The 72,089-nt window shown below is 37.5% G+C and overlaps 4 protein-coding genes across 7 annotated transcripts; 2 read left to right on the forward strand and 2 right to left on the reverse strand.

Moving 5' to 3' along the window:
* The first annotated feature begins 13,186 nt into the window (after window positions 1-13,186).
* LOC148410276 (dexamethasone-induced Ras-related protein 1-like) lies at window positions 13,187-15,260 on the forward strand. The gene is made up of 2 exons (XM_088437350.1): window positions 13,187-13,527; window positions 14,536-15,260. Exons 1-2 carry the CDS (start codon window positions 13,257-13,259, stop codon window positions 15,063-15,065), a joined length of 801 nt encoding a protein of 266 aa, XP_088293476.1. The 5' UTR covers window positions 13,187-13,256; the 3' UTR covers window positions 15,066-15,260.
* An 882-nt stretch (window positions 15,261-16,142) lies between these two features.
* Window positions 16,143-17,031, reverse strand: med9 (mediator complex subunit 9). Its single transcript, XM_088437539.1, has 2 exons — window positions 16,908-17,031; window positions 16,143-16,726 (listed from the first exon to the last, which is right to left on the reverse strand). Exons 1-2 carry the CDS (start codon window positions 16,988-16,990, stop codon window positions 16,507-16,509), a joined length of 303 nt encoding a protein of 100 aa, XP_088293665.1. The 5' UTR covers window positions 16,991-17,031; the 3' UTR covers window positions 16,143-16,506.
* Window positions 17,032-22,845: 5,814 nt separating this feature from the next.
* On the forward strand, window positions 22,846-49,500 carry LOC148410278 (ubiquitin carboxyl-terminal hydrolase 22). 4 transcript variants are annotated; one of them, XM_088437785.1, is made up of 14 exons: window positions 22,847-23,399; window positions 23,935-23,967; window positions 35,762-35,894; window positions 36,915-37,028; window positions 38,011-38,112; window positions 38,522-38,688; window positions 40,735-40,894; window positions 42,017-42,125; window positions 43,647-43,805; window positions 44,357-44,483; window positions 44,922-45,013; window positions 45,993-46,055; window positions 47,719-47,886; window positions 48,642-49,500. In XM_088437785.1, the coding sequence occupies exons 1-14, from the start codon at window positions 23,280-23,282 to the stop codon at window positions 48,682-48,684; spliced, it is 1,590 nt and encodes a 529-aa protein (XP_088293911.1). In that variant the 5' UTR covers window positions 22,847-23,279; the 3' UTR covers window positions 48,685-49,500. The 4 variants fall into 4 exon arrangements, with proteins under 4 accessions (XP_088293913.1, XP_088293911.1, XP_088293912.1 ...); XM_088437786.1 differs by having other exon boundaries at window positions 47,737-47,886; XM_088437787.1 differs by lacking the exon at window positions 23,935-23,967 and having other exon boundaries at window positions 22,846-23,399.
* A 5,090-nt stretch (window positions 49,501-54,590) lies between these two features.
* Window positions 54,591-59,586, reverse strand: LOC148410279 (somatostatin receptor type 2-like). The gene is made up of 2 exons (XM_088436836.1): window positions 59,487-59,586; window positions 54,591-55,825 (listed from the first exon to the last, which is right to left on the reverse strand). The coding sequence occupies exon 2, from the start codon at window positions 55,796-55,798 to the stop codon at window positions 54,683-54,685; it is 1,116 nt and encodes a 371-aa protein (XP_088292962.1). The 5' UTR covers window positions 55,799-55,825; window positions 59,487-59,586; the 3' UTR covers window positions 54,591-54,682.
* Between the last annotated feature and the right edge of the window lie 12,503 nt (window positions 59,587-72,089).

The raw sequence follows: 72,089 nt of genomic DNA on the forward strand, positions 1-72,089 counted from the left end.
ATGGCTATTTTGATCATCTGAAAACTGATTTCCGGTTTCTTTTAAAGGAGAATGTAATCCAACCATCCATCCATTTTCAAAAGCCGCTTATCCTCAGAAGGGGCGCAGGCTTGCTGGTGCCTCTTCCAGCTGACTTTGGGCAGTAGGTGTGGGACACCCTCTACTGGTTGCCAGCCAATTGCAGGGCACACAGACACAAACAACCACCCATGAACACAATCACATCTAAGGACAATTTGGTATGTCCAATACACCTGCCATGCATGGATTTTTGGAGTGTGGGAGAAAGCTGGAGAGCCCACACAGGCTCGGGGAGAGCATGCAAACTTCACACAGGAAGGCCTGAGTAAGCCGGATCTGAACTCGGGTCCCTGAACTGCGAACAGACGTGCTAACTACTGTTCCACCGAGTGGCGTGGAAGAATGTTGATTCTTCCAAAATAAAAACACAGTTGGTCTTGCCCAAGTGGCTAAAAATGTTTTGTGATTCTTGTGGCTGAGAAGAAATCTGAGTCAAAACCGAGACAACAAAAAAACGTGACGAGTCTGGACTCAGACTTGAATACTACGGCGTGGACATTTGTAAGCATATTGGAAGTATATGAGATTTGAACAGGATTTTTGCAGATGTTTGCTAAACTAATTTCATGTTGTTGTTTTTTTTAAGAATGATAGGATATTTTCAAATTGAGAGCCGATTAATTGAAACAATATTACATCATTGTTAAATTGTGTTATGGTTATTCCCTTGCAAAACACTGTATGCCTTAATTTTGGTCAGTTTTCCATAGCTCTGCATTGTCATTAGTGATGCAATTTGACGGCAGATGAGTCCGAAATAAAACAAGTAATATTACACAATCTGCGTATTTTCTGGAGTTCACACCAACAGAGAATACGCCAACAGACATCAATACAACTATAGTTCCAAAGTTTATTAAATCAGACACTGATGGCATGAATCACTCTCTTTTAGGTCTTTTTAAAATTTTACATCCCAGAAATGTAAAAGGCGAAAAAAACTTTTTACAGAGGGTACATAATTGCAAAACAGTTACCAGGTGAGATTAATGCCATCCCAAAGGCAAGACAGAGAGCCTTATTTTCTTCTGGTGTCCTCTCTTGCCCTCCATCAGTTCCATTATATTTACTGACATAATGAACGGACAATTTTGCTGGAGAAAATCAGCACAGCAGACAAATTGCGATGATTTGTGTTATTGGTATAATTACTCAACAGTTTGGAATAAACTTATTTCTTGGAAGAAAAAAAAATACTCTTTCACCGGAATTCACCCTGATGCTATGTGTTTGTACTTGGTTGTGATTTTTCTAATTGTGTGCTCAAACCTGCCAGTACAAAATATTTGTGTGAGCAAAACTGGAACAACTATTTCCTCACCTGATTCAACATGATGACCCCAAGTTAGAGCACAGAGTACCAATTTGATTAAATTCACCTCAGGTCTGGAATCTTTTAGGGGCAACATTTGGACTAATTCATGCCTTTCTCTCATTTTTTATGGGCACCCATTCACCATTCACAAGAAAACAAAGATATGTATGCCAAGTATTTTAATCATGTTTGTACCTCAGACATAGTGTAAGGATTTTTTTTCATTTTTTTACTGTTCATAAATATGTTTTCCTATACTATGTTAGTGCAGCATTAAATCACCTCAATAATGAAAGTCTACGTGTTATTTGACTAAAATGAGTGAAAATACTAATGTTAAATACGTTGGAGTAGGTCTGCCAGTCACAAAGGTATATTTGTGTGCAGACTAATATTGTGAAATAAGATCATTAATTTTTTGTTTTTGTTTCGTCACTCAAAATATATATACCGTATTTTCAGACTATAAACCGCAACTTTTTCCTCATGATTTGAGCCCTGCAGTTTATAATCCAGTGCGGTTTATCTGTTGTTCTTTTTTTGTTATTTTTTTGCTAGCCACCAGCAAGCAAATGTGTGTATCTGTTCAAGGTTTTAATTTATGGAACAATTATGAAATAGAACAATAGACCAATAAAGTTTTAAAAATATATTTAAAAAAAAACATATCTAAATTGTGTCTAAAATGAATAAAATTTTGGATGATATATATATATATATATATATATATATGTAAATATATATATATATATATATATATATATAAATATATATATATATATATATATATATATATATATATATATATATATATTATATTATATTATATTTTATTATATTATATTATTATATATATTATATGAATTATATGCAATGTCTCTTTATGTTCACTAAAATAATCCATCAAAAAAAATGCTTTTGAACTATTGATTTCCATTTTGAACTGCTATTTATTAAACAGTATTCTGTTAGTGTTGAAAATATCCATCCATCCATTTTTTATAAATATGTTGGGACTAAACATGCAGGCAAGTTTAGTCTATTAAAGAGAAGATGTTGCTGTTGGCAGACATTACAAAAAAATTAAATAACAAAAAAAACAATAATTATGAACTTCCATGTAGCATCTTTTTGCGTAAATATTTCATGTTATTACCTGCGGCTTATAGTCCAGTGCGGCTTACCTTTGACAAAAATCATTTTTTTTGCTCATTTTTGCTGCTGTGGCTTATATACAGGTGTGGCTTATAGTCAGGAAAATACAGTACTTTCTATATGGATGAATCATAATATATGTGTGGTGGCTCGGTGGCGTCCACCTCATGCCAAGTTCAATTCCAACTGGCTCCAGCCTTCCTTTGTGGAGTTTGCATCTTCTTCCCGGGCCTGTGTGAGTTCTCTCTGGGCACTTGGGCTTCCTCCCACACTCCAAAAACATGCATGCTAGGGGTCTTGGACAAACTAAATTGTCCTTAGGTTTGACTGGGAGTGTGGATGATGTTCGTCTGGGTGTGCCCTGCAATTGCCTGGCAACCAGTTTGCCTACTGCTCAGTCAGCTGGGATTGACTACAGCAAGACTGCGACCTTTGAATGAATCGAACCGGCAACCTCTGAACTATGAGGTGTACATGCTCCAATTGGCCATAAGGTGAAATATGATACAAAGCAAGGAAGATGATTTTCATTTTTATAAAATTTTACATGTTTATAAAATATAAATGAGTGTGTTTTTGTTTTTTTTTGGAGGGGGTGTATTCATAAATATCTTTTAATTGTAACCTATGTTTATTTTGAATATTTGTTATTCTAGCTTCAGAGAAAAATATTAACTATCAAGTAATGCTTGTCTATCTTGACCAAAAAGAAAAAAAAAGATCACAAGACAACCGACCAATGCTAAACGCTAATTCGGTTGAGAGTTCAACAGTTGCAAGGTAGTCTATGCACTCATTATGGACAAATTGTTTTCCTGATGCTGGCAGCTAATGAAAACTTTTTCTATTACCGTAATTCCACAAATATAAGACACATAAGGCACATTTTTTCCCCCTAAACTTCAAGACCAAAAGTATGGGAGCATCCTACAAACCATAACTTAAAATAAGATTTTTTTTTTAATTCAACACTAATCGAGGAAGATTGATCTGTCAGCCACATAAGCTAGGTTTTGACACGCAGATGTGCATTTATCATAACGGGACAAGCTACAGGGCAGACGTCACGTGGCTGCTCATGTGATGTCATGTGTTAGCTGAAATTTTTATGCCATTGTTTTCAATAAAAGAAGCAGGCAGACTGAACCGCCATCCTAGTCCATTATTTTTCACACACAAGAATATTACGAAAACGGAGCGGATCAGTTATCAAAGTTATGATGTCTCGAGCTGATTCAATGAAGAGTGTCAAGATAAGCAGCCGACTGTTCCGGTTCTTGAAAGGGATTGACTCGTTTATTAATTGTGGTCTTTTGGCATATACATACAATCATAAAGCTGGTGAAACACGGATGCTGAGCAACATCAGGTATTTATGCTAAAATGAATTTGCTTGGAGCATGTTACACTGGTGCTGTGTTCAATGACCACTCACAATTTGGGAAATATGAAACACACTCAACTTTACGCACAAAAAATAGATAACTTATGGATATGAACACAAGAAAATATAAAGATTTTAGGAAGTGCAAATTTATTCTGTTTTGCTATAGTTTTTTTAATTTTTGCTAAAGTGTTGGGGAGTTTTATACATGGTAAGATAGAAAATACCAGAATTTTACCCCAAAATGAAGGGTGCATCTTATACATGTGTGTATTTTATATATGGGGGGTTGCGGTACTTTTTTTTTTTTTTTTTTTTTAAACTTTGGAAATAGGCCAAAACTCAGCTCGGATTGAGTCTGACTGGTAAGTCAACCATAACATCGGTTTAGCCTGATGCTAAATCTCGAATAATTTTCAGACACGGAAGCAGGAAGTAGTTCTCTTTCAAAAACAAAAATACATACGTGTGAATAATTGCAGATGAGAATGAGAATGTGGATTTAATAGGAAGGAAATTGAATATAAGGTGACAAACTTGAAAAGCTGATATCCATCCATTTAACCGTGCCTTATGGTCCTTCAAAAAAATATTAATTCTCTGAAAAGTACCAATTTGTAGTTGCGACTATACCACCCGACAGCGATAGTTTTAAATAATTTCACATGTGACATTTACTAAGCTTCTGTTTGTGCCATGAAAAGACTTTAAGATAAGATGGAGGCCATATAGCTTTAATGGGAGTCTTCTATCATCAAGGTACAAAGGTGAAGAGTCTGACTGTGAACAGCAGGACATCAGCTTGTCTGTCTGGAGATTAATTACCGGGATGGCAGTTGAGAGCCGTCTTGTGACAGAATATCCAGAGAAAATATGGCTCCTGTCATTTCCAGTTACATTTATTTTATTACAAGAATATATGGGTTTTACCTTAGATCATTTATTGCTCCCCATTTTAGAACAATTTCACATGGACTCACAAACTGTGCTATCTTCTATCTAAAATGGGGTCATCAAAATTAACAGGGTGAAAATAAATTATTTGCCAGTTTTCTTTTTAGATGAAATTTTCCTTTTCTTGAGCAGACTGCAAGAAGATGAACAATTTAGCATGCGATAGTAAACGGGAACATGAGAGTCCTTTTAGTCCTTAGTTTAACAAAATGCATGCGGTGGTTGGCGTTTTTTTTTCTTTCAGCATGTAGAAATTATATCTCTGACATGCCAATATTTTACCACTTATTTCTTCAACTGCAAAACCGAAATATCCCCACACAGATACATTGAAAGTTCATCCTGTAGTCCTACTTTAGGGCTGCTTCTATTGACAAGTGTATCGGTTAATAAAATATGTTTTTTTTAAATATATAAATACTAAAGTTTCAATGGTTTGTTCTTTTTTTTAAGTAGCTGAATATGATTTAGTCGAAAAGTCATCATCAGTATCTGACACATCAAATAGCTCCTCCCATTTTACATACGGATGTCCTCTCCTTCCTGCTCGTCTTTTGCGCAAGCATCCTCGTTACGCTTTCACTGGTAATTATCTTCGGACTCATCCAATTTGTTTGAAATGAAGGTCTTCGGAGATAATTCACTGATCATGTTACTTGGGGCGTTCTTTATCCAAGTGACAACTGAGTGTGAGACACAATCAGAGCGTGGAAGGTTGTCCTTCGCTGTTTCTCCCCCCACCTGCCGACATCCATGCCAGCTTGTTCAAGCGCACAATCAAGGGCTGAAGGAGATAAATCAAGCCGTCTTTTCCTTTTGATAATGCGTCAAAATCTACCGGAAACATGATCCATGCAGCCTCATTGTGGACAACAAACAAACATGGATTTTGTGACGTTCTGAGCAAACGCTCTAAAACTGATGCATACTATATTGAATAAGATATATATATATATATATATATATATATATATATATATATATATATATATATATATATATATATATATATATATATATATATATATATATATATATATATATATATATATATATATATATATATATAATTGTTTTAAGCCTTGTAAATGACATGATTGTACTTATTTCACATTTGAATAAATGTTATTCAAACGCAGATACAGTATTTTGAAAAAAAAAAAAGGTCTATTTTGATCCATGCGGTATCGACCCCTTAATATAAGGGTTGAATATGAGTTAAAAAAAAACTCGACATGCACCCGGGAGAAACACAATATACTCATCATTGGCAGGGGATGAGTTTTTGTATGTTATGTGTTTTTCAACTTTTGGTTTGAGTCAACGTTTTGCTTGGCGATGTTTTGTTAGTCAGGAAACATGATGATAATCATGAAGGCAACATCAGATTTCCGGCTTGACCCCCAGACGGCATGTCTGTGCATGGCAACGGATGATTATTCGTATTTTCACATACGCATTATTAAGAGAACAGTAGGAATGTCCGTCCCGGCCATTCAGGGCTGATGCGTCACGCTGAGACGGGACTCGTTACGTGGTGTGGATGTAAACAAAAACAAGAGGAAGTGAGGTGTCAAGTCAGTGGCTGTGCATATGATTTACTCCGACTAATACTGTGTTTATTAAAAAAACAAATAAACAAAACACTTGGCTAGCCTCACACGAAGGAACCAAAGTCAACTGATTAAATGATTGACGTAATCTGCTTCGAACATGCAGCGCAAAAACGAATTTGTTTGTTGTGGCCTTCAAAGGAACCACCGCCAACTACAAATTTGAATATTCCTGCATTTCTGTTGCTGCATATCAATTTGCCAGGTTGACTGTGATACGGATCACGTACCTGACCAGGTGGTTATGTAACACTGGCTTCCTGGAGGGGGGTACAATTGAAGCTTTAATATTTGGTATTCAAAGTCTGTGTGTGTGGAATTAAAACTTATCAGGCCGTCCCAATGATGCGCAACCGCTCTTTCATTTTGACCTCTTCATTTCCTTTTTATCTCAGCATGGAGCCGTCAGGGTTACGTAATTAAAAGCGTACAGGGCGGCGGCTGACGACACAACGTTCGTTGTTTATTTTGGAATTCAAAGAAGATCACCTATCTGTGTCCAAATGAGGATTTTAACCACTTCTTCTTATTTTGACGGCTTAGTCAAAATTTAATTTGTTACAGGAATTTGTTTGGTGTTCCAACAAAAGATCTCAAAAAAGAAATATTTCCCAAACGTGAGTTTTTTTCAAAACTTTCCCACTTTTTAATATGACCTATAAAAAAAAAAATCAAGTGAATACTGAAAGAGTGAAATAATGCAGTGTATAACCTGGGGGGGGACAAAAAGTCACTTTGATTCCAAAAAAACATCAACTTTTGAATGGGTACAGGCCAATAGGATGGGACCATTTGGTGCAAACGCAAATTTCCAAGGAGCAAGAAAAGGATGACAAACCATGAAATGATGTCACTGACAGTGAAGCAATATCAATTCATTTTTTTGTGTGATTTTGTACAAAATTTACTGTTTGAAGTGCGAAATACAGAACGACTGTTACGCTGCAAAGGTTTAGGTTTTTTGTTCGTTTGTTTGTTTTTTTTTTTTTTTTCAAGAGCTAAGGGAGTTCAAATATCCTTAGAAAAAAACACAAACACACACATTTTTTCTTGAAAATATTTTTTTTATTATTATATTTTATTTATTTATATCTTATTATGTATATATATATATATATATATATATATATATATATATATATATATATATATATATATATATATATATATATATATATATATATATATATATTTTTTTTTTTTTTTTTTTTTTTTTTTTTTTTTTGATCATACCGTATTTTTTGGAGTACAAGCTGCACTGGTTTGTAAGTTGCTCTTCAGAGAATGCCTGGCATAGTTCACCAAAAATGAGAGGCTAAATTAGTTATATTTACATTTAGGAAGAAATAATATATATTACGGTATATAACAATTTACATTTTATTACATTATCACATAACAATTTTTTATTTCCATATGTAATTTTATATAAATAATAATTGTCGATATTTTTAACATTTTTATTTTATTTATATATTTTGTATTTATATTTTATTCTATTTTTTTTTTTTTTTCTGTTGTCTTGCGCCCATATATGCTGTATGAGTTTGAAAGTGGCATCAGAAGAACTCTCCTTTTCAGTGACTCACACTAAGGAGTTTGAATTTGAAACCTTCTTACATCTGCTGTCCCCCGAGAAGGCCCGACGCTCCCATCATCTCGAAAATTGCACGGCTGCATCAAAACATAATAGTGTCTCTCCGAGTCAGTTGAAAATGTGGCCCAACCCTTGCTAAAACAGGTCATGGATATAAAACAGTAAAAGCACGGGTGTCATTGTCCTTATGCCGGGGTGATATATAATAACACACGTCATGTATTTCCAATGGCGGGCCCCACATCAGGAATGGAGATGGACATCAGCTTGTGTACCACCCACACTAACGACAGCATCAAAACATGCGTGCGATGGGCCGAATACAGCTGGACTCCAGCCAGCTTTGAGTGTATTGGAAAGCGCAGGGGCCGAACCTCATTCAACAGCTTGGCCTTGCTTGACACGCAAGTGCCCCCCATCCCTTCTTGTCTCCCGCAATTGCCATCAGATAGCCTCTCATGCTCTCCGCAAACACATTCATCAACTTGCAGATGTTATCTCACTAGATGAGTAACAGTGGAAGTCAGTGGTCGATTGTTGTTGTGGCTGTTGTTGCATGTCGCAGCTGCCTGGAACTGACCGGCGAGTCTATTCCAGCACACTTACCTTTATTGCATTTGGGAATATTTGAATGTGCGTAAACAAGTGATCCCCACGCACTCGAGTCATTTACTGGTGTGGTCCATCCAGTCGTAATTTCCCACAGAGCAAAACAAGTTTCGGTTTGCTTACAGGCAGTACCATCAATATTGCTTCTTTCATTTGTGAAAAAGCATTGCATGTGTGTGTGTGTGTGTGTGTGTGTGTATATATATATATATATATATATATATATATATATATATATATATATATATATATATATATATATATATACATATATATATATATATATATATATATATATATATATATATATATATATATATATATATATATATATATATATATATATATATATATACCGTATGTGTACCACACCTTTACAAAATTTCACTAAACACACACAAATATCAAATAAATAGTATAAAACTGCAGATTTTTTTAATGCAATTTATCAGATTACATAATGAAACAGCTTGCACCTGTTAGTACACTTTTTTTTTCTAGACAAAAAAAATACGCAAGCGGACTCCCTCATATTCTCACATATACCCTTTGCATATGCTCTGGGCAACTGTTAATTATACTTGGCACTCACTGTTGATGTGTCATGCACTGCTTACGCGTTTTCTCCTGTCACTCTTTCGATTCATGTATGTCACCATCACCGTGAAATAAAATCTGTTTTTACATCTGCTGTTATTTTTTTTTCTGACTATAACTGCAAATATGGTTGTTACCACAAAACATAATCAAAAGCGTTGAAAGGTCCTTTTTTTTTTTTACTGCAGCAGCTGCATCATAATCTTTTATATTGTACTTTTACCGATATATATATATATATATATATATATATATATATATATATATATATATATATATATATATATATATATATATATATATATATATATATATATATATATATATATATATATATATATATATATATATATATGTGTGTGTATGTACACACACGCACACACAGTGCATCCCTGGTTTACGAAGTGGAATAATATGTTTTTTTGTCTTTCCTCTTTATGGCATTTTTCCCACTTTATAGCACCAAGAGCCGTCATGACCTGTGGGGTTGGCTGTGTTCATGTTGTTTTGCCTCCCTCTTCAGCCTTTTTTAGGTAATTGTTCTTATTTTCTGTGTCGTCAAACCGCCTGCACTGCAACGCGTCACTAATATGGTGGTCTGCTATTGGTCGGTGTTGCAGTGTCATTAAGATACCGTCCCGGTGTCACTAAAATGCTGACATGCTAAAGACTTGAGCTTGTGTGAGTGCTTACACCATCGTATTTATTATGGATTTTAGTGCTTGATTCCAAATGTAATTGGCTAGCCTAGGCTACCCTTGCTAGGGACTATGGCCATAAATAACTGTGTATTGTTTAATTAGTGCAGCTGTGACTAATTTGCAAATAAGGTGAAACTCAGCAGGTTGGCCAACATGCGAGCACAATCCTAACATCTCTCCGTGATGGTGCAAATTATTTGTGAAAATAATGGTCAAATTCAATACAGATGTCTTATATTTCTGAAATATTTCGAAATCATTCCAAATGGAATTTGTTTTAGCCCTCCTTAGATACAAGTTATTTACTCATTTTTAAGTGATGTAAAAGGTTTTAGAACCACTGGCTCTACAAAGTAAACTTTCACACACCTTTCCAAATTTTATGACACAATGATAATGATACGTAGCATCAAGCACAAAAGATTTTTTAGTCCAGAGTTAAAGTTGATTATTTAAATGTATAATACTGGATAGGTTTTAAAAAGTAAGGCTGCAAATGATTGGTGATGGGAGGTGAAACCTCAGCAGGTTAGCCAACAAGCTAGCTAGCGCGGCCATCGCGACTGCGTGATATTGCAACTGATATATTTGTTTCAAAATGGTCAACCTCATTGTGTAGTGCTTATATTTCAAAACAACTTTCAACTAAACTCTCATGGGTATGCCAGTGTGCCATTTTCCAAGCTTATGTGTCCATGTTTACAAAAGCAAACATAACTTGGAGAGGGGATTAATGTGCCTCAGTGTAAATGTTGCTGACCGTGGCCTAAGTGGGCTCACGGCAGCCGGCGTGTTTACTCTACTCGAAGGCCACGTAACTACGCTGTGCGAATACACAGAAAGATTTACTGATTACTGGCTTTTAGGTGAAAATCCTTGCCCTTCACGTTCAAAGCAATTCTCAGAGTAAATGTTTTTCTTTTTTTGCTGTGATTGCATAACTTTGATATGCCAATTATTTTGCTTTCACGGAAGATTGGAACAGATAATAACTGTATTTATATTATAGTGTTATTATATCAGAAAATATGTATGTTTGTGTCCCGCAGCGTTAGGGCAGCGTGAACCGCTCGGCATGTCTCTCAAGCCGAGGGAACATGCCGGTTCCATTATCGACCAATGGTAAAAAGAGAGCTGCCGTAGCTTGCCTTCGCAGTTACACAAACCCGTTGCCCCGAGCCTAGAACAGCCAGGCTTAAGTACACCTATCTGATTTCATCCCTGGCCAAAAAAGGTCAGGGCCGTTTGAACATTTCGCTCAAAGTCAAGGTAAAGAATAGCATCATGTGTTTGACTCACAGAAAAAAAAGTCTCATTCTATCTCTTGAGCGCAATCAAACCAGAACGCTTAGCAGAGCTGTGAAATATCTGGCCAGCGATTTGGGGCGAGTTTTATTGTTTTAATGCGGGTCAGTGAATACGAAAACAATCGCATGAATTTGGAGGAAAAACAATGAAAAGAGTCAATACCGATTCGATAGTGATTACTGGGTCATGTTTTTTTCAACCCAGCTCTACAAAAAAATATAAAATACCCAAACCATTGTAATGTGTATCGTTATTATTGTAAAAATATGTATCTTCTTTAATTTTTTGGGAAATTGAAAAAAAAAAACTTCTTTGACGTATCGAATTTAATTTACCAGCAGCCATTTCACATTTATTTTTCTTTTGAAATTTTTATCAACGTCATGTGCCGTTGTCTGTTGTGAGAGCAGTTTGGTGCAGTCATCATGTAATAAATACTTTTGGCCAATAGATGGCAGCACAGTAATTTCAGACTTCTTAAGGACTGATGGTTATTGGCAAAGCTAACAGACTCTACTTTGCTACTCACCACAAGCTGTGCCTGCAACCATCTTGTCTCAAAGTACTGTGTCAGTGACTGACATGAAGGAGGAAAATTCAGAGCCTGATGAAGACACAAGTATGATTGGGGATACAAAAATAATAATAATAAAAATAAAAAAATAAGCAAAGACTATATTGATATTGCATATAAAACTTTGATTAGAATGACTTTACATTGTTAACATGGGCTACAGTTTCTAATTTAACATTTTTTGGCTGGTGGTGTGCCTCGAGATTTTTCCAAAACGAAAAAAAGTGTTGAAAACCGCTGTATAGATATGATATGCATGTTTAAAGAACATAACTTTGTCCATTTCTTACGAGAACAAAGGAGAATAAATGTAGAATTGTAAATGTAAAAAAACCCACTATATATATATATATATATATATATATATATATATATATATATATATATATATATATATATATATATATATATATATATATATATATATATATATTAGAATATCAATTTCATTTTTTTAGACATAAGCTTGTTTTATTTTTTTTAAACCCATCATATAATTTGCTGTTGTGTGTTACAAATAAGTAAAAACTGTAGAACTATGGTACGAACTTTCAAACTCGTGCCTAGCAAGAACATTACAGACGTAATGTATAGCATTAGTCCCCCTCGTGCCTCGGTATATTGTTTTGCTAATGACATGTAGAAAACTGCCTGAACGGTTTCACTCTAAGATGACTGGACATCATCATCATCTAAGTCATAGGTTTTTTTTCTTCTACAGCAAGGGTGGCTAAACTCGATAAGAGATGCAAAAAAATGCAATAGTGTACGTTGTTAAATCTTGTCCAGTGCAAAAAAAAAAAAAAGTGCTCCCAAACTGTAAAATTGAACTGCAAAAGTATAAAAGCCGGTGCGAAAAGCACTTCATTCAGTATTACTGTATTTCTAAGGTTGAGTGTCCCCCTCTGGTTTAACCTTGACACTGCAGCTTTGGTTCTTCTAGGAAGGGAAGGAAATTAAATTACAGATACATTTTTGCAGCAGAAAAAAAATGCACCTTCTTACAACAATAATTGCACGGGTCCTTTACACGTTTAAGCTTGTGAGGCGCGTTATTAACTTTTTACATTTCTTACACATACAGTGCGAGAGAGTCTTTTTGAGCCTTTACGGCCTGTGGACCCATGTTTTCAACACAATGAACTCATCATAGTGACTTATTTTAGGGGTGTGTGTGGAGAGGGGGTTTGTTCCAGCTGCCTGGGCGGGTGCGTGACGCATGACGCACTTGGGGGGCGTGGCCATCCGTCTAATAAATTGACTAACCCGGACCACTTGTAGCATCTGTGAGACTCACACATCACGTCTCACTTGTGCCACCACGCGCACTCACTCAGCCAAAGTGGATCTTTAAACCTGCAATCCACCATGATCAAGAAGATGACACCCTCCGAAAACGAGTTCAACATCCCGGCCAAGAACTGCCGCAGGATGGTCATCCTGGGCTCCACCAAAGTGGGCAAGACGGCCATCATCTCGCGCTTTTTGAACTCGCGGGTGGACGAGCAGTACACGCCGACCATCGAGGACTTCCACAGAAAGTTCTACAGCATCCGCGGGAGCGTTTACCAGCTGGACATTTTGGACACGTCCGGGAATCATCCTTTCCCGGCCATGAGGAGGCTCTCCATCCTCACAGGTGCGTTCGGGGAAAACTTGATGCTTTTGCAGGAAATTGCATTTGGGAATTCGTGCATTTAGAGTCGTTGCAGTTTACGCAGGAATATATTAAATTAGAGTTGAGGCACTGCAAAATGCATTAACAATGCAATGCAATGTATTTCTTGTTAACGTGTATTTATTACTACAGTAGTGCTTATTGAAGTTTATTAGTCAAGTCTAAAAAGGTGAGAATTTAGGAATAACCACAAAATTACAGAAAGGAAAAATCCATCGTATTAAAAGAAGTAAATTTATAATAATAATAATAATAATAATAATAATAATAATCATCATCATCATCATCATCATCATCATTATCATCATCATCATCATAATAATAATATAAAGAAGAAGAAAAATAGTGATGAAGTTCTAATAAAAAAGAAAAAAATCTTTCAATAAAGGTAAACACTTGCAGAGAGAAACATTGTCCTGCAAAAAAAGAAAAAAAAAGCGATGTTACAAGAAAAAGTCAAAGTATTACAACCCTCTTTTGCCCTAACACTCCAGGAATAAATAAGTAAATACATACATAAGTAAGATGAAGATTACTTCAATTAAACTAAAACCTACAATTAAACACCAATACATCAAAACATAGTAAGGAAAGAAATTGTGACTTTTTTGGAAAAAAAAAATGATTATGAGTGCAAACACCATAGTTTGTTTTTTTTTTTTGCAATGCAATGTTCAATCACTGACAGCAGTTTCACTTCCATGCAATGCAGCTTATTGACGATGCAATGCAATGTAATTCAGTCACAAGTAAAATCTTATAACAATGCAAATTTCACTTGAGAATATTACAACAAAAAAGTAAGCAATGTGATTCATTCATATCAAACGTCATCGGTGTGCACTTGACTCACACAAATGAATGCAGAAATGCACTCATGAACCTAAATGCACACTAATGCTGTTAAATCACTACTAAATGACATCTGAATTTAGTATTGAATGTATTTGATCTTTTTGTGTCCCGCAGGCGACGTGTTCATATTGGTGTTCAGCCTAGACAACCGAGACTCCTTCCAGGAGGTGCAGCGCCTCAAGCGTCAGATCTACGAGACCAAATCGTGCCTGAGGAACAAGACCAAGGAGAGCGCCGACGTGCCGCTGGTCATCTGCGGCAACAAATGCGACCGCGAGTTCCAGCGTCAGGTGCAGGACCACGAGATCGAGCAGCTGCTCCACGCCGACGCCGACGAGGAGCGCTGTTGCGCCTATTTCGAGATCTCGGCCAAGAAGAACACCAACGTGGACCGCATGTTCCAGACGCTGTTTGCCATGGCCAAGCTGCCGGATGAGATGAGCCCCGACCGCCACTGCAAAGTGTCGCTGCAATCGTGCGAGCTGCTGCACCGCAAGTCATTCCGGGCCAAAAAGTGCAAAGACGCTTACGGCATCGTGGCGCCCTTCGCGCGACGCCCAAGCGTCCACAGCGACTTGATGTACATCAAGGAGAAGGCGGTGGGGGGAGGGCAGGCCAAGGAGAAGGGCTGTGTCATTTGCTGACCCCGTAGAGGGGAAAACCAAAGACTTTTGGACCGGACTGATGAAGCCATGCAAATGTGGACAAGCACTGGCTCCAGACTTTTTGTTTACATCCCCAACCAGACTTGAATGTTTGTTACACTATGAACAAATCTGAATGTGTATTTATTTTGTCTGTCAATTTTTTCATCAAATAAAATATTGTTACTTTCTTAATCTCGGCTCTTGCTTTTTTTTAAGATCCTATTTAAGAACACAATAAACCTAAAACAAGAGGGTGAAATTCATTAATTCGCATAATGGGGTGAGCAAATTGTCAGTTATCGACACTTCAAAAATAAAACAACAACATTGAACGTCTTCTAGCTCAATCCTAACACACAATGCAAACACTATAGACTGGCTACCAAATCAGCAGGACTTATACACCCTCCCATCATTTATGTATCATTTATGGGAGTGACGTTCCCAAAAAATTCGCATTAACCGAAATCAGGGATTAGAGATTGATGTTTTCGTTTCTTTTGTTTAAAAAATAGAACTAAAAAAGAAGATGAAATCTATCTATTTGCATAAAATAGTGAGCAATTTGTCTTTTATCGCCACTTCAATCATATAACAAAACTCAAGTTACAACGCTCAATGCTAACGCACAATACAAAACTTCTTTGATCAGCTAGCAGGAGTTATAAAGTCCTACTATCATTTATTGTGGGGGTGACGTTTCGAAAAATATCCGCAATAACCGAAATCCGTAGACTTTTTTTTCATTTTTGCTCCTTTTTCCATGTGTTTCTTTTGGGGAAAGAAATACATTAAACCAAAGTCTAGTTCACTTAGTAGATGATTGAAGTTTAAAGATGAAAACAAAACTCAAAACTACCACTAAAGTCAACTAGCTTAATGCTAACTCACAATGCTAAACATGCTAAAAGTTATGATCATAAATGAAAATTGATGATAAAGTGAAGCTCTTGCTTGAGAAATAGTTCACCAGTGATGGGACATTGAGATTTCCAAGGAGTGTTGTAGAAGCAACTGTCTCAAATGTAAACTTTTTAAAATGTATAGATTTCCTTCGTTGTTGAAGCATTACTGAAATTTATTGTGAGTGATCATTAACACAATCCATGTCTTTATATTAATTACCGTAACTATGAATAATATATCAGCAAATTTGTAATAATACAAGCGATTCTTTTGCTGTTCTGCATAATTTAATTACAAATATTGCTGAAAAAACATCTCTCTCAAACACACATATACAATGTAATATAGTATACTGACTACAAAACGTTGGCGTAACAAAACGTCCATTCGTGAGCCCCCCACCCCCCCATTATGAAAAATTGTATCTCGTGGGCCACCGTAGCTCACTTGTGTTTGTAAACAAAACGTCCGTCCCATTTTTTTATGTCTTCTTTCCTTCATGTCAGAATACAGTAATCGTCCATCTCAGCAGTCAAGACGCTTTGGGTACGTCGAACATGCACAGACTTTTGTATTTTTGCAGCAGTTGGTTCTTGGTTCGGACCTGCTCCCGGAGCGTCGCCAACTGCTGCTGCTGCTCCACAGGGCTGCTCTCGATACCGGGCATGGCGGAGATTTGCTCCCGGGCCTCCTGGATTTTTGCTTTCAGCTTGTTCAGCTCCTGGTGCACGTCCGGGCTCTCCTTGTCCATGCTTGTAATAAAAACAAAGAGGACATTTTATTTTTCGTGCATGTATCACCGCTTATTAGCTTAGCCTAGTGTTAGCTGTGGCTGACACGTTGTACAATAAATCACTGTAACGGTTTTCATTCATTGGGGAAAATCGAGACAATTTAGACTTAAGGCATCGTCTGACTCTTGTTTCGTCTTACCACTTGATAATATCGTGAACCAGAGGAAGAAGAGAGCAGTCTTCATCTTCTTTCTCTTGCCTCGGCTGTGCGACTGCCATCATTGCTTGCTTTTTGCTTTCTCGTCGCAGGTCAACTACGTAATGCTAGAATAGTTGTTGACGTCACCGCAAAGGACGAACGTCGCTTAATTTGTATGTCAGTTTAGTTTGACTAATTATTCTATACAAGATACGTATGTTTTTAAAACAGACTGTTACCTTTGCACATTCTAATGAAAAATATAACATATAATTTAGCATGAATGTATTTGCGTATTGGATGCATATGGAATGAATGAATAATAAAAACATACAATAATGTAGTTGTCAGTTCTACACTTTTCTAAATTAAATTACAATTTTAATCTTGTACAGACCAAATAATTGTGAACATGAAAAAATAAGTATAAGTTTTCTGCTTTGCAAATGTGCAAATGATTGGTTGAAATCTCACTAGTCCTTCCAAAAAAGGTCCCAAACACAAAACTTTTTATTTCAAAATCTATTTTTGTAATATTAAAATCTAAAGAGACTTTATTGATACCCATTTAATATAATTTGGATTAAATGTTGATATGTATTTCAATTCAGCAATTAAAAAAGGCAGCCAAAATTGATGTTACATCTATTCAGTGAACTATATTTACGAATGTTGTGTTCTTTGTTATTTTGCCTGTCTTGGCAGCTCACAATCACAGACAGTTCGCAGATAGTATGGCTTTATGGGTCACTTGAATAATACTGACCTGGTTTCTTTTTCTTGTCGTGGAAAAATCTCCAAACTATTGTCTGTTATGTCAATTATCGTAACAAGAAGCTCTAAATGGATTCTGGCTCTATATTAGTACTACCTAGCAACCTCAAGGACCTGTAGCTACATTCAGTGCCACTTTACAAATTCAGTGGTTTAGGCAGAAGGATGTGACAATCATTTTTGGACCATTCAGGGTCTATTTGGAAAAAAAAAAGCAACACAAATGAATATGATGAATCTGGAGATGAGCCATTATTAGCTGCTTTTCAGATGGAACAAGTATTATGCACGCTTGTAGATGTCCTTGGCAGGACTGTGGCGTCAATGCACATAATTCTGACCTATCTTTGTCCTAATAGAATAGAATAGAATAGAATAGAATAGAATAGAATAGAATAGAATGCTTTAAATGTTATTGGGACCAGATATACTACAAAACTGGAAGTGCTACTCTGATTGGATCATATTAATAATAAGAACCATAAATAGAATAAATAATTAAAAAATAATAAAGAGAATACAATATAAATCATATTTTCACAAGAGTGCATTTGTTTATTTCACAGTGTTGTTGTTATTCAGAGTGTTAATGTCTCTAGGGGGAAAAGCTGTCTCATCTTTCATTCACTGACCCATATTCCAATAATTTCCAGAAAACGTGTTTAAAAAAATGGCCGACATAGGCTTCAAAATCAGTAAATCTTAACTGTTGTTTTGGCTTTCAAATGGCGTGAGTGTGCTGAATGTGTGAAACCACACCATGCTATAAGAAATGGTGATGGCTAGAGTATATCCCACCAGGTTGTCGCAAATTTTCCACTGTACTATCCATCAACTAGCTTGCTAGCTAACAGGACTTCAAGACGATAGGATTGTATCATTTCCTTCCAACTTGAGGATTTACAGTAAATACCACCACCAAGCAATTCTGTAAATTGAGGCATCAAAGGAAAATGCAATTTCAGGGGCCGCTAACTAGCTAACGACAAGCAACTCGCGTGGGACACATTTTAGCAATACCTAAAAAAAAAAGGTGTATTTAGAATCAAATCTGTGATTTCATTTTACTGAGTCTTTATTAACATGTAAAGTTGTAAAATGCTGTATGATTTTGACAAATGGGCAGGAATTGTTTTGAAATGTGAGGAGCTAGCCTCATGAAAGGGATTGTGTCCTCTCATTGTCTGTCTTTGTATGTCTACAATATAAAGAATTGGCTTTGTTTATTAAATACAGCTGCAGGAACAATAGTTTTGTTTCCTTCTCACTTCAGAATGTAACTAATATTTTTAAGCCGTTTCGTAAACCGTGACATTGAGAATAAATCTAATTTCAAGGTCAGCTGTATCGCTAGCTAGTTAGCTAACTACACACACCTTCATAGCCATACCTCAAAAATAGGTGTATTTAAAAACAAATTTTACTCAGTTATTAAACACTTGTAGAGTTGTAAAATTTGGTATGATACTGACAAATGGACAGAATTGTTTTGACATCTGAGCTAGCATCATATCTACAATATAAAGAATTGGCTCAGTTTTTTTTTTTTTTTAATACAGCTGAAGGCCCAATAATTTGGTTTCCTACTATCAAGAATTTAAATCATACCACCAAAAGCTGTTCTGTAAATTTTGACTTCAAGAAAAAATGCACTTGCAGGGCTAGCTGTATCGAGCTAGCTAACTAGCTAGCTACCTACGTATATGCAATGAATGTGGGACTCATTTTTAGCCATACCTCAAAAAATAGGTGCATTTAGAAACAAATCTCAGATTTTATTTGGTCTTTAATAACTTTTAGATTTGTAAAATGTTGTGTGATTGACAAATGGACAGGAATTGTTTTGAAATTTGAGGAGCTCGCGTCATGGAAGGCATTGTATTCTCTCATTGACCATGGTTCACATTTACAATATAAAGAATTGGCTCTGTTTATTAAATACAGCTGTAGGCATAATAAGTTTGTTGTCTTATGGCTCATGGACTGGATTCTATCTACTGACCTTCAAAGACACACTGACCTATATATATTGTCACGAGAGAAAAGGGTCTATGACGCTCCCTCCTCTCACACCTGCCAGATAGTAAGGAAACACCTCTAATAAGCAGTAATGGTAATTAAATGGAAAGGCGTAACAGAACACAACAAAGCCCATTTCAAGTAACACGTACAGAACACATTACATACAGAACATGCTCATTAATGGTGACCCACATTTGAGTTTGTAGGCCATAATTGTCATATCGTGGTCACCTCACATTTATAAGTTGCCAAAAGTGGGTCATGACCCAGCAGTACCAACTCATGCTCTACTCAAATATGCTAGTTTATATCTTGAGGAAATTGACACGTGCGGACAGTAAAAGCAGCAGAATATCCGGTTGAGTCCCCTTGCATTCATTAACGTCATGACGACAGGATGAGGATAGTACTATGTATACCATAAATCACTCATCATCCTGATTTTGTTCTCTGACAGTTTCAGGGATAATTTGTGGCATATATATATATATATATATATATATATATATATATATATATATATATATATATATATATATATATATATATATATATATATATATATATATATATATATATATATATACTGTATATGACATTTTGATTTTTTTAACAGTTTCAATTATGAACTTTGATTTTTTTTTAGCACAAAGCATTTTTAATGAAAAATAAAAATTAAAGCAAAGTTCTGTGCCATGCATATCTGATTTACTTTGGAAATACATTTGTTGTGGTATCGCTGGGTGTATTTTATTAAATGAATCACTATTGCACAATTAAGCAATAAGTTGAAATTCATGTTGTAATTCCTTTGCTCTTAATTTGAAATGAAATATGAACCCTTCCTGAGACGACAGTAACAGCCCTTAAATTATCTTACCCGTAAAAACTCTTTTAAAATCATACTCCTTGAAATAGCTCCGCCCTTGGGTATTTGTACTGCCATTTAAGAACATCTGCTATAAAATATAATACAAAAACAATAATAATATTTGAGTAGGTTGAGTATTCATAATGCTTTTACATCATTGTCTCAGTTAAAGATGAACCTGTGTGATGTGTGTCGCCTGCATTATCAAAGAATCTTTTTGTGTGACTCCATCAACATGCTTAAGGTTGGGGCATGTGCATGGCCCACATTCAGCTCACAATGAACTGAATGGAATAAAAACACATTAATATCTGTATCATACAGCATATGAGTGGTGCTTCAACGAAAAGACAAGCATTCTATTTATTGTCCAGCCATCAAGCTTTTACAAAATGTTTATTTATTTATTTATTTTTTGTCTGGTCACATATTCTGGTCAGGAATATATAGACATTACAAGGTGTCATATCCCATTCAGCAGTCAGTGTTAAAGCGTGATGGGGCGCTACAGAAACCTGTGGATACTTAGAACTGTGCTGCCTCCAAGTGGAAGCTAACAAGAATCAATATACTTTGTATTTATGGTGCCATATGGCCATGTTTATCTCGGCCGATAAGACATATTATTAAGCAAACATAATGATGGATACATAGTCTTATAGTAGAGGGCCATTTGTGGAGCGAAAAATAAAATCCATGTATTTTGTTCTGTTTTTTAGTGATGAGTATATATTTCCTGTTTTTGTTCTCCTCACACTATTACATGCATCTCCTTCAAACATTATTCATCCCATACACATCATTCCAGTTACAACACATTCCAAATATTCATGCCATGGATGCTAGTATTCTTTTCATTCCTAATATTTCAGGTTTTCCCAAAGTTCAACATTTCATTTCATCCGAATGAGGCCGAGTTTCCCCAAAAGGTTATCAAATATGAATTCAAATGCAATGTTCAAAATTACACGTTGTCCTCATTCCTATTTGAAATGTAAAGAATCCCTATCTTTCAATTTACCTTTGGAACTATTTTAAACTTTTCGAAAATTACCAAAGACTAAAAATTCTAATGTTTTGCCAGTACAATACCCATAAGAAAACCTCTCTTTTTAAAAAAATCTCCTTTCAACACAACTGATTCACATGTTCCCTATTTGAAATCAAAATATTAAACGTACCCACTTCCCAAATAATGTTCTCACACACGAAATACAAAACAAAACGACAAAAAAACCTATTCATTCTCAATGACACACTCATCAAAACAGATTCATATTATTTCCCTAACAAATTCATTCAATTCACCTTGGAAATGATTTCCACCATGCTACAATTTTGACACTCCACAGAAAAAAAAACATACATTCCCAATGACACGTTTGATTTTTTTTCATATTTTCTCTATCTTTCAATACATTGCATCACATTGTTCACACTCATTCTGTCATTCCATATACACTGTATCAACATGTTTTTCCTTCAACATTTCATACTTCACACGCGCATTTTTCCAGAAATTGCAAATGCCAAGATTTTAAGTGCAACAGATAAGAGTGACTTAAAACTTTGTGAGCTTTAAATAGCTACTCTGATCAGCTATTGTGCACACATAAAAATGACAAACTGAATCATATATTAAATCTGGGCGTTTTTGTTGTTGTCGTAAAATCATCGTATCGCATCCCACTTTGTACTTTCCCGTGTATCTAGTTTGTTCATTAAACACGGGTCATTCAAGTTAACACGAGGCTACACAGCCCCCACACCTAATGATCCCATTTATCTCCATTTGTGCAGTCACTACATCATGGCAACGAATCCTTAGTAATTGAGATTTGCACGCCTCATTTCAACCCGGAGCACTTTATCATCTGTTGCGCATGGCCACTAGATGGCAGACTTTCATTGAGTTTTAACCGAGCCTCAACGTAAACACACGAGACACTATTGTGAATTTTACTGACGTGATATTTTCTTATTTATATGCGTATATTTAAATGTCACATGACACTCACTTATGTTTAAAAATAGTAAAATGGATGTAGGATTGGTTCAAATAGTCTTGATTGTTTATGTTTATATTTAAGTTTGATGTTTAGATTTTCTATTTTTTTTGTGTTGTGGTTTATTTTGCTGTGAATTGTTGCTAGTAAGTCAATGGCTCGAGTCCAAACCCCGCTCGCCCGGCACGACGCGGAAGCGAAACGAACCTTTCCAAAACATTCGTCGAGCTTGTTGTAGTGACGTCAGTCTTTGTTTTGGCCAATCAGGACGCACGCTGGCCGGGGCATTGTGAAGCAGTAGTTGAAGCGTTAGCAGCCAAGGCTAAAGTGGAGAAAGAAAGCTAAGTAATCGTCAGAGTGCAAGTGTCGCTGGCTAAAAACGCACATGGAAAATTAAACAAGTTGTCAACACAGCGGTAACAAACGACCAGGGGACTCCGAGCAGGCTCGGCAACAATGTTTCCAGGGTGCTAACGTGCGAGACGGCGCTTGTCAGATGCCAGAGGAGAGCGTTTTTGGATACTACATCGCTTGTCCCGTTTCCAAGCGGAAACCATTTCTGGACAGATAGTTGGAGGAGGCGAGGGGGGTGGGGGGCAGCTAAAGCTAGCTGGCTAGCCAAAGCCGATCATCACAGAGACTTTTTTTTTTTTTTGACGCTGTCACCCTGCGAACCCTAACACGAATGTTTGGTCTGTCATGAGTCCGGCCGGGTGCTCCCATGTGAACGGTTATAAGGTGGACAACTGGAAGCAAAACCTCCGCGTCATATACCAATGCTTTGTTTGGAGTAGCACTGCTGAAACCAGGAGACGAAAGGTAAACAACAACAAATGAAATAACGTTTGCCTGCGCTACCCTGTTCTGCAATGCACTGTGAAGTAAACGTGACACAAAAGGGTGTGGGGGGGGGGGGGGGGTACTCTGCTCTGCATGTGTAGAAAATGATGCACCATGCCGTAAAAAACAAAAAAACAAAAAACAAAACAACAACAACATTGCTTGTAGTGGCCAAGTTAGCAAGCGCTTCCAAAACACACTTTTCATTCATACTGACTGTTATTCAGTGTTGTTGAGGTCAGCTAGTCAGTTAGGGGAGTTGAGGTGAGTAGGAGGGGGGGAAACATTTCCATATCAAATACGCCCCATTGTGTGATGCTCGCGCATGCAAATGAGACAATGCTGCAACGTTCACAACATGTGCCCCAGCTGGCCACTTACTTGACACCCCCCCCCCCCCCCCCTCCCGCCCCCGTTTAGCCAACTCAGTTTGTTGTGCCAGTTTTATCTGTATCAAGTTTTGCTGTGCAGCCTTGTAAGTGTCACACGTTTGTATTTTGTTGTGATAAAATAGGTGCTTCAGGGGGATGCGGGATGGACAGAGATGGTGAGTTGATGCTTATCCTCATCTTCCAAACTCATCTTTTGCCCCACTCTCCTCCTCTTCCTTCCGCTTGTGGTAATTTAAATTATCAGGAGTTACCTTGCTTGTTCTCTCATTACTACCTGCCTGTGGGTCATTTCCCTTGTGTAGTTATCGTAAAGCTAACATGACATTTATCACATATTTGTCGAACTGAGAATAGTTTTCTCAGACATGTAACACCTAACCCTGTGGCCCTCAATTGAGGGTACTTCACGGACTATGATTTTCAGGGTTTCTGCAGGTATCAGAAAATATAATGTAATACTTTTTATTAACGTGTCAGTAACATGATGTTTTTCTTTTCAAATTAAGTGCAAATTGAATTGAACATGAAGCAAATTGCTCACATTACTGATACAATCTTTTTGACAGATGAGACAAACATAAAACTGCTTATGAAAAAATAATCTATTATTCAGGCTTTCCTGAATAGAATACATTTGCAGAAGTTTGTTTGTATAGCCCCGAATCATCACAGGTAAAAAACAAAACATATGTAGGATTATACAGAACATTACAAATACACAACGGCATTCCCTTGAACAAAACTCAGAAGAGGAAGGAAAAACTCAAAAACCCCATCTGGGAAAAACAAAAAACCTTGAGAAGAGACCATAGGTGGGAGGAGCCCCCCCTGGCTCTACACTACAAATATATTTCCAAAGTTCATTAAATTAGACACAGATGGCACAGAATTCTATATTAAAACTTTTTTTTCACCAAAATTGCTTTGCTCAGGTTAATCATAGGTGCACTGAAATTATATCGAGAACGACGACCTTAACCAGCATAAAGCAATTTTTGAAAAGAAAAAAAAAAGTCTTTAAATAGAGTCTTTTGCCATCTGATTTGTTGAACTTTGGAGTGATATCTCTTGGCATATTTTGTTCAGCAACTCCCGAAGATAGTTTATGTAGCATTATTTGTTTCATTTATTTCTCTTCTAAGCAATTTAAAGAGTAACAAAATAACAGCATACAATGTTTTGGAAAGGAGTAACTATAACCCAATTTAGCATTAAGTTGTGTCATGATCCAATTTATTTGCTCTTCATTTGAAAAGGTCCTTTTTCTGTCACAGCATAAACTAGCCTTATATCACCCGCAGAAACTCTGTTTAAATCTCATGTACCCAGATATGAGAACCACTTTCTTCCAATACTCAGCTGCCACAGTGTTCCTTCACACTGTCCAAAAACTGTATCCAAATTTCTACCATAGCCAAGGTGATCAAAGCTAATACATTCAGTGTGTTTAGTTTGTCTTTTAGTATTTCAGTGTTGTTTGCTCTTTTTTCCACAATGGGTAGCACGGTGGCCTAGTAGCAACTGGTAAGCACCCTTGTCTCCCAATTCTAAGGTTCTGGGTTTGACTCCCAGCTCTACCTCTCCTGTCTGGAGTCTGCATGTCTCCCCCGTGCTCCTGTGTGTTTTCTCTGTGTGCTTGGGCTAACGCCCAAATTCCAAAAATGTGCGATGAAGACTTTACAGATTTCATGTAAATATTGTTTTTGTCTCTATGTGCCAGACACTGCCTTTTGAAACCATACAAACCCAAAGTCACAGATAATACACTAGAACTTGAAGTTTTCATCCGCAAATGGAAATAAATATGTAAAACACACGTTAACATGTTGTTTACCTTGTGAAATCAAAATGCAATTAATTAATTGATGGGGTAATTGGCAAAATTGACCTTGAATTTTTTTTTAACTTTTTGATTTTTGTAGCATTATGGTATTTTAGAACAGTGGGTCTCATTTTTATTTTCAATGATGTACATCCTGTGAGATGATTTTTTTTTTCAACCGATTACCCCTTACCTAATGCAAAGCCTTTTTTAATGAAGGAAAAAAAAACATTAACTGTGCCATTTCAGATTTAATCAATTTTGGAACTAAATTTTTAGTGGTATCTGTAGGTGTATTTTTTGCAGCAACTCCAGTAGATGCTAAAAATTGTCCATCACCCTCTGTTTTATTTCTGGCTCCGTCTGCCAGAAATTTGCACTGCGCATCATAAAATTAAAATATAAAATAAAGGCAGACATCATTTTACGTATGTCACAAAAACACAATTTAGCACCTAGTTTCATCATGTTCCAATTTATTCACTCTTAATCTAAAATGAAAAATGTACTATCATGGCGTAAAAAACAAAAAAACACCAAATTTGATGTCCTGATGCCTGAAGAAACCCTGTTAAAATTTTATTTATTCCTGGAAGGGCCTTCAAATACTCCTATTTTAGAACCACCGCCCGTGAAGAACACAATATCTGAAGCCCATGCAGTTTTACGCTGTTGTTTTGAAGACACCGAGAAGCTTTTTTCTTTCACCTATTTACCGTCCCGCCTCTAATATGGTTTCTTAAATTGGAAAATTCACGTGTCAAGTTTTCCTACGAGATCAAAAAAGATCATCCTAGCTAAAATCAGCTTTGACGGGCAGTAAGAAATGTTTTTTTAGATTGTGCAGGTGTACCTAATGAAATGTTTGGTGAGGCCAATTGGAAGTGACACGGTCAAATTCTTTTCCTCTGCTATGGAACCTATATGTTTTTGTAGTCCATTGTATTGCTTCCTACACTACATAATTATTCTCCTTGACAGCCATGGCAACTGGCACTGCAGTTATTCTTCACCTTGTTGACTGTTGATGTCTGTGTCAGTCATTCAAAAGACAACATATATATTTTTTGCCTTTATCCTGATCTTGACTTTTGCAACCCCCCCCCCCCCCCCCCCACACACACACACACGCACCTTTCTCTCTTTTCTTGACTTTGTTTTTTTTTTGGGGGGGGGGATTTTTCTCATCCCCTTTTCCGTTGGCAAGCTCAAATTGTTTCCCTGGCCATGTTGAAAAATGGCTAGCAGAGCTGTCACCTGCTCCGCCTGAACAATTGTAAACTCCCGTGGGGTAGTAAGGAATGGTAGAACAAATGCCAGATTGGACTGTGGCCCTCTGTAGGTTTTTCATATTTCCATACACGGCTATCACCTTGGGACCGCATTCACGCCGTTCCGTGCTTGAGATGCGGATGACCTACCAAGAAAAATCCAAGACCTCATTGCCTGCCTTATTATACCTTTCGTGTTTGCGGTTTATGGTCTGCAAATCTGCAGTTTTTTTTCTTTTTTTCTGAACAAGTGAGTCCTTCATTTGGCCTGCTCCATTACACCAGTCCTATTAATAATTTATATCGATATTGTGAATGGGGATGCCGGTGGAGCGTTTGCATGAATATTCACAAGGTCATGGTTATTTATTGTGCGTGTGCTCCCATATACGATCCACAGAGAACTGTAGAAGAAAGGATTCCATCAGGAAGAAATCTGTTGAGCTTTTGAAAGCAAATGGCCATCCACTGAGGCAACACACCGGCATATCTTTCTTGCTGAGAATTTGTCAATTACATCAAAAGACTTGAAGCTGTAAGAATGCTCCATTTTCACCATTTTTCATGAATAGATGATTAGAAGAAGAAGAAAAAAACCGGTCCTCTAATGTTCATCATGTTGCTGGGAATCGACCTAATTTTAATGACTGCAGCTCTCCCTTAAAAGGACAATGTGTAAGATTTAGACAGTTTTTCATTAAAAAGGAATGAATGAAATAATTGTGAATCTCAAAAACTTTCAAATGAATGTGTTCTCAATGACCAACAGTATGTTTTAAATACAGTGGGCCCCCGGTTCACGAGACTTATCAGTTTCGTGGTTGGGATCGTAATGCGAATTCACAATCCAAACCTATGTTGATTTGCTTATGTGTGTAAAACCCCAGGTAAAAACATCAACATTGTTATCTACATATTTAAAATTGGGATCAAAATAGTATAGTAAGTGCTACGTATATATAATATACATGTATACTATTAAATAACATCATGAATAAAAAATATAGAAAGGATTTATTCACCTTTATGTGACGAGCTTGTAATGGCCATATTCCCGAGTAAGGGTAGCTTAGGCTAGGCTAGCTTAGCTTTCTTCGTATTTCTTGATTATCTCCAGCTTTGTTCTATACAAATCATCTTCTTACTTCTCTCTTTAATATCACTAGCAATCTTGGAACAGATGACCAATTCAAGTTTGAATTAAGCAATAAATTGCAGAATAAATAAGTTATTTTAAGGAGTCAGACGACATCCAGTCTGTAGCATGCCGCCATTTTGACCGTGATGCCGACCAATAGCAGACCAGTATCTTAGGGAATCGTGACACAGACCAATAGCAGACTGAGTGACGCAATGCAGAGCAGGCAGTTTGACAGGACCAGAAAATACGAGTAATTACCTAAAAAGATGGAGACAAAACAACACAAATACAGCCAACCCCTAGGTTCATGACAGTTGTTTTTGTCGTAAAGCGGGAAAAATACCATATAGAGGGGACGAAAAAAGTCACAATCCACGTCGTAAGCTGAAAACAACGTAAGGCAGGAATGTCGTAGACCGGGGGTCCACTGTATAAGCATAGGTCTCGTTGTCATTAAATGATATGACAATTGGGGGTGGCACTTTTCCGGAGGCGGCCATGTTTGTTATCGCTACGGACAATGATAAATGCAGCACCTGCGGCACCTCCTGCTGTCTGTAATGAATGTCTAAATCTACATTTTATGCACTGTCCCTTTAACTTTTCACTGTGGAGAACGATGAGATGCAGATGGCAGTTCAGCCCATTCTACCCATCATCATAATACATTTGTGACTTCAGGTTACCACATTGCATTTATTGTTCGTCCACACTTCCTCATTTACTGCTTTAGAATCAAGTAAAACCTGAAATAAAAATTCTGCCCTTCTCAACTGAAGCATTAGTTTCCAGTCTGGTACGAGCATATGTTAGTATGTTGGTAAAGGTTTGAGGCTTCTGTTGGCTTATGTGTGTCAAAATTGCTTCCTCTAATTCAAAAGCATCGCTCGCCATTGAGTGGTTTGTATAGCACATGGAGGTTGTGCACAATCTCTATGGCGTAGCCTGCTTTTGGGCCAACATGTCACATCTGGTAACCTTAGCGGTGGATGGGGTAACTATACCTGTGATGCCTTCAAACTATCATTGACAGCTTCCTAGAAGTGACATAAATGTACCTTATTCCTAAACATATTAACAATGAAAATGTCAATTTTAAGCAGAATCTATTAAATCTGCGCTCCTTGTGCTTTAACAGGGACCAATTAGACCTTGGCATGTATGCCACATAGAAGTAATATTTGGTTAAAGTCTTTAGTAATATAGTATGAAGACAATAATTTATTTATTGGCACGTTTCATATCATACGATAAATGTACAAGGTCAGTACCGGTTCTTGCCAATCATATTTAAAAACCCTTGAGCAAATAAAAGAAGAATTTCAAGGAGCTCGCAGTGTAACCTCCTCTGCCTCTCAGACAAGAGCCCTTTGATTGATTCTCTCCTTCACCTCTCCCTCCCACTGGTCCACATTTCTTCCTTGCCTCTCCTCCAGCTGCTACTCCTCATTTGACGGGCCGGCAGACACCACAGAGGTGGCTCTCCGAGCATGCGCGCTGCTTGTGGCCCAAGTCAGCCAACACGCTTTTCTTTTGTACCGCCATCTGGCTAATGACCTGTCCATCACTCTCCAGAGTTCGGCCAAGACCAAAAACCCAAGAGGCAATCAATCTCCCCACGCGTGGACATTCAATTATTGTCTTTTGTTAAAATCTGGGAACCCAGCTGCCATCTTTTCTCTGAAAATGGGGGTTTATCCTTGTGAAAAATACAAAATGTAAGAATTATTTAATAGGAATTAGAAGGATTGATTGGCTAAACAGTCAACAAATTAATGAATTTGTTCGGTTCTCAATTTGACCCTAGAAAGTGTTTTGCAATTTTATTGGTATCATTTTCTTCATACCTTGAAGGAATTTAATCGAAGCGACTGAAGAATCTGTCGGTCTTGTACTTCATTTCTCAAGACTATGAGGAACACCTCAAATCCTTTAAGTTTCTCAAAATGCCTTATATCTGGATGTCAAATTCTTATTAAAATTTGACTCAGTGCTGTCCTGGTTCGTTTCCCACAATTTGCAGTAATGTGCCTTATAACCCGGTGCGTCTTATAGTCCGAAATATATGTTAAAGTATAACCTTATATAATGATAATAGTATGCTGATCTAGATTATACCTGTTTAAATTCTGTCATACGTTAATCATTCATTACCGTTTGGATTTCTTTTACACAGTAGTTAGAATTAGGGTTAGGGTTAGTGTTTGGATCTCTAATCTCAATGACATGACCACTCTTTCATTGCTTTGACAATTAAAAAGCTGCAGTTTGGTCATCTTGTAAGGTCGTCTTCTAGTTTATACGTGACTATCAGGTAGGAGATTCTGGGGAACTCGAAAGAAAATTCTCAGAGTAAGGAGTTTGGATGTTGGAATGGGCGTCATGGAGCCAATGATCAGGAGGCGTGGTCATCCACTCAGTTTTTATGTTTTGACACCTCCATCAGGTATCAGATGGTTAATTAACCTCCTAAAATTTAGAGAGATAAACCCATCTGGAAAGGGGATGCGTTGTGAGTTTGAGAAAAGATGCCAGCACTGTATTACTAAAGAATCATTGCTGGTGTCCGTTTGCAGTGATGCTAATCTATTTTGCAACCTTTTGTCATGCTCAGCTGGTCCGTCTGTGTTACAAACTTAGCACATCTGCCTGCCTCGTCTGTCTTTCTTGTATACTTGGTTGTGGATTTTGGGGGATCTTGTTTTCTGCTGAGTTAGTCAGCCTGAATTGCATTATAATTATATCGTTCTCTTGTACGGTGAGGCTCTTTTGGTCTTTATGAGGTGGTTTGACCGCTTTCTTTGTTGTTGTCTGAATGAAGTGCCTTCTGACCATGTACTGTTTGATTTTTTTCAAATAAGGTAACTTATTTATCCCACAATGGGGATTTTTTTAAAATGAATTATCAAAGCATAAGAGCGTAGAGAATGGCTCTCTAATCTCGCATGTGGCTTTATATGACAGAAGAGCTTTTTAAAGAAAGAGTACAAGTACAAATATAATTACCTTGATAAATTCCCTATGAAAATGCCTTGGAAAAGACATGAAAACACTGCATTCTATGACAAAGACAGTCTATCTACTCACAGGTCTGGCTGCGACATTTTAACCTGTATATACAGTACATGTGTGGCGTCATTGTGCCTAGGAGTAAACTCATCTCCAGACTCTTAAGTTAATAATCCAAATGACTCAAACATTTAAATCAATGAGGCGCAAAGCTAAAATAGCACTCTTATCATACGCAATGCACAAATGTGGCTCAATGACGTCATGTTTGGTTTGCTCATGCTGTTTGCCCAAAGGGGAGCAATTTTTTTCACATAATTGATAACTCATGAGATACTCTGTCGCATACCTGTGACCCCCGTGAGCATAAGCGGTTAAGGTTCTATCCCACTGAGGGGCAAACGTGACGGTCGGGAGCATTGCGGCTTATTTGTTCTTGTCTTGGTTGCTTCAGTGCCGCCCGTTCGCGGGGCATAGCAGAAATTCGAACATCTTCAAAATATTCTTGCGACAGGCCGGTGACCGTACGGCGAACCCACTTGCCGACACTCGTCAACGTTTACCCCTCAGTGGGATAGGTGCTTTTGGCTAATGGATAAGTTGATGGATAATAAGAGTTGTAAAAATGTGTTCTCATACGCTTTAAAACGTACTTTATAAGCATCTCATTACAGATACTATTTTGGGGGTTTTGTTTTAATTTTCATACAGTAAATTTCAGTATGTGCAGATGCTGTATATGCTGAGAATAAAGTGGCAGCTAAACACGCTGTTACTCACTGCTCTCATATATCTGTGGTCTGCGCTATATTGACTTTATCCTCCCCTCCCCAGTCTGTTCTTTGCGGCAGAAGTGTGCTGTTGAGCCAGACCTTTGTCCACCTCTTTATAGTTGTTGCCATCCTAGCTCCTCTAGCCGGCTCTCATTGCAAATATGAATGCTTTTAGGAAAATATGGAAATTGATCCATGAGATGCGAGGTTTAGACGGGTGGCATGCAGCTTGCTTGATCCTTGGTACGAGCTATTCATCCAGGTAATTACCAGCATACATCTGCTATTCAATCAGCCAGAAGGGTTTTTTTTTTTTCACTGTAATGTCGTCATGGCTTTGGACATCAGCCAAAGAGCGCCTCAAAGAGCGTGCTCCAGATGGAAGATGCGGTCCATCAGGTTGCAAACATGAGCCTCTGCTACCTACCTGTCTGACAGTTGTTCCAGTCATTTGAGCCACCGGCTGATCAATAGCTTCTCTAATAGAACATTAAAAGCCTGGGGTGGGGTGCGACTCATGGCTGACGATATTGAGGAGTTACATCGCTTGTGAAGCGGGAGACTAAATCAAGCCGAGCGGGGAACCGGGAGCATGAAATGATTGCCTGTCATTGCTGTTGAGCATCGAAAGTGCTTAGGAAGACAGCATGTCATGCTCTTAACATGGGTGAAGCAGATATTGCCTTCCAGCCCACGCATTTCCCCAATAGAAACAAAACTCACAAACAGAACTGGACCAAATGGAGCCAAACCCGCTTAGGTTTATCGAGAGAATTTTCTTACATCAAAAGGCCTTACATGTCAGCTTCAGTGCTACCCCTTCATTTCAAAAACCAGTCACAACCGGTTGGCTAACTGGACCATTTCAATAAAAAAAAAACAAAAAAAAAACAGAGCTTAGTGTCTGCTACCCATAATATCCCCTCTACCGCAGTGTCATCACATTGAGCCCACAAAGCCTCAAACAACTCGCCAACTGAAATATGAGATTCACGTAACAAGCAAGCATTGAAATACTAAAATGTGAACACCGAAAATATTGGATAGTACATACTGTACCCTCTGTCCACTAGCACTATAGATATACACGGGACTGTTCTTTTACACACCCACCTACTTGTGCAGAATTTCCAATTTCCAGTCCGCCCACTTGCACAGATGAGCCACTCCAACGCATGGGTATTTTTTGTTTCAAACATTTCTATGTAATTCTTAATGCAATTCAAGGCAATGACATTGCACATACAGTGTATAAACTCCAAAACGTTTGCTTGTACTCTGTGCACGGTTTGTGTTTGAATTGCATTGTATGACGAGTGGGAATTGATATTTGAATTGAAGAGTCTCCATCCTTGCCATCGTTTTTGGGTTTCAATGTTTTCTTTTTGTGGTGTTCCTTGCAAGGACGTCCTCCAGAAAGAAGGGAGTGCAACAATAACCATTAACTCATTCACTCCCCAAAAGGTGTTTATACGTTCCTGTTTTTTTTTTTTTTTTGGGGGGGGGGGGGGGGGGGGGGGGGGGTCCAGAAATTCAATACCAGGTATCCATTTATGAATTTTTTTCATTTTTCTGTGTTGACCTTGAGAAAAGTCTAAAATTAGGCATGGTACTGAATGAGTTTAAGTTGGAAATGGCATCACCCCATACCGTATTGCATTCTGCTGTCAAATGATTGCGAAACGCAGACAATAGTGCGGGGTTGTCGAGTTGGTTGCCATTAGCTTTTTCTGTGGTGCGTGGGAGTGTGCGTCTGTGTTATGATCTAGTTTCTTTCACACAGCACACCAGAAACTGAAACCTTGTAAAAGTCTGCTGCCATACTCAGAACCCCCCCCCCCCCCCCCCCCCACCCCCACCCCTCCCTTCTTCCTCCATAGCTGCTGTTATTATTCAGACTTTTCTTCCTCAAGCGGGAACGCACCTGGAGGTCTTACAGTGCGATCAAGTCGATGCCCCAGATTTGGCATAATAGCCCTTTGTTTACTTCACATTTGCGGAAACATATTTATGGAATCTGTTTTACAGGCATCATCATGCAGATAGAGCCTTGGCATCACTGCGAGAGCAAGCACACAGCATTTTATTTTATTTTTTATTTTTTGCTCCAATTTTGTGTGTTTGCTCGAGATCTCAATAAGGGGCAAACATTTTTATTGCTCCATCTTCAGTTCTTATAGTCCTTAAAAAAATCCATCATATATTAATGACTATCACAAGATAATAGTCGTAACGTTCCAGTAATAGTTGGGTTAAAAAGTAAGGTTAAAAAACCAAACACATGTTTAAGTAACATACAGTAAACTACTTCTAAAGAGTGCAGTGCTCATTTTACCTCTGAAAACTGTTGAGTCCCAGGGACTCGCAATACTAAAAAACTATGGGTTTGTATGTAATGTATGTAGTCCCAAAACGTACGCAGTAAAAACGACAAAGAATGTCCAAGGTAAAAAGGCAAAAATCAACATCAGATATTAACAAATGTCACAATAAAATGTTTTTTAAATAGAGTGAACTTACATGTAGCGTCCCATCATCATTTTCTTCATATCACAACCATCGATATAACGGTCCATTTTGGTGGAAAAGTCCGCTTTTTACTTTTGAGTGTTAGTTTGTTTTTAGTTTGTCGGTGACACAAAACAAATTGCTGAGTTGACTTTGCTTTAGGCCTGAAGACACTTTTAAGAAGGCATTTTTAGAAAGGAGGGGACAGATCACAGAATCTTTGTCAAGGCAGACAAGTCCACTGTGCAATTTTCTATGAAATAAATGTGAAAGGTTTAACTATTTGGCTCACAATGATGATAGGGAAACATGTTTTTCCTCTTGAAGGTAGACCATTTGAGAACTACTGCACCATCCAAATCAGGGTTGTCAAACTGGTGTAAGATTGTGGGCGCATTGAGGAAAATCAATTCCAATAAACATGGCAACATGGCATACATTTATGTAACTTTAAAACAACAACTTTTTTTTTTAAATATTGTCTTAAACAAGTATAATGTGACTTACCGTAATCATAAAATATTAAAATGACGATTGATTATAAAACCTTTTCAAATTATTTATTTATCAAAACATTCAGCTCATTTTTATACTTCACAAATCATCTCGCGGTCCGGATTAAAGTAATTTACAGGCCAGAACAGTTCGACACCCTTGATTCAGACGCTGTATCTGTCAACTCAGACAAGCTTAGTGTGGTGTTCTCAAAACGATCGTCGTTTTATGAAAAATGGTGGATGAAGTTGTTAGTAATGTTTTTAAGTTGTTAAGTTTTGTTCAATAAAGGAGTAGATGGGCAATGATTTATATTAAAACAAAAAACAAACAAAAAAACCCCGATATGTCCAAGGGACACAAGTTGATTCGAAATTATGCGCCCCCGGGCACAAGTTATGCATCGCGGATGCAAGGACGCATGCAAAATGGAGCATTGAGAGTGACTTTTTTTTTTTTTCCCCATAAAACTGTATTGAAGAATGCCGAGGAGATTTCACTATGGTCATTCACGACCACGCATTTGTTGTTTGTCACAACGGTCCCCGTTTAACTGTTATAGTTCACATCCATAGATCAGGGCTTATGTTTTGTATTTAGTCTGCGATCACACACTGCAGCTACTGCAGACCCCGCCGATCCAACCCGTGCCTGCCAAGCATTAAATCCTATCACAACTCGCTGTGTTAGGAAGTTGAAGGCGGAAATATGTTGCCACTGGGCTGCATCAGGGTTTGCTCTGGGGTAATAGTTGTCTGTTCCCAGCCAAGCGACATGCTAAAGAATACAGCTTCAAATTGACATGGCAGTCCATTGCACCGCACTCGCTTACTTTATTACAGCTTATTTTTTTCTTTTTTGGGGGGGAACTGTCCCATCACCTTCGCCTAACCAAAATCTTCTCTTTCTTTCTTGTCTCTTTTTCCCCAGGCCAAGTCCTGTATTTGTCACATGTGTGGTGCGCACCTGAACAGACTTCACTCTTGTCTTTACTGCGTTTTTTTCGGCTGCTTCACCAAGAAACACATCCATGAGCACGCCAAAAACAAGAGGCACAATCTCGGTAAGTACTTAAAAACACAAATCTATGAGTGGATTGATTAAAAGCTTGTTTTGTCATTGCTAACTCAATCCCTGCCACCCAATTCAAAATGGAATTTGGGAATCTATAGCTGTGAAAGGTCTTTAGTCACTGCCATCTCAGCAAAAATGCATCTTTGACTTTTATAGCCGTTTGTGGTAATGAATACGGATAGATTAGTTTTAACGTATTCACTGTCACCCCAATAAAAAAGGATCTTTACCATCTATAGCTGTCAACGGTATTCAGTGAATTTGAATGTATTCATTGTCAGACCGGTAAAAATGGTCTTTTTGACGTCAATGGTACTGAATGAGGTACTCATCAGGACTGTTGAAAAAACTATCGATTTGAAAGAAAACTTGCTGGTGGAGGCCCTGATGTTCAGTAGTTGATAATTGGTTCCCATCACGTCACAATCATGGAGTCGGTGACTTGGCCCAACTCTGCGTTGAAGCCACCATTAGATTGGAGAAGCTCAAGCTCAGGGTTTTAATCTGCGCTGTCATTTTACATTACACATCTCGACTTCATTGGCGACGGGGCATCATTAAATATTCAAAATGCAATTGGATTTGCGAGCCGGTGCGATATCCGGTCATTTTCAAAATCAAAAAGCATACACGGATCATGCAGGACCTCCACCGGAACGCCCATACAACACAACATCGCGCATTAGCTCAATCTCCCAGCGTGGGCAGCGTCAAAAATGTAAAGATCTCTCAGCCGACTAAAAATAGGTTGTCACGGCAACAGAGCCAGAGGTATTGTTTGCTGCGGAGTTTGAGAATGGAGGAGGCTGACTGGCCATGGCTGCAAACACAGGTGGCGACAGGAGACACCAATTGTATTCCGTCCTCGCCGCGCCGATTGTCGAGCGCGAGCATGTCATGGAAAAGATTGGGCCGAGTGGGAAATTTAGGCTAAGAGTGAAGCCCGTTGTCTGTGACTCTGCTGTAATTATGGCACAATCTCTCTCTCTCCCCCTTCTCCTGCTTCCAGCTATAGACTTATTATACGGCGGGATATATTGTTTTGTGTGTCAAGACTACATATACGACAAAGATATGGAGCAGATTGCCAAAGAGGAACAGAGAAAAGCCTGGAAATTACAAGGTACAGCCCTGGTGGTTTGTCGTTTACTCAAGTTCTGGCTTGGACACAATGAAAAAACAAAAATCCATAAAACATGGTCAAACTTTAACAGCTTGATGCCTGAATTCACATTCGATGATAATAAAAAGGAGGAGGAAAAAAGTGGAGGAGTACTGACTCTATAGGCGGGAAGGGATCGTTTCAAATTTGTGACTTTTGGTCTAACAGTGAAGTGGATCAGAAAGTTTTATTACTTATTATTTGAAAAAAGCACTGTAGGTCTAAAATTTGACGAATGAACATCAAAACTCCTACAAAATTCAACATATCTTAAAAACTGTACAACATTTTTATATACACTTTTATTTTTTTCTTGATGTGATCATGATCTTATTCACGTTCATGTTCATGTTCATAACTAACTATATGAAAAGTCAACATTGTTTGAATATAACTATCGCTATTATGACCCATCAAAGGTTCAGTTCACAAAAGTATTTTGGGGTGTAACATTACATAATTAGATAATAGTTTGTCTTCTTTATCATAAAATTATGCCTTTCCCCACAAAAATTGCACATATATTTACAGCATTCCTATCATATTTATTCCAGTTACAACATCACTTAAAATGTATTTATTCTTAAATTTCAACTAATTATACTAAAACGCAACATTGTTTTCCTAAAACTATGGCTACTCTGGAGCCATAAAAGGATCCAGTTCTCATAACATTTTTTAAGGGCTATACCACTTCATTACTTAATCATCATAAAAATTAGTTTTCCTTGAAAAATTTTTGCTACATTTGAATATTTTGACTTTTTATTACAACTATCTTTTTTTCAAACTTTGCTCATACAGTTTCTATGAAATGATTTTTTTTTAATTGTAAAATGCTGAAATTTGCATTTGAATTTTAGCGTCAGTCATGTAATATGTACTTTTTTCTTCAATATTTTGCTTCTTGTCAGCTCTTGACAAAACTTTTGTCTTTTGACAGGCATCGGCGAGAAATACACGACGTGGGAGCCCACCAAGCGAGAGCTGGAGTTATTGCGACACAATCCAAAGCGGAGGAAAATCACTACGAACTGTACAATAGGTGGGCCGTGTTCGAAAGTCCTGACACCGCCTAGACTGAGACGAGGCCCCACTGGGCCTTTGTGTTTACATGCGCACCAAGTGTGCTCCAAAGCGTTTAAAACCTTGCTGAGCACATTCTTCCCAAAAATAAACCCCAATGCTCGCGCTGCTGGATTCAACCCAAAAACTCGCTGTGTCTCACCTGCTTCGTTGGCCGCGACTAGAAGACTGCAGCTCGCTAAGCGAATGCGTTCACGGCTTTGGCTTCTGCTCCAGGATTTCCCACAGTTCAGCGAGTAGACCCGCCCCACCCGTATTGTACAGTCTTAAAAAACCAGCGCCCGTTCCTCCAAGCCCAGCCGTGGAGATAAATGCCACATGATGGATTTGCTGCTCAATTGTGTGCGTTGCTTGTTGTGTCCCCGCAGGTTTACGAGGGTTAATAAATCTGGGCAACACGTGTTTCATGAACTGCATCGTGCAGGCCCTCACGCACACTCCGCTGCTACGGGACTTCTTCCTCTCCGACAGGCACAAGTGCGAGATGCAATCCAACTCCTGTCTGGTGTGCGAGATGTCGCAGCTCTTTCAGGAGGTAGGACAAACCGTGAGTGATCGATGTATGCCGGGACTTGAGAGTTCATGTCGTGCGTGACTATGCTCTGTACACAAAACGCTAGGACGGCATTTCGAATCATCTCTCCCCATCGAAGTAAATGGAAATACCATTAATTTGTTCCAGCCCCCACTAATGGTAACGTTGACTACTTGTTAAGGCACAATGTCACATGAAAATTTACATGTATTAAATTAAAAATACTTTCAATATTTTTTTGATTAAACACAATAAAAAGTAAATGCAAAAAATGTTACACAAACATCACTTAAAATTGTCAAAAAAAAACTAAAGCAAAATTTTTTTGTCCTATAGATAATTTGCAATTTTTGAAGCAGGGTATGAAAAAATATACTGTATTTTTCGGACTATCTATTATTATTATTTCCATTATTATAATATCATTGTTACTATTTTTCATAGTAACATAGATATTTAAATGGTTAAAAAAATGTGACCAAGAGACGAAGAATAATTTTCTAGTTGTAGAGAGATCATTATTCAAGAAAATATTTTTCAGTCTCTAAGGCACCCTTAAAGTCCTTCAAATTTTCTTCCATTGTTCATACAAAAAAACTAATAACAAATGATAAAAAAGATCAACAAAAACATACAACATAATAAACAAAAAACTGTCAAATATATATAAAAAAAACAAAAACAAAATTCTAATAAATGACAAAATCAATCGCTACTTTATGGGTTTCATTTACAACAGCAACAAACAAAGAAACACTGTATTTCGTCTTTGTTATATAAATATTATGAAAAAAATATTACAGTCACAACTACATATTGAATATTTTGACTGTTCTCATAAAATCTTGTTACAATCTTTTTGTTATTTCAACTTTGTTGCGTTAAATTATAGCCTTTACCAATCCACTGTTTGCTTTTTTTTTATTTGTTTGCAAGCACCTTAATTATACTTGCACTAGACTCCAACGATTCACACTATTCTTTTTACACTGTTAACAAGCACCTTAAGTATACTTCTGTACTGGACTTATGTGTATCTTGTGTATTTTATTTCTCATATTTTATATCTCGACTTGAGGATACTGCTGGAAATGTGAATTTCCCTACGGGGATGAATAAAGTATCTATCTATCTATCTATCTATCTATCTATCTATCTATCTATCTATCTATCTATCTATCTATCTATCTATCTATCTATCTATCTATCTATCTATCTATCTATCTATCTATCTATCTATCTATCTATCTATCTATCTATCTATCTATCTATCTATCTATCTATCTATCTATCTATCTATCTATCTATCTATCTATCTATCTATCTATCTATCTATCTATCTATCTATCTATCTATCTATCTATCTATCTATCTATCTATCTATCTATCTATCTATCTATCTATCTATCTATCTATCTATCTATCTATCTATCTATCTATCTATCTATCTATCTATCTATCTATCTATCTATCTATCTATCTATCTATCTATCTATCTATCTATCTATCTATCTATCTTTTAAAATCTCAATATAGATGTTTGTTGTATTTCAACTTTGTTTTCTTGCCAATTCCATTTCATGAACACTAAAGTTACATTTATAAGTCACTAACTCTGACGGGTTACGTAATCTATGCTTGTTCCGCTCCCACACTTTTTTTTTTCACTGTACTGTATATACAGCCTCACAGATGGCAAGTGGCGCTAGAAAGATTTGAGTCATCGCTCCCTCCTCTTCCTCAGCTTGCACACACACGAGCACTCCCCTGCCTCGTCTCACTCGGCTGAGCCGTAATCGCTCACCTCCCTCGTCATCGCCCCGGGCGAGCAGCAGACACTGATTGAGTATTGAACCGTGCCTCGGTGACACAAAATCCACGCTCGTTCACATCTTTCATAAATACAGCACAGTGGATCCCCAAAGTCAAAACTGCCAAAAGTCAAGTCAAACTTAGCCAAACTAGATGGCAACAAGCTTCGACGGCAATCCGTCCAAATGTGAGCGTGAATGATTGACCCGATCACGTCTCCCTTCTTCCTCGCAGTTCTACTCGGGCCACCGTTCGCCTCACATTCCCTTCCGGCTGTTGCACCTGGTGTGGACGCACGCACGCCATCTCGCCGGCTACGAACAGCAGGACGCCCACGAGTTCCTCATCGCCGCACTGGATGTTCTGCACCGGCACTGCAAAGGCGACAGCATCAGTAAAGCCCGGTTATCATTTATAGCACAATCTAGCAATAAGTGGATTCATGTTCCATTTAATTTGTTCCAAATTTGAAAAGTATGATGTGCTCTTCCTATCACAACATTAAACATTTAGATTTGCTCATATCTCTATTTGAGAACCGCTGCTTTAACTAAATGTAAAGTAAAGAGGATTTCACACAGTGGCAAAATTGCCACCTCAGAGTCATATCAGGACATCAGGCATTTACCTGGCGCAATATTTATTTTCAAATCTATAAATGTGTTATTGAATCCTTTACTGCTTATTCATCAAGTAGGTGTTTCACTGGCTGGTTATGAAAGAGGATCTCAGCCATCGTGTAAAATTGTCATCAACAGAAGCTAATTTCCCTCTGCAGTTCAGAACTTTAAAAAAAAGCACATCAAATTCCACACATCCTGCACAAACTCATAAAAAAGACAAATTGAACAATTGCTCATGAGCTATACAGGAATGTAGAACTCCATTAAATCAATTTACTATGTAGTTATTTATCACATAATGATTCCCTGACATAAACGTCTCCTTTCCTATCTGCTAGGGCTTTGGCGACATCTTGTGGCATTTTTGTTTGTTACAGAAAGGATCTGGGTTTCTGGAGATAGCAACACATTTAACGAAATGAATTTTATTACCATGATAGCGCTTCATTTTTTCTTTTCAAACTAAGAACAAACAAACTGGAACATGAAGCAACTTATTTCTGCATTGTGTTGTAGTTTCTCTTTTGCGAAATCTTGTCCGCATTTATTTCGTTAAGTTTTATGTGGATGCGCATTGTCGTTAATGGCTACCAAAATAAGACAGAAGATGTTACACCACCACCAAGGTCCCATTGTTCTCCGATGCTTTTATTTTGAGGCATACATTAGCTATTATTTCTATACACGCCCTCCAGCATGCATACTGAAGGAGACTGCCAATATCGTATAGAAACGACATTGTGACGAATGTCAAGTGGTTACCCTGGCGGCGGGCTGAATAGGCAAAAAGGCTCGCCCTCATTGGCTGCCCATGAGGATGAGAGAGCGGTCTTTGAAGGTGTTCAAGGGTCCGTTTTCTCTATTTCAACCTTGCGCCTCGCTGTGGTCTGTAGGAGAAAACGACAACGGAAAGAAGGCCAGCAATCCGAACCACTGTAACTGCATCATCGACCAAATCTTCACTGGGGGGCTCCAGTCGGACGTTACCTGTCAGGTTTGCCAGTAAGTGCAAAGCAGATAAGAGCACTCGAACAAAAGTCATTAATTTCCATGTCACCTCTAATCCCTTTGCATGGGGCCAATCGAGTTGGAAGTAGTGGTGGGTGGGAGGACGATAAGGAGGGGGTGGGGTGTAGTCTAGACAGCAGTGCTACTCAAGCTTGGTCGCCCCCCCGAGCTGTTCTGTCACATTAACACCAGCACGCTGCACTGAACTGCAAAAGCACCTCCGCCAGCCAGCTAAGCCGCACCCTGTTCAACCTGAGCTGTGTAGCTAGCAAAGCATTAGTGCTCTAAAGGCCCATTGAGCCCGTTTCAAATCCTTGTTGACTTATTAGTTATCTATCTATCTATCTATCTATCTATCTATCTATCTATCTATCTATCTATCTATCTATCTATCTATCTATCTATCTATCTATCTATCTATCTATCTATCTATCTATCTATCTATCTATCTATCTATCTATCTATCTATCTATCTCTGTCTGTCTGTCTGTTTATCTGTCTATCCATCCATCCATACACACACACACACACACACACACACACATATATATATATATATATATATATATATATATATATATATATATATATATATATATATATATATATATATATATATATATATGTATATATGTATATATATGTATATATGTGTACGGCACTGGTGCAGCGGAAGTTTAATACAGTTTCACTGCACTAGTTTTTATTTTCAAACCAGTAGCACCATATACTGGGGTAAAAAATATCACAGGTGCTTCATGAAACTTCATTTTCCCATTACAACTGTCTCTCTATATCCACTTATTTTCTGTGTTGCCGCTTATCCTCACAAGGGACGCAGGCTTGCTGGTGCATATCACACACCAAATTCACACCTAAGGACAATTTAGTGTGTCCAATTCGTTTGCCATGCGTGTTTTTGGTGTGGGAGGAAACCGGAGTTCTCTTAGAGAACCCAGGCGAGCTTGGGGAGAACATGCAAATACCACACAGGAAGGCCAGCTGGAATTGAACTCTGGTCCCTTAAGTGTGAGGTGGACGTGGTAACAACTGCACCACCAAGATGTCGTTTGTTTGTGTGCGTGCATGCGTGTGTGTGTGTGTGTGTGTGTCTGTGTGTGTGTGTATGTGGGTTAAACCATATAAATTAGTTGGTCATCATTGTGTCTGGCCCAGCAAGAGATTCAGGTCATTTCCAATGTACATCAATTTGTTACATGTCACACCCAACACATGTCTCCACACTCAAAGGTTTTTTGAGTGTAATGTTAAACGTTAAAAAGTTTAACATTTCGTTTTCAAAAATGGAACAGACAAAGAGAAAAAAAAATAAACATTTTTTGTGTGAAACTCTTTTGCTCAAACAGAAATATGGGTGCTCATATTATTACCACTCATGTCATCACCCTCTCATCGGGAGTGGAATGTGAAACAAAGCACCATTCGCACACAAAACACTTGTCGAATAATAATGTGCCTTCTGTCCATCCCTCTCCCTTATTTCCACCGTCGCAGTGGGGTTTCAACTACGATAGATCCCTTCTGGGACATCAGCTTGGACCTGCCCGGCTCGTCCACACCGTTCTGGCCACTCAGTCCCGGAGGTGACGGCAGCACGGTCAACGGGGAAAGCCACCTGGTGGGCGCCACTACGCTCACAGATTGCCTTCGCAGGTAGACTTCACGTGAACATCTTCATCTTGCTTTTTCAGGCATTCCACTTCTGTGCCTGTAGATCGAAACATAAAATGAATAATACATTCAATAAATGGATCACATACCAGAGCTATCATTTCATGAAACCCTATTTGGTTAAAACACAATGTAATAGCGCTATTTTGAGACTATGCTGTTATTGCCGGAGCGGATGTCACCCCCATCCATTTTCTTCTCCGTTCTCCCCCTCTCTTCTTTATCTCATTTGCTTGCCTAATTCTTTTTTTTTCTCCTTCTCGTACCCTCTCCAACCGTCATCATCTTCTCCTTTGCCTTCTTACTTTTCTTTCCCCTCCCCTCTGCTGCGGCTCTTCACACACCCCCTTAGTCGCTGCAGCAAAGTCTATTAAAGCTACAGGGCCGGTTGCCGTGGTGATAGAGGCGTTGGCAACACCGGCGAGGCTGAGTGGCTTTTGGGTGTACTGACATGCAATGCAATGCAATGCAGTATGAAGAGAGAGAGTGTGAAAAAAATATATCCAAGCCCCTTCTCCGTGACTTTTCCGCAGGTTTACACGACCCGAGCATTTAGGGAGCAGTGCCAAAATCAAGTGTGGCGGTTGCCATAGTTACCAGGAGTCCACCAAACAGCTGACGATGAAGAAGCTGCCCATTGTAGCGTGTTTCCATCTCAAAGTGAGTCCGGACTTTCACTTTCCGCAACCCTTGCACCAATTCAATTGCCTCTTTGGCCAAAACGCTGACCACCTTTTTGCCCCTTCTATAATTGGATCCATTTGTGTGGCCCAGGAATAGTTTTTTCGTTAACCACTGACATGGCGCTCCCTTGTCGGCCATATTTTATTTATCATAGACTCGGACACTCATTATATATTAATGCAATTCAGAAAACAGGCCAACGAAAAGACGTTTTTTATTTTCTTTTATAAATCCTTGTTGTTGTGTTATTTTGTAGCAAATCAAACACATGTAACATCCAGTGGTGTAATAGCTATGTGGTACCAATTCTGCATGGTTTTTTTTTTTCTTTTTTCGGGGGGGTTGGTGGCCATTTTTCTACCCCCTTCCACTTATCTCCCTCCTCTCTCATCCTCTCTCTCCGGCCGTCCCCAGCGGTTCGAGCACTCCGCCAAACTGCGGCGGAAGATCACTACATACGTTTCTTTTCCTCTCGAACTGGACATGACGCCCTTCATGGCATCCAGGTGGGGGCACACACTACATGTTGGCTGGCTAATTATATGTGGAAGTGCTTTTCAAAAGTTTTTTAATGATGTGCCCCCGTGCGATTTTTTTATGTTTTTTTTTGTTTTTTGTTTTTGTTTTTTCCAGCCAAGTACTCCTTAATCAGCACAATAGCATTTTTGGATGAAAAACAAGGATTTAAAACAGAGGGCTATGCCATCCATGTGTGACTACAAAAATAAATCAGTAAATAAATTGTACTTGGATGTTTTATTCATCTATTACAGAAGAATTGCATTACTAATGACATAGCGCATTCATGTAAAATTTAATCAACTAAAGGCAGACAACATTTTGCAGGGCAGTCACTATAAACACAGTTTCACAGTATCTAGCACTTAATTTAATATTAATTAGTTTGCTTTAAAAAAAAAAACGTGCTGTTCTGGTCATAGCATTATAAAGCATGAAATAAGATTTGCTGATACCTGCAGAAACCCAGTTCAAATCTTACAAACCCCTGAAGTACCTACACAGGCCCCCAGGGGTACCCCTACCCCCATTTTTGCATTATTCATTAGCACAATGAGTGCAGAGTAAGCAGAACACATTTCTTCGAAAATATATACATTATTTTTAGTTTTGTAAATGTCAATCATCAATATTAATCTTTTAAAGTGATATTCTCAACGGTACATTTTTATATCTGCATAATACAAATATTCTTAAATAACAATGAATGCCTGTCCAAAATAATGGTTTGGTGTGTGAAAGTCAGTGGAGCATACACCAGTTGTGCAGCCCCACCCTGCCTGGAGCAGTCCATTCATCTATTCTTAGACACGTGACAGGGAAAAAAATATATAAATAAACAGGCAGCTCAGAGATGAGACACTGGCGCCACTTCGTGGACGTTTTGCAGCATTGCTGCAATTTTATTTTATTTTATTTTTTTGGGGGGTGTGTGTGTTAATCCCTCCTGTCCTCACTGTCCCGCAGCAAAGAGAGCAGAATGAATGGACAGTATCAACAAACGCTGGACGTGTTAAACAACGATAATAAGTAAGTATAATCATCTGTTCAGACCTTCACCTGAAATTACCTCCATAAGTGCAGCCCATTTACCATTTGTTTTCACTGCCAACCCATCCAAATTTTATTTTTGACATTTTAAGCCGTCAATGGTAATGAAAGAGTTGACATTTATGTCTGATTAAAATCAAATCGCAGTGCAGCATTGGATAAAAAAAAAATGATGTAGAGTAACAAATACGTTTCGATAATTTTGCTACATTAGGATGATGAGTTTTAAGTGGGAGGTAGACCAATTTCCAATAGCGCAATTGAAGATGGGTGAGTACTAGTGCTGTCACTATCGACGCTGTTTTTAGAATTCGATCATTTCATGAAATAAATTCGATGCAATCTCATTTGCATCTCATTTTTTCAAGTGGATTGCATTAGCATTTTTTTCAAATTACTCTATGTTTCGTATTGTTCAATTTGGAATAAAACAATGAACCAATTCCCAAAGTAAAAGCAGATATTTGCAAAAGGCTTATTTTGATTAGACACACAAGATAACCTGTCTGCAACCATGAAAGACTACAAAGAATAATTACTGCTGACAGGCTGAAATCAGAACATTTGAACTGATTCAGGTGAAACAGCCGCTAATCCTCACAAGGATGGCAGGCTTACTGTCAGCCTATCCCAGCTGACTTGGGGCGGGGACCCTCTGAACTGTTATCTAGCCAATTGCAGGCCACACAGAAACGAACGACTTTTAACGCACACCTAAGGACAATTTAGTATGTTCAATACACCTGCCATGCATGTTTTTGAAGTGTGGGAGAAATTGTTGTCAATTAATATGACAACCAATTACCTGCCAATTAATTGATTTGTTTTGACAGCTCTTAAATGTATCAATCCCATGTTTCGTATCAGGCTGAGACCTGGCTTTAGTTAAAAAGGTATTACTCGTGATGGCAAGTAAACAATTACTCACTAAATGTTAGAAATTAATGTGGAATTGTGTCCATAATTTCATAAGATTTAAAAAATGTAATAAGTAGGTCTTTCTTTAAGTTTATCTCATTGTTTTTTTTATTTTTATTTGGGGAGGGGGTAGATTTGCCCTTCAAAAGCACTAATGGTAGTTATCAGTATGCAGTATCAGTATCAATGACTACTCACAGTTGAGTACTCACCCCCTCGTACATCCGTATTGGTTGGGATGGATAAACAAAGCCTCATGAAGCACTTGGGATATTTTTTTGACTCCTCCAGATGGCACTCTTGGTTCATACATTTCCACTGCACTCATGTTTAGTTCTCATTCAGGAGCACCTTCTACAGGAGTAAAAAAAATATTGCATATTATATCGCAAAATATATCGCATTTGCTTCATTTTCCCATCATGAGGTAGCAGTCTGACAAAAAGCTGAAATAATCACAAAGTTAGTTTCTATTATAATGCTTACACTTTTTTACCCGTCTCTCATCTAGCCGAGATCACGCACACAAGCTATTTCTACGTGCTTTGGCAGGTGCTGCTGTTTTGCTTTGCAACTGAGTCGAAATGAACTTAGCAGTTTACCCGTTAAACGCCCAGGCGTAAATGATCCAGTCTATAAACTGAGGTAACCACGGTAATTGAGACACCATTAGAAGTCGACGTCTGCCGTTTGCTCACATGTGACGCATACTTAGAAAAAAAAGCTGTCCTTTGATGTCCAGGTATTCCTTGTTTGCGGTGGTCAACCACCAGGGCACGTTGGAGAGCGGCCACTACACCAGCTTCATACGCCAACACAAGGACCAGTGGTTCAAATGTGACGACGCCATCATCACCAAGGCCAGCATTAAGGATGTACTTGACAGCGAAGGGTAAGACGGCAACACGCAAATGTGCACTCTAACTAGCAGAGCGTCTGCCGCCTTAGAAAATGTACAGCCTGTGAGGAGCTCAAGACCAAAATCATCTCATTTTTGACATGTAAACTTGTTAAATAATTATTATTGTAGAGCTACTGGTTCTTAAACTATTTACACCACTTGCCAGAAAAGGAGTCTGGCAAGTCTAAAGGAGTCTAAAATGCCTGTTACTTAATAAATAAAGTACTGAAGTGATCAATTGTGTTAAGTAATTCAGTCCTACAGCAGTAATTGATTACAATAGATGATTAAACAATTACCTAATTACCGGTATTAACCATAGTGTAGTACTTAGTTGCGAAACAAGATTGATTGCATCATCACTTACTTACGTACTACTAACTTACTAACCCTAACCCTAATCCTAGTACATAATGTAATCAAGTACTTTAGTACTAAGGTGCATAAAGTTATCAGCTACTTAAGTACCTAAGGACATTTGTTCCTTAATTACTTAACTCTTTTAGTACCAGCCGTTTTTAGACACTCCTTTAGGCTAACAATGAACAAAATCGGGGAAAAAAAATTACATATATATATATATATATATATATATATATATATATATATATATATATATATATATATATATTTTTTTTTTTTTTTTTAAATGCAACCTTGATTTACCCAGGAAGTTCATATAAGAACCTCTCCTCATTGACAATGACGACTTTTCTTTATTTTCTGTCTTCAACTCCTTCTTTTAGGTATCTCTTATTCTACCATAAACAGTTCCTGGAGTATGAGTAGCCCCTCCCTCCCCCCCACCACCACCACTGACCATGAACAGTTGGCAATGCACATACACACACACGCACGCATACAAGCCTACCTGAACTACCTGACTGACTATATTAAAAAAAAAAAAAAATAGGCTGCTCCCCTGAATGTGGAGGACAGTAAAAAAAAGACAATGTATGACATGCAAACGTTAAAAAAAAGCACTGAGCTACTTCTTGGCATCTACTTGACAAAACTGAATGAAGAGGAGGAAGATGAAGAGGAGACATCTCTGGGCACATCTTAGTACAGTATTCTGACACCCCATTTAAAAAAAAAAAAAGAAAGAAAAACCCCCGGTGCTCTCGTCTCATCTGACCAAGCATTTAACTCTGAAGGCCGCCAATATGCATCATGGAAAAGCAAAAAAAAAAAAAGGAAAAAAATCAACGTATTAAGAACTTTGAAAGAGCATTTTTATGGCTATAATATCATATGGATCTATTTTTTATTTTCTTTAATTTTTCTGGGAAGAGACGCTTGCCTGTTGCTAAGGCCAGCGTTACCATGGAAACCCTTTGGACAGCCGCTGTGCTCCCTCATCTCCAATGTTTTCAAATCTGCTTAATGGCAGGGTTTTTTTGTTTTGTTTTTTTTTGCACTCATGGACACGTTTTCTTTGTTTACTATTGTTTCATTTAAAGAAAAAAAAAATCATGATACGAGTCATATGTCCTTTGCTGTTCCTGTTACTGGAAATGTTTTTGGACGTATATGCTACTTTCATTCTTGTGGAATTGTTGGTATATGATGATGATGGTGCTGATTAAAAGGACGCTCACCTTTTTCTTTTTCTTTTTTTTTCTTTTTCCCGCTGCCCGTGGACCGCACCGGGCCTAATGGTCATGTGACCACACTGCTGTCTTCCATGATAACAGCTTTACTGGAATCCCATCGCGGTTAATGTTGTGTACTATGAGGACCTATAAAACGGGTTGCCTCGCGCGCATCCCCGGTCCTCATCGGGCGATAACTTCTCCATGGAAACATTACGTTTGCAGGCGCGTGTCGCACTGCGGTGCAATAAACGCCACACTTCACATAAATGGCGTCCGCCAGGGCATAATGCAAGTCTGATGTGTGATGGCTTCTGCCCTTAACCCTTAATGCAGTGTTTTGTCCACTTCTTTGATCTTTACATCAAAAGCGTTTCACTTTAAAGGGAAAGTATTGAAAGAAGAACCAGGGGGCTGAAATTTCACCTAGATGGCGACAAAATGGTTATGCTCAAATTGACGGGACCACATAGTTATTGCATTACGAAGACTGTGCCATCCATTGGATAAAATGCCCTGAGAATGATTATGAAGAAAATGACACAAAAATGATGAAAATAGTGCAGAAGAGTTAAGGGGCGTATTTCTAATACGTCCGAAATTAATTGTACTGTTCAATGTAATGGAGCGCATCGAAAATGAGAGTACGCGGGCTTATACTGACACCTAGTGGCCGTTATTTGAAGAGGAATACATAATCCAAAATCAATCATTTGTTGGAATCAAGTATTTATTTAAACAAAAAAAAACTTTATTTACATTTTTTTTCAACATACAATTTCCTTCATCAAACATAGGTCAGTATACACAGTACATACATATAACAATTTGGGGGTTATGCCTCTTTCTTTCTTTCTTTCTTTCTTTTTTTTTTTAATACCTGAATACCCCAAGACTGCAGCGTTCCGCTAAACATACGTTGTAATTAAATTTAGAAAAATAAATCTAATGGAACATTTAACAACTACACCAAAATAAATGTTTCAAAACTAATATTTAATATGAAAAAAACAGATCCAGTAAAGAGAAAGAAAAAAAGTTGTCTTGATGATCAAAATTATTTTTTAAATTCTGACTTTGTTTTCAAAATATGTTGCCTAAAGTCAGAATTCTTTGTTTGATTTCATATTTTTGGCTTTGAAATGAGAATTGTGAGTGTAAAGTTGACTGAGGTAAGTATTCTCCGAAGACAGAATTATGAGAAGTGAGGGCCTTGCCATCATTTTTTTTTCTTTCCAGCATCCACAGAAGAATTCTCACTTCAAGTCAGAATTCACAGCTCACAATTTTCTTATATATCCGACAAAGTTAATTCTGACTTTATTCTTAGAATTTAGATTTTATTCCCAGAATTCAAGCATTCTCAGATTTCTGTCTTTCAAGTCTGAGTTCTCTCTTTTCAGAATTCATTCAAGTGAAAAATCAGACTTCTGACTTAACATTCCGAATTCTGGTTTCTTCTCAAAATTCTGACTTTATTCACTACAAAGTCCAAACTCAGAGAATGAAGTCATAAATCTTAGTTTAAAGTCAGAATATTGCGATGAGAAGTCTGCAGAACTCGTTCTAAGAATTCTGACTTCAAAGCAAATGAAGTCCGAATTCCAAATTTTAAATGATGAACTCTGGCTTTGTTTTCAAGTGAGTCAGTCTCAAGTCAGGAATCTGAGAATATGGTCAGAATTCTGTGAATAGGCTTTAAAACAAAAGACTTTAAAGTGAGTAATATGAGAAATGAAGTCAGAAGTCGTAAAGCCAGAGTTCTGAAAATAAAGTCCAAACTTTTTCCCCCCTTCACTGGTGTGAAACAATTACCTATAAAAAATAAATCGATTCCTTTGGATGGCAATGTACTGAATTTACAATTGAAAGTGATTTGTTCATATACCACTAGAAGGAGCCTGCAAACCACCTTTTAGATCATTTCTTTGGAATACATATGGCATCTGCAAAGCTGGCATAGGCCATCACACAATTTAGATTTTAGTGACCGTAACTCCTCCAATTAGTCGCCCTGGTTAGTCAAATAAATGCCTCCCTCAAACAGATGCTTGACAACGCCACAAACCGATGTCTCTTGTCAAATACGAAGGTACGGCAAATAGCCGTGCTAAAAAAAAAGCACAGTCAGCACCACAGTAGGAAATGAAGGGGACACAAATTCTATTAGTCATACCACAGAGTCATTTCTTGTAATATGATGCTAATGAATTATTTAGCGGAACTAACACTTGTGGTCACTGTTGCTATGGAAATATAGAACACTTCAAATGTGTCTTGCGGCCACAACAAAATGAACTACTACATTATAATGTCATTAGTCACGTTGGCGTGTCAAGTCAGGCAAAACATACACCCAAGAAAAAACAAAAAAAATTATTATATATATATATATATATATATATATATATATATATATATATATATATATATATATATATATATATATATATAACCAATTCAAACCCAATGTAAAATTCCAACAAATGTTACATTTACAGTCAATTAGGGAAAATCTTGTAGCCCTTGTCAAATTCATGTTTATAACTGCTGGGTGTTTAAAACAAACACATTTTCAAAAGTAAAATGCATTTTATAATAATTGTATTAGCGATCTCGTTAACAGCATGCACATTGAAATGGTATAATCCCGACGATATATCAAAAGATGGTTCAAGACTGGGCTGGCTTATCGTGTCCTTACTTAAAAAAAAAAAAAAGCTGCAAAACAGGAGACTGCATTTTATTTTGTCCAATTTTCCTACTTATGACTGAGTGTTAAATTATCATTCTAAAAAAAGTTTTATAAACACTAACAATCAAATGTTGACATTTAAAGCTTTTATGAGAAATGATCTGATTTAAAAAAAAGGGTTTTGTCTTCTATTATTTTTATAGTTATTTGTTTTATTTAAAGAAATTATACCTCAATAATTTCTCTCTCTCTCTCTCTCTCTCTCTCTCTACATCACACTGCACAACCAAATAAGTAACACTAAAATGCAATAAATAGCAAGCATTTAAACAAGTCCATTTGAAGTTAAAACATAACTATTCTCTTATTTCAAAATGCTTCATTTAAAAAAAAAAAACGTGGGAAGGTTGGATTTTCAGGTGGGGTTTCGACGTTATATTTACACAAAACTATGGTAACATGATTCATGCAAATAACCCAGTAGCTTCAAGGAAGTGTGTGTGTGTGTGTGTGTGTATGTGTGTGTGCGCGCACCATTCGCCTGAGGGATCATTCCCTAATGTCAACACACTTCGAGGAAAACAGTCCAGATTTCATTTATAGAGCTGAGCAAACATTTGCATGGGAAGTTTATCTGAGGAGAAACAATGTACTTCTCCTGATATCCCTCGTCGTCTGTCTTTGACGTCATATTTGCCCTATTTCAATTGCAAAGTACCGTCTCTAATCCTCGGTTTGGACTCCAAGCTCATCTGCAAAAGGGTACCAGGGGAAACTTAAATCCACAACGGATGGAAGGCTTTGGCTGGAATGAGACTCACGAAACAAATGCCAAAAGTAAATGCCACTCTAGTCTTTTCTCAATTGTTATATCTGAGAATAAGGATGGTAAACAGTAGACTGCCAATGTGGAGACTATACAGTGTACACAACTACGGCCCAACGACAGGGCAAGCGTACCGTTACATTCTCACTTTCAGGCAGTACTCCCTGATCGAAAGGAACACTTGGACACCCGGCTGGTAACTGATGCGAAATACTGTAGTTGGCTATTATGAAAGGAAGAGAAGATAGTTGAGTTGAGTCGCATCAGACGCTGGTCTGCAGCTCACCATTAAATACTTTGGGTCTCTACGAGGTCTGCAATCATGCAGGAGTTGTTCCTCCGACTCATAGCGAGGGGAGCCATGTCAAGGCCATGCGTCTAATCAGATTACGTGGGGGATCTGCAGGTCCAGAGGTCTTTAGGTCTTGGTGTGGTTGGCCATCATGTAGGAACCGACCTAACGACTAAACTTCAATGACCGGGACAACCATGTCAAGGCTAGGACAGGGTTCATGTTAGGTCAGATAGCAGGACATTGAGTATCTTGGGTCTTGGTGTGATTGGCCTTCATGCAGGATCAGACCTGCAACTCAGATCAGGTAGACATTTGCAGGTCACATAGTACTTAAGGTTCATCAACATACTTCCCTGGTAGCTGGGTTTTGCTAATGGAAAACTAGCGAGTAGAGCCACGTCAAGGTGAGTAAGGGGTAGCAAGTCATGTCTCCATGGAGCCGGCCATGATGCGACACACCTTTTTGGTTACCTCTGTGCTTGTCCTTCTTCCCTGTTAGTTGGCTTTTGGCTCTAGAAAAGGTATCAATAGCAAGTAAAGCCAATGCAAGGCTAGGGATCTAAGTCACGTCATGTAGAGATCTGCAGGTCACCGAGTACTTTAAATCTTGGATGTAGGACTTTACCTCATGATGCGCTCGGCCTACCTACCTGGGAGTTTGCTCATGCCAGTGGAAAAAACACAATAAAAAGCCACATCAAGGTGAGTATGGGGTAACGAGTCAGTTTATCCACTGGTCTATAGGTCACTGTTCAGGGTATCCATTGGGTTGTCCATCATGCTAGACTTGTCTTGATGGTTGTTACTTTGCTCTGACTACTTCCCTCTTAGTTTGGATTTTGAAAAATGTCAAGTAGAGCCACGTCTTAGCAAGTAAAGAAGGGTAAGTCAGCTCAGGTACTGGTCTGAAGGTCGGCATTCAACAGGGTCTCTATAGGATCATCCGTAATGCAAGACTTGTCGCTATAGCTGTTACTTCGCCTTCGCTGGGACTACCTCCCTGGTAATGACTTTTGCCACTCGAAAAGATGTCCGTAGCAAGTTGAGCCATCTCAAGGTAAGTAAACACTGGTACTGATTTGAAGGTTCATATTCACCAGTGTGTCTATGGAGTTGTCCATCATGTGAGACTTGTCTTTCAGGCTCTGAATTTGGTCAGACTACCGTTACCTCTCTGGTAGATGCCTAATCCGGTCAACATCTAATAGAACCAATTGAGTAGGTAATATAGGTACTAGTCTGAAGATTGCTGTTAAGCAGAGTCTTTCTGGGGTCAACCATCATGGGAGAACTGATCTCTACCTATCTCCCTGGTTTTTCCAGCGGATCAAAAATTTTACACCCACGTCAAGATGAGTAAAGTAAGCCAAGACAGATCAGATACTGGTCTGCAGGTCCCCATTGAGCAGTGTACTTTGGGTCTCCGTGGGATCAGCCATCATTCGGGACTTGTCCTGGCGGCTGTCACTGCGCTCAACCTCATCTAGTCCGCCAACCTTCTTGAGGCACAGAACATTCTGGAAGCTTTTCTTGAAGTTCTCTGACAGGAAGGCATAGAGGATGGGGTTGGCGCAACTGTTGGCGTAACCCAGCACCACCACGAAGGCGAAGGTGCTGCGCAGAACCGGCGTGGTGCTCAGCGTGCCTGTCACCGAGGTCACATTGAAGACATAGAAGGGCAGCCAGCACAAGACGAAAACGGCCACCACGATGGACACCATCCTCGTCACCTTCCTCTCTGAGCGTCGCCGCTTGGACGAAGAACTGACGCGGATGCCTGAGGATTTCACCTTGATGATGATTAGCAGGTAGCAAAGGCAGATGACCAGGAGGGGCAGGAAGAAGCCCAGGATGAAGGTGTAGAACATGAAGGCGGTGTAGTAGGCCTCTTGAGGCTCGGGCCACACGATAGTGCAGAAGCAATCGTCGTGTTTGGTGATGACGCCGCTGTAGATGACGATGGGCAGGTTGACCATGAGGGACACCCCCCACACCGCCACGTTGATGGTCTTGGCCATGCGGGGCTTGCGCCACTTGGTTGAGCGTATGGGATGCACCACAGCCAGGTAGCGGTCCACGCTCATCACTGTCAGGCAGAAGATGGAGGTGAACTGATTCAGGGAGTCAACCGTCATCACCACCCGGCACAGGACTGGACCGAAGGGCCAGTGGACCAGGGCCAACTGGATAGCAATGAAGGGCAGGCCCAGCATGAAGAGCACGTCGGCCACCGCCAGATTGAGGATGTAAATGTTGGTGACCGTCTTCATCTTGGCGTAGCGCAGAATGACATAGATGACCAGAGCGTTCCCGCACAGGCCCATGGTGCACACCAGGAAGTACATGCAGGTGATGACCACCGTGCTGGTTCCGTTGAAGCTCTGGTCAGTGTCGTTCCTCTGCTGGTCTGACTCGTTCGCCGGCAGGAAGCTGTCATACATTAGGTGCTCCGACATGTTTGGGAGGGATGACGGGAAGATCCAAGAATCCATGATGATCTCAGAATTATAATGTCCTATCTGCAATCACACAACAAAGGAATCCGTAAGTATTTAATCAATGGCAGAATTTTGTGAAAAATAGAACAGAAATATGAATTTTCTGGATTTATATTCCTTCCTTTTACCCTTTTTCTAGGAATGCCAATACAGAAGGTTCAACAGTTTGTAGTTGAGAGTCAGTACTACTGAAGTGTGGTGAGTCGGAAAAACTACAGCTAGGGAAATATTCTTATGTGTGATATCACTTATCCCTAGAAACAGATCATTAATTGTATAATTCTCGACATCTGCAAAAATTTATGAAAAAAAAAGCATAATTGCATGTCAGATTTACTTTGGAACTACATTTCTAATCTAGTGATATGTTAAGGCATTTTTCATTCAACAATCTCCGAAGATAGATCTTGTGACATCTGTTTTATATCTGGCTCAACTTCTGTAATACACAAAATAATGGCATGGTGTTCTGCAAAAAAGTACCTATAATCTGGCAATAAATTGCACCATGTTACAATTAATTTATTCTTAATTTGAAAAGGGAAAATGAAATGTTCCTGTCATGGCATTAAAAAGCACTCAGTTAGATTTAATAATTCTTGCAGAAACTTAAATATCCCATTGATTGTAAAAACATTACATTTACTGAGTCCAAATAAGACAAAAGATTAAAAGTAATCTTATGACGTAGATATGAATTAAATGTGACTCTTAATATGTATCCATTTATTATTCGTCCCTTCAAATAGAAAATCACTGGTCACTGATTAAATTCTTAACAATATTATTGAGTGATATGAAAAATGGAAACAATCTAAATAAGTAAATGGTACCAATTAAAAATTATTTTAATTACACATTTTAATAGTTCCCGACTTTTTTACCTGGAAAAAAATCTTGACTGACATTGCCTTTCCTCATAAAGCTTTTGTGCAATCATTTGCTGCTCTGCAGAGTCTATAAATATTCTAACTCCCAAGTTTTAGAGACAGCTGAAACATTTATGAATTATTGCTCTATAAAACTTACCCTAGCCATGCAGATCAACAGAAGTTCTCTGGTTCTTGTTGCTGCTCATTTCACCCTTTTTATTGGTCACTCATTGCTAGGCAGAGCACTGAATGACGTGGTCAACTAATAAGGTTAGGAATAGATGTTGTATGACAAAATCTTGCGAGATTAAAAGGCCACGTGAGGCGAGACGGCCAGGCAACGCTTCAAAATAAACCTTGCCATACCAAATAATGTATGGACATGAACACTATTACCGTATCTTCCGCACTATAAGGTGCACGTAAAAGCCTTAAGTTTTTTTTTTTTTAAAAGCTAATGGTGCGCCTTATATATGGATCAATATTGAGATTGGGATTTGTAGATAGGGAATAAACTGATAAAGTAAGATTTAACTGTTTCTTTTGTGTGTTTACAGTTGAACAAGGTTGCTCATATTGACATTGGGTTATTATGCTATTGAGAGTTTAGAGTTATTATTTGAGTTATTATTGTTATTACTTTGAGAAATATTATATTGTGGTTGAAAAAGTTTTAAAATATGTCATCAATTGGGGGTGCGCCTTATAATCCCGTGCGCCTTATAGCATGTTCACAAAGATTAGCTTCTAGCTAGCACTGCTTAACCACTCCCGTTGAGTCAATGCATCCCACAGCTTTTCAAAGAATGCCAGTGTGGATAGGAATGGTAGCAATAACATGAAATAATATCCCAGCGTTTCATTACACACCTATCTACAAATTCTAGTGGCTACTAATAACTTTTCCAATACACAACGAGCCAGTGCTGGGCCAACTGTCATCAAGGTAGCTTGCCGTGTACAATTTTTCATCAATTAACAATCTAGTACTGCAGAAATATATTGATCATATGTGCTACATATGTGTGTTATTATACTAGGTTGCACTGATTACTATGTATTGTAGGCTTTTGCTGATCATTTTCTCTTCTCTGGTACGTTTATATTATTATTATTTATTTATTATTATTCTAAAATACCACTGGCACAAATCCTAGGCCCCGTAACCTAATCTATGGGAATGGGCATTTTTTTAACAAAATATAAAAATATTTTTTAAAAAATACCCTAGACTGGTAAACAAGTAAATAAAATGCCATACGTTTTTTACCGGAAAGTTTATTTTGGCCGTTATTTGATATGACGGTTGAGGCAGAATTACGTGAAGATCACAGCTTTGTATTAACTACAAAATGTGGAGTCAAAATAAAACCAGCGCCACCTATAGGGAATGCAGTGCCAGAAGTCTTAAAAAACTGAGCCTTGGCTTAGAGCAGGGTCGTGCGCTTCCTTTGAGGATTATCATAGATTTTGCATGTAATTCCTCACCAGGACTTGATTGGCAACATGCGCGTTGAGGGCCTCTCAATGGAACGGTCTCCGTTGACTAGCCGAGACGGCACGTGTGTTCATTTACAATCAGCTCGTGCCCTGCCTGGGGAAATCACTTGTTACGTTCTCGCAGACTCCGTTTCTCCTCCCCCGGGGGAGGACGCGCTCTTTCCAAGCAATCCCTGTCTGACAGCTCAAGTCTTTGCTGACACATTATTCTTGGAGGTGGTGGGGGTTATAAGGGCCCAAGTCTGGATGTAAATGAGTCCAAGTTAATCGAATGAGGGAGAGCAGGTCTGGCATCATTGCATTGCCAATAAGGGCATTGCAATCACATTGAAGTGCACAATTGGGAATCTTACAATGGTTAGGATTCATTATGAAAGCACAACATTTTCTAACACACTGGAAGGACATTTTATGGGATAATCTCGATTTAACAGGATGGGCCTATTAGTAGTAGTATGCAAAGTGTATATTCGAAAAAGAAATACACAAGGTGTTGTATGTACTGGATAATGTTCAGGAATTTGTTTTTAATACTACTGTACACAATGTATATTAAAAAAAAGTTTGTTAAAGAAAAATACACGAAAAGGCTTTCCCTTAAGCAAGGAGATGTTCTTTTCTAGCTGAACATTATTAAGTATTATTAACTGTTTTAAGTCTTCTTTTATACAACAATATAGCATACTTTAAATCATTTCTTTTTTTTCCTCCTATATAACACTTGTGAAACACACACACATATACATACATACATACATACATATATACATACATACACATATATATATATATATATATATATATATATATATATATATACCCCTCATCCCCTCATGCGCAATGAACCCACATCAGCAATTAAAACTCATTTTACGTGCCAAAATCTAGAATAAGTAATAATAATTTCAAATGATTTGTCCACAAAGTTTTATGAAGTCCAGGAAGAGCAGGGAAGCTTTAACAAGATTGTACGCTAATTTACAAATGGCAGTTTAATCTAAGTGTCACGTCTGGGCATGGTGAGTTGAGTTGGGAGGAGGAAAAAGGGGACCCAAAAATGCAGGAAAACTGAAAAATACTTGGCTCAAAAGAGGAAGTTTTAACAAGGAAATGAGGCAGGACCGAACTGAGAGCAAAACTGGACCAAGTATCACCAGACAGGTGGAGCAAATCAAACTAACGAGAACGCAGACAAAAAAGCCAGACACAAGTAGAACAGAAACATGAACAAAACCCCACAACAACAAAAGCCAACCAAATATGACAATTGAATATGAATGACATCAAATGGCAAAAACATATTAACTCACCCAAAACGGCTGTCCCCAAGTTATTATAGTACAAAATCCACTCTTCTTTTTTTCCACAGAAGGACTTTCATGACTTGCTTGTAGAGTTTGTCTTTGCTTCATTTCCAATAATAAATCCTTTTGTATTGACATGGACGCCAATGCTGAAAGTCGCACTGCTTTAATATCCGATTTGCTCGTCTTCAGCCATTGTGGGTTTAAAAAAAATAAAATAAAAAAGCGCCTGCAGGTCTGGCTTCGATGTACATTAACGTTAGCTGGATGAGCAGCATGTTGTTTTTCTTTCTCTTTTTTTTAAAATAACTTTATTTAACTATTTCCACCATTAAACATGGTGGACCAATATAGCACCGCCTTCCTGCAGTGAGCATCCAATCCCAACACGTTCTACGTGAGGTTTCTTGAAGGCCTTTCTATGGGTCAATTGGCTATTGCAGCTGTCTAAAAAAAAATATGAGCCCTTACACAATACGTCATTGCACACTGCACAGAAGCCTTCAACTGTTCAATTGAATGCCCAGCACCCCCGGGCTCAGGCAGACATGAAGTCTGTCTGGCAACACACGTTAGCTGAATTTTAATTGGCTAAAAACTCTACACTAAAACTGCAGCACTTAGGAGGAGTGTAATCATATGGATTTAATCTGACACGAAAAGAACAGAATATGGACAATTTTATGTATAAAATATAGACATATACATTTTGTTTTGAAGCATTATCTGACTTCATTTAACAAATTTCACCAATAAAAGCAAATTAATTTCAGAGTGCAAATGCCACTTACTACTTAGTAAAGTAATTCATTGCTACTGTATTCACTCGACATCAAAATGTGCACATGGCTAATTGATATGGTAATTTATTCATGTTTAGCTTCAGTGAGGGAGGGTGGGGAACAGCAGGAGATGATAATCACAAGAAGTCGGTAAGTTTATTATTTTGATGATTTTTTAGAATCTTATTATCTCTTAAAATTTAGCAAAATATTTTGTTATGTTCCAATTTGCTTTTAATTTGATAAGATGAATGTACGATTCCTATCACAACGTTAAAAAAAAACATTAAATTAGATAAAAACACAATGGCATACATGTTTTGCAAAGGAGTCACTATTATATTTTCATTTAGCAATATGTTGCTTCATGCTTCTATTAATTTGCTCTCAATTCAAAAAGATAAAATAATGGTCTTCCTGTCACTACATAAAAATACAACATTAACTTGTATCAAATCCTACCAAGAGAAAGGTTCACAACATTTTGCAAAGGAGTTACCTGAACACAACTAAGAAATAAGTTGCTATAAGGGCCAATTAATTTGCTCTTGTTTTGAAAATAAAAATGCACCGTTGCTCTCATGCCATTAAAAGGCATCAAATTTGAACCGTAGAAACACTGCTAAAATCTCAAGTACTCCCTGAAATGCTTTCCCGTATCCCATTGGAGAACAGGTCCCTGAAATAATACATTATCTTTGAAAAATATAATAGTTATACATACTTACTTACTTACTTATACTATAATATTTCACTTATGCTTAATATACCAGGAAAATTACATATTGAATCAAAATATGTGTCACGGCATATTCAATAAACATGCAAAGAAAATCAATTTTAAAAAATGATCACAACACACAAGGATGCAATCATACCTACGTGCAAAAACATCACTTTCTGGATGAAGTAGTCCTCCACTTCCCAGTGTATGCGCTGTCATTGTAAAAAGCTCATTTGTATGGATAAAAAGGGAAAAAAAAGATATGCACTTCTCTAATGCGCACGCACAAGTGAATCCTGCCGGAGAGTGCGGAGACGTTTAAGAGAGGATGCGCGTGCACCGGAGAGAGAGCGAGAGGGTGCACATGCACGCCAGCAAGTGCCGGCGGTGCCGTTCATGATGTGTTATAACAAAACACACATTGGAAAATAATACAGGAAGCGTGTTAAATTTTAAGCAGCGCAGTGGACCAGATCAGTGATCCAACTGACAGCTCATCAAGTGTGCAAATTCTTTCAATTATCATTTAATCAGGTGATAAAAATAAAAATCATTCGCCAAAGATCTGTTTTTAATGTGCTTGCAGGGAATGAGTTAACTGTCAAGTTTAAACTTACTTGATCTCGAATGCCAGTAATGTATAATGTCCTTGTATTATATTATCCTTAAGAGGATAAAGAATATGTGCCCGTGTGATTGTGTGATTTTTGTTAAAATGATGTATTTGCTTAGCCCCTCTTTTTCACTTACCATTGGATGTTAGCATTAAGCTAGCACTTTAATTTGACAGTATACATTGCTGATAACTGATTTTTGCATTTTTTTTAAGAAGTCACAGAAGGTTCCACGTTCCGTTTCAGTACTCAATCCAAATGTACACTGATGTTATACAGTACACTCGATTACAAGTGTACGGACGTGGGCTGAGTGAAGTACTCACCTGCTGTGGCAGGCATGATGCTATTTCCAGTTTAAAAAAAAAAAAAATCATCTTGTTCGGTGCTTGCTGCTGGGACAGCCAGGTAATATTTACACAACTTGGCCAAATGGGCAAAAGGATCCTCCTTCCTAAATAAATACACCGGTCTTTTTAGAGACCCATTCCTCAAGTAGACATGAGCTGATATCAGTAGATTCTGTCGGAAATATATTTGTAATAAGATTACAGCTATTTTTTTTCATTGAACACAGTTACTTTCAAACAAAATATTAAACTTTTGTTATAAGAAATGTGTACCATATTTAGTACAAATGGATAGATAAATTCATAAATACAACCACATTCTTTTTTTTTTTTTAACTGTTCTGAGTCAAACTGCCCCGTTAATGGTAATCTATTTTGAAAACAAACTTCCTTCTTATCCTGCATGTATGTCAAAAAGGTAAGGAAAAAACAGGCATATGAGCACGGAGCAACTCGCAGAGTCACGCACACTGACCGCAATGTTTGAGCAGGAGTTTTTGTCGTGACGTGAAAAAAATGGCGTAAAGAGGGGACAAAAAAAAAAACGCGGTCAACATCGTAAGGTGAAAAAAATCCAGGGACGTCGTAAACTGGGGGTCCACTGTAGTATTGTCGAACTGCACTGCGTTTCCATGGATGCCCACTGTAAGGTGCGCTAGACTGAAAAATAATCCTCTAAAACAGGGGTCACCAACGTGGTGCACTGGGTAGCCCCCCGATTATTACATGAGTAGCCTGCAGACCTGTTCTGCAAGTGATAGAACATTGTGATTTTTTAGGAATTTCTAGGAATTTTACTAACGATTATGCATATTTGACCTACTGTATACATTACATATTACACTTGATTTACATATTACTCTAGCTGTTTCTTAATTATTGTGAGGAATCAATAACATGATCACGGTCTTCACATAAACTGGTAGCCCTTCATAATACTACTAAAGAAGTAGCTCTCAGTTACAAATAGGTTGGTGACCCCGCTCTAAAATGACATATTTCCAAAATTACTTTAAAATTACATTAAAATTATGCTGAGGTTAATTAAGCTTGTTTGAGCAGCACCAGCATGATTATGTGTTTTGAGCAAAAATTAGCACATAAATTTGAAGTCGCATTTTGTAAGATACAATAAGCATCATGACTTGATTCAATGGGTAAAATTTCGTCCAATGACATCCCAGAAGTGGCAACATAATTAAAATTCTGCGTAATTATTGGTTTAGATATGCAAGTGTCATGTCCTCCAAAGTGATGCTAAGGTCCAAAAGGGTTAAGACAACAACGTCCTCATCCTCCATGCATGCCAAGAAGGTAAAAAGAACAAAAAAAGCTATTGCCATCTTTTTTTTTTTTTTCAAAAAGATGACTTGTCAAGTCAACTCTGCAAGCAGCCAAACATATTCTACCTGTTTAACACTTTCAGTGCCATGGACTAGAACTTTCATCTTTTAAATTAGTAATAAAAATAGTAAAATTTTCTTTTTTTATGGAGGATAGCTGACACCCTTGACTAGTATTTATCTAAGATTAAGTCATTTGGGCACTCTAGTGATAACTGTGAACATTGAATGGCAGTGTTTTCATCCACACAACTCATATTTTTCATACTTGTAATTCTAAGTAAGGAAGGGAAGTCAATCTGTCATATGATATGATATTCTGTCAGCCTCAAAAGATGAGTGAAAATGCTTAATATACTCGGCACTCTAGAGGTCGCATTTTCCGATAAAGCTTGGCAACGAAAGAGTTAAATCATTACCGGTGCAAAACGTCAAAACGGTTAGCCGCCCATGCCTTGCCTCGGCGAGGCGGGAGGGATCCGACCCCTACAGTATGCCCCGCCCATATGAACAGGTCTGGCAGATTGGCACCTGGCCGCATAAGTGTGATACCTTGGACACGTTTTAAGCACAGTGAGCGTTTATTAAAGAACAGAAGAGCGAATTTCTTCATTTGCTTTCTAAGGAGCCAGTTGTGATTAGTAGCTCCAGGGCACTAACCAAGCACTGATTAAACTTCTTGTCCTCCACAAATTGAAAAACCAATTTGTCCCCTGAAGCTGCAGCGAAAATAGGCAAAAAATAAATAGATGCCGCACTTTTGCAGTAACTAGAGTTATTAATTACAAATGGCCGGCGGTTCCACGATTTATTGTGCCACGGCCTTAAAAATGCACTTCGGTTTTCCTCTCATCCGCTATTAGTGAGAGCATCTGTTTATAGATGAGCGTTATCTCACTTCCTGTGTCAGCTGTTGTCCCCAAATTGATTTTTTTGTTGAAGCACACAAAGCCAAAATTGGAAGCAACTAAGTGTATGTCTGCGGCCAACACATTTCCAAGCACTTTTTTCTCAAATGCGTGTCCTCCTCACATACTGTGCACATAAAATGCATCTGGCTGCTGAGATAACGACAAGCCGAGCTGACCAAAGCTCCAGGAGACAAGATTGTGTCCACGCAATGTTGATTTGCTTCCTGTTTTTGCTTTTACCTTACCTACCTACGTAACAGCACAGCACAACTCTTATCATCACGATAAATCCTTGGCCTTTTTTATCATCACAATAAATCATTTTAATTGCTATGAAATTAGCTATGCAATGTTTCCAAATGACACGGAATTTCTGTCATGGATATTGTCAAGTGTGTTTGTTTACGCACAGTTTTGACAATTAATTGTTGACTAAAATTTACTAATGTTTCACCGTCATTTTAATACATGAATTATTGAGCTTGATTATGTAATGTTCTAGCCTTGATTTATTCATTTTTATAGTATATATGGGGATTTTTTTCCTGACGTACTAATTTTTCACCATGTAATTTTAATTGAATTTAATTCATTCACTTTTAGTTATTTTAATTGATTATACATGCATTTTTAACTGACATTTACTACAGTTTCAACATGTCATTTTAATATACGTATTAGTTTTGTCATTATTTAATTTACAAGTAATAATGTATGTAGTTTTTATTATACATTTTTACTATTAATTTCTTGACTATCATTTAATAAAATTTCAGCAAGTCACTTTAATACAGTTATTGTGATTATTTGACAGAGTAGTCATACTTAAATTTTTTTTTTTATTCATTATGATGAATTTCTTGACACCATTAAGTAGTTTATATGAGTAATTTTAATATAGTTAATTATGTAATTGTTTATTTGATACACTAGTTATACTTTATTACTTTATTATTTTAATTTATGTTGAAGATTTTCTTGATTTCAACATGTTATTTTGATATATTTATAACTGATTATTTCATACACTGGTCATTCTATATTAATTATTGAATTTTTGTGATTAATTTTTTTACTAACATTTACTAAGTTTGTGACATATTTTAATGGTTGTGTAGTTATTATTGTTTATTATCACTTATTATTAATTATTTCCTTTTGAAACTAAATTCCTACTCATTTTTTTGTAGTCGTTATTTTATTGTTCATTTTCCTACGAATTACTTTTGCAATCATTTTAAGTGGTTCATTCGGTTTGATTTTATTTCATGTGAAGCTCTGTTCCACAGAAGGGATGACAGCAGCGGCTATTTCAATCTCATCAGGTTTTGTTCAAAATTCGCATTGCAAGGAAATTCCCCCACAAATCAGTTTCAAAACAATTCAAACTGTATCAGAATTGTCCTTATCCAGACTTGAACAACGTGGTCAACGTGAAACCTGGCCTGCTTCAAGCTATTTTCATTTGTCTCGTATTGACTCTGATAATGGACAGCTTGTGGGTTTGCGTGGACAATGTCCACCTCCCCGGATGTGTGTCTTTTTAGCTATATTAATTTTATTTTTTTTGTGCTCCCTAAATGTCACGATGCTGAGCTTTTCACTGCCTGGACAATGTTATCATTGAACAGTGTGCCCACAGAGCTTTTCTGCTCCACACACTCTTTGTGTTCAGTCAATAGTGTGCAGGCACCATAATGCTTTTGTATGATTATGAAGACTGAAGCAACGTTGGCGTTGTTTCAAAATTGGATTTGGTGTATCGCATGAAATTTTATGAATTAGCATAATTGGTTTTAAAATAATTACAGTGGGAACAAATGCCTTATCCACTAGGGGCATTATAACACTGCCATATGTAGTAATTGAAATGCGTTAAAAAAAATAGTCAAGGCATTATTTTCTGCTATGGATACCTCTTTATTTAGTCCAAACTGTCAGGAAGAAGTCAAGCTATCCATACACTCCTATTTTGAAGTACCGTATTTTCCGCACTATAGGGCGCACCGGATTATAAAGCGCACCCTCAATTAATGACATATTTTCAAACTTTTTACATATATAAGGTGCACCGGATTATAAGGCGCACCCTCAATTAATGACATATTTTCAAACTTTTTCAAACACAATATAGTAATACTCAAAGTAATAACAATAATAACTCAAATAATAACTCTAAAGTCTCAATAGCATAATAAGTCAATGTTAATATGATCAACCTTGTTCAACTGTAAACACACTAAACAAACAGGTAAAGCTTACTTTATCAACTCATTCCCCATCTACGGATCCCAATATAAATATTGATCCATATATAAGGCACACCTGATTAAAAGGCGCACCATCAGTTTTAAAAAAAAAAAATAAGGCTTTTAGGTGGGCCCTCTAGTGCGGAAAATACGGTAGATTCAAAAGCAAAAAATTCCCGAAATCAAGTTTAATTCGTAATTATGTTAATTAAGGATGCTTAAAAATGCGTTAAATTGTATCCTATGGCAGTGATCTCCAACTATTTCATCAGCACAGACCGGTCAGCGCTTAAGATTTTAATTGGGGGCTGAAAATGTACAAAAATGTACACAAATTACATTGACTAAGACAGACATAATGACAACTACTATTAATTTCAATACAAAACGTGAATTAGAGGTAAATAAGTTCTTATCAATGCAAAACGTTTGCATATGCTAACATATACCAAAAGAAAATACCTGGCACAAAGGAAAATACTAACGAGCTAAATGCATACAAGGCAGCACTATATAACATGCTGAAGATGAGAACTGACATTAGCTAGCATGTTGTCCTCAGTAGCAATTTACGACAACATTCTTACAAAGAATGTACAACTTACAGAAACTCGTGGCCCAGCTTTCACAGAGGCAAAACAATGCCCGTGTCACCGACTGACTACTCTTAATTAAAGCCACGCCATCTTTCTCACCATAAAATGTAATATCAACAGCGGCCAGAGGCGGCGCCAAAAAATAAAGATCAAGCCTAACAAAGCAAAAGTGAATGAACTTTTTAAATAAAGCAGTTCCAGAACATTACTATTTGGGCGGCAAGCAGCAAAAAATGCTAGCATTAGCGTCTAGAAGCACTCAACTGTCCATATAGGCTGGCAAGGGGTACCTTTTACTTTAATATAATGGACATAAATAACTCGATTGACATAGTTGCCATTCCTACTGATCACTTTTTAGTAAACTAGGCTTAGGCAAATGCGATGATTTAGGTAACAAAAATCCTGTGGGTTTGAAGTCACTTTGGAGAGATATTTTTTCAAAATGTTACTCATTTTTCGAGAGTTTGGAAATATTAGTGATACTTTTCTTTTTAAATCTAGTCTAGACTTGGGTGGCTCAATGCGTCACCAGTCAACCGCCGAGCTTGTTGGTCGCACCACGTGGAAAACATCCCAACCGGGAAAAAATAACACCAATTGAAAAAACAAAAGTTGCGAGTTCTCATTTATTTGAGTTTGTTGAGCTGGTTGTTTCCATGTTTTCTCTCTGAGAGCAAAAGTTGTCACGTGTTTAACCGTTCATGCGACTGTGCTTCAAAAGAAGAACTTCAAAACAAAAGCTTACTAAGGCAAAGTCAAACATGACTTGTTATGGCTCTCCTCACAATGCTTGGCTCTTTTACTGCAATGCAGTGGCTTGACATTCTCCATTTCCTGGCAAAACTCTTGTCCAATTCCCATTAGTTACCCAATAAATGTTGCGGAGTGTTGGCTGTTGGAAACGTAGCTCTCGGGGCAAAAAAAAAAAAAATAACGTTTGGGCACCCCTGATTGAGACAGTAAACCAGGGTTTGAAAATGTTTAGCTTTAACTCTAGGAAATAATTTTAGGATGTGAAAAAGTGTTGTCTTCTGTATTCATAATTGTTCTTCAACCAAGGTAATATACCTTATATTTTGGACTATAACTCACTATTTTTTTATCAGGTTTATAGTCCAGTGCGGCTTACTTGCAGTTTTTTTTTCTTTAACTGGCTTCTGTAGAATAATCTCTTGTTAAACAAAGGGTGACAGAAGAAAACGATTGCGAAACATTGAATTTGAATGCCAATACTAAACACAATCAAGCATGCTACTATTATGTTCGTGCAATATTCTAAAAATCATGTTGGTGTGTTGGTGCGGCTCTCATTTCTAAATGTGCAGGCATACACGGTCCGTGTTGGAGGCCTGATGTTGCTGTAACCAAGCAGTTAGAAAAAGAAAAAAGTTTTAATTTTTTTTGGCCTATTTTAGGCTCTGGTGCGGCTTATCGCATACATAGATTTTCTTTTTTACCCATAGACCTGATTAGTGAATTGGATTTTCAGTAGAATATCCGAATAGACAAATAAATAATGCAGTCCTACTATATACTCAGTGAACTGCAGCAATATTTTTCACAGAGGATAAAGAATATATATGCCTGTGAGAATTGCAATATCATATGTCTACAATAACAATAGTTATATAATTGCAAAGCTACTTTTAAAATGAACCTAAAATGAAAACCTGTTGCTTATCCAACAGATCCAACTCATCTTGCACCTCTTAAATTTCTTGTTTTTTTTTCTTTGTTCTATTTTATGCTTGCGAAATAAACCAGATTCAATTCAGACTGTCACTTTGAAGCAATTTGCAAGATCAATTGGAGCACAAGCAGCTAGTGTCCATGAAATAGAAGACACAGGCGAGCAATATGAAAGCTATTATAAAACAAGGACAGATGGTTGTGCAAAGAGATCCAGCACAATAGGCAAGCAATATTAGAGAACATGAAGGTTACTTTTTCCCGCATCCGGCACGGACGCCTGCGGCGGCGTGTCAATAAAGCGGTCACACGTTCCTAATGAGTGCTGAATATTTAACAAACCGGGAGCGCATTTATTTACTATGGAGGCCTCGCGCCGTCAAGTCTTTAATGGCACGTTTGTAAACGTGTATTACGATTTGTCAAAAATAGATGAGGGGGGATTGAATCCGACGCGACAGATGATTGAGGCTCATCGGTACATACGGTATGGCAGTGTGTTGATTGAAACATGGTATGGCAATGCTTTGATTGAAACATTTTAAAAGGGGACGTATGAAGAAATAGTTCCATGACTTAAAGGGACAATGTGTAAGATTTTGACTACTTTTCTTACGGAAAACAGAAGGTGCTGCATTTACAATTGTCAGTTGCTATAACAGACATGGCAGCCTATGGAGGTATCATCCCCCACGTAATATCATTTAATGATAACTAGATCTACTAATATTTTTAAAACATATTGCTGGCCGTTACGAACACATTTATTTGTAAGTTTTTGAAATTTATATTCATTTAATTTACACCATTTTAATGAAAGTTGGTCTAAATCTTACACATTGTCCCTTTAAACCGATTGCATCCGGCTATATTCTGGTTTTGTGTTAACCTATGATATATATATATATATATATATATATATATATATATATATATATATATATATATATATATATATATATATATATATATATATATATATATATATATATAAAATATGAAAATACAGCAAATGTTTTTTAACTGGTCTGACTTAAAAGGAAGGAAAATAGCAAGAAAAATAGCCAGGTAAACCTGCAATAGAAAAGGTTATGGTCATAAATGAAAATAGTCTTTCGAGTTAAGCTGTAATAACTGTATCGCAATGTGTAGCGAGGGAACATTCCAGTTCAAAACATTTGAGTGTTTTTCAAGAATTTATCCTTTAGCATTTGTTTAACTTTGCAGCTGAGAAAAAAGTTACTTTTTTTCAGTTTTTTTTTTGAATGTTAAATATATGTTTATGTTCTTTTATTTTAAAGAGTGAATAAATGAATAAAATCAAAAAATAGTTTTCCAAAATCTTTTTTTATTTTTGCCCACCCCATTTAAAGAATGATTAATTAAATCATTAATTTTATCCGGTCCAACTCTTAATTATCCATATATCCAAACAAGCATCAATCAAAATCTTCGAATAATCCGAATGTAATCCTAATATTGTATATTATTAAAGGACAAAAGGTTAATCTTCCATGATCATCTCAATGTAAATAACCAAAGGATTACTTGTTTTGATGAATCAGAATTAATCAACAACCCAAATCTCATTGTGTTGGGCATGCGAGCACAATGATCCTCCTCACCCCACCCACCTGCGACAATCTCTCCTGCAATCCAAAAGTGTCGCCATGGTGATGGAAAAAGAAGCACCTAGTTTTTTTTTTTTTATTCTAACAAGCGTTGCACAAGGGATCACGATATAATGGCGCTGCCACAGTCGCCGGCAAAGCGTGACTCGATGTAGCTAATCAGAGCGGACGTTTGGAGAGCCAGGCGACTGCAGCGGCACTTGAAGCCCGGTCAAGATGATGCTGCTGGGATGGGACATATATATATATATATATATATATATATATATATATATATATATATATATATATATATATATATATATATATATATATATATATATATATATATATATATATGTTTTTTTTTGTGCTTGTAGCCACGGAGACACTGAACGTTCATAACGACTCTACAATTCCACAGTTTGATTAAACTCATTCAATCCCAAAAACGTATTTATATGTGTTTACAAAGTCCAGACATCCAATCCCACGTAATACCGGTAATTAACAGATATTTTTTTTTTTTTGTTAAATAACAGGGAAAAGAAGTGTTTCTATATAGTGTTCTGTACAAACGAATAAATAATAAAATAATCTGGGTCTGAAAATATGAGAGATACCTCAAAAATATCTGGGAGTGAATGCATTAATTGGGCCTTCGGTGGAGACTTGCATGACTTTTAATCCACTTTTCTATACCATCACATCAAGACAATACATTTGTTAGGTTGTTTTTTTTTAAGTTATTTGATTTTGTTTACTGTATTTCTTCTGTAAGGATTCTTCATTATTCATGTAAAAAAAAATAAAAAAAAATAAAACAAGTATAAATCACACATTTGAGCTCATTCAATCCCAAATACATTTGTTTATCTTTTTTGGTTTGGCTAATGGGGTTTCTAAAAAATGGGTAATTAAGTTCTAAAATAATTGACTACTACAGGTAGGTACGTACTGAAATAGTCCATTACTTCAGTATTTAAGTGCTACAGTGCTTTTTGTTTTAGGTATTTAAGTACTGCAGTAAATGATTTAAGTAATTAAGTATGAAATCAATCAATTACTTGAATACCTAAGGTACTAAAGTAATTGATTTTTTATTCAAGTAGTATCGGCTAAAAAAGGTATACTCGAAAAAAGAAATGCCTACTGCTTCCACTTAAGGGGGAAAAAATGTAAAAATACGTCTTTAGAATTGAATGACACATTAAATGAAGACATTTTATTTTATCTTTGTTAATTAACTTTTTTTTTCAGTTTACTGTAGATCTCAAACTATAAGGCACACTGGATTAAAAATGGCAACAATTCTAAAGATGCCTAAACGGACATTGTAAGATTGAGACCGTTTTTTGTTAAAAAGGAAAGAATTAAATGATTATAAATATCAAAAACCGATAAATAAATGTTCTTAACGACCAACAGTATGTTTTAAATATCATCGTAGCTCTAGTTATCATTAAATTATATTACATGGGGGGGGGGGGGGGGGGGGGGGGGGGGCACTTCTCCGGAGGCTGCCATATTTGTTATAGCTTCAGACAATGATAAATGCAGCACCTGCAGCACCTCCTGCTGTAATATTCATTCAGTAACTGCTTCATACTTATTGTTCATTTGAGAAGAATTTGTTTTTAATATTCCCACTATATAAACATGGATTAAGACGTATTACTAGCTACAGTTCTGACCGACCAATCAGAGTACAGGAAAATGCTGATGTCATCAAAGGCAA

Source organism: Hippichthys cyanospilos, chromosome 16 (assembly GCF_059441005.1).
Source record: "Hippichthys cyanospilos isolate Australia breed blue-spotted pipefish chromosome 16, RoL_Hcya_1.0, whole genome shotgun sequence".
Lineage (NCBI taxonomy): Eukaryota > Metazoa > Chordata > Actinopteri > Syngnathiformes > Syngnathidae > Hippichthys > Hippichthys cyanospilos.

Coding starts and splice junctions, on each gene's coding strand:
- LOC148410276 (XM_088437350.1), top strand. CDS start 13,257: ATGATCAAGAAGATGACACCCTCCGAAAACGAGTTCAACATCCCGGCC. Junction 13,528..14,535: donor GAGGCTCTCCATCCTCACAG/GTGCGTTCGGGG, acceptor TGTGTCCCGCAG/GCGACGTGTTCATATTGGTG.
- med9 (XM_088437539.1), bottom strand. CDS start 16,990: ATGATGGCAGTCGCACAGCCGAGGCAAGAGAAAGAAGATGAAGACTGC. Junction 16,727..16,907: donor GTTCACGATATTATCAAGTG/GTAAGACGAAAC, acceptor TTTTATTACAAG/CATGGACAAGGAGAGCCCGG.
- LOC148410278 (XM_088437785.1), top strand. CDS start 23,280: ATGAGTCCGGCCGGGTGCTCCCATGTGAACGGTTATAAGGTGGACAAC. Junction 38,113..38,521: donor CACTACGAACTGTACAATAG/GTGGGCCGTGTT, acceptor GTGTCCCCGCAG/GTTTACGAGGGTTAATAAAT. Junction 42,126..43,646: donor GTTACCTGTCAGGTTTGCCA/GTAAGTGCAAAG, acceptor CCACCGTCGCAG/TGGGGTTTCAACTACGATAG.
- LOC148410279 (XM_088436836.1), bottom strand. CDS start 55,798: ATGGATTCTTGGATCTTCCCGTCATCCCTCCCAAACATGTCGGAGCAC.